Source organism: Phyllostomus discolor, chromosome 13, assembly GCF_004126475.2.
Source record: "Phyllostomus discolor isolate MPI-MPIP mPhyDis1 chromosome 13, mPhyDis1.pri.v3, whole genome shotgun sequence".
Lineage (NCBI taxonomy): Eukaryota > Metazoa > Chordata > Mammalia > Chiroptera > Phyllostomidae > Phyllostomus > Phyllostomus discolor.
The window spans coordinates 59,149,910-59,221,750 of NC_040915.2; the positions used below are offsets into that span (position 1 = coordinate 59,149,910).

A 71,841-nucleotide genomic window follows, 5' to 3' on the forward strand; every position below is an offset into this window, starting at 1 on the left:
GAGGTCAGGAACCCTGAGGGCAGTGGGGAGGGCCCAGTGTGTTCACGAGGATACTCACGGTCAAGGCTGTGGTCCTTTCTCTGTCATATATTCAGATTATATGTCTGGCTGGCAGATTCTCACTTATTTCAGGGACAGTAATTCCTAATAACTTCTGGAAACTGATGTTGTTTATATATTGAGATATTTCAATTACCTTTCAAATGATTTATTTTTACCTTAAACTTTAGACCCTTCTCATTTCAAGATATAACATATATAATTACATAATTATTTCTATTGCATCAAATGCGAATTTGGTTACTATACACATACAGTATTTCAGTAGGAATCATTTTGTCTGATATAAGTTGAGCATCATTAACACAATGATGAGGATAAAAAGTACATTCAAACTTCATTAATCAGTTTAGTGGCAATTAAGAAATAAATAGGAAATCATAGTTTTTATTTCACACTGCAATGAAAACAATTGAGGGCATTATCTTCACCAAATACTGGAAAAACTTCATCTCCTGCCACCTTCCCTCCCCTCAAGTCTCCCTCCTTCTTGTCCATTCCTTCTGCCCCACAGGGGACGGTGAGACACAGGTGGTTAAAATGCCCCTGTATGTTCACACCAACTAGTCTAGGCACCGTGTGACTCTCTTGTTTTGTTTCTAATTATTAGGCATATTTTTCTTATTTTGTTATATCCCTTGTTTGTTGGGATAAATCTGGTAATGTAATGGCGATGCTGTTGCCTTTCTCCTCAAAGGCAGCGATGTGGAGGATGTTCCGTGCCCTAGGACGACAGAGAGCTGAGGGGAGCTGGCACCCACGCCTGGGGGACAGCTCCAGCCCTGGTCCCCTGATGGCTGCACCCAGAGAGCTGACATGGCTGAGTCAGTGGGAGACTCGTGTCCCTTCACGCCCCTGACACGAGCTCTGCGATTCCATCGATGGCCTCAGTGCTGGAGGCAGGAGACCTGCCTAGAACCCACAGGGAGGGCAGGAAGGGGTTTTACTAGAGACGCCAGAACATGTTCAGAAGGATGGATTAGGTTTGGGAGGAACAAAGCCACTGGGGCAGGAGGGTGAGACCACACGCAGGTCACTGTTCAGTCCTCCCCCTTTCCAGAGGGGAAGTTAGGACGGAGGTCCCCAGGAACTTGGGAAGCTGCTTGGGTGGAAGACATCCAGCCCCCTCACTCAGTGTGAGTTCACTCTGAGGTGCCAGCATCTGCCTCTTTCCACATCTCCCCAGGGAACATCAGGGTGACACTGGGTCAGCAAGACAGAGGAAGCTGATTTGCATGAAGCACATTCTCCTCCTAGTGCATCTGGGAGGCATGAAAAGGCCCCAAGGACACTACCCTCCAGCCCAGGATGCTAAGGAGGCTGTGTCCTGTGAGTGTCCCCACCATGGCCTGGATGGTGCTCCTGCTCGGGCTCTTCGCTTACAGCTCAGGTCAGAGGAGGGGGCTCTCCATTCTTGGGGGACACAGCAAAGCGGGGTCTCAGAATTACCCTATCTTCCATAACAACCCCTGTCTCTCTGCTATTGGTTTTAGGTGTGGATTCTCAGACTGTGGTGACCCAGGAGCCATCCTTGTCTGTGTCTCCAGGAGGAACAGTTACACTCACCTGTGGCTCTAGCTCTGGGTCAGTCTCCACCAGTAACTACGCTAACTGGTTCCAGCAAAACCCAGGCAAGGCTCCCCGCACACTCATCTACAGCACAAATGGCCGCCCCTTCTGGGGTCCCTGAGCGCTTCTCTGGATCCATCTCTGGGAACAAAGCCGTCTCACCATCACGGGGGCCCAGCCTGAGGACGAGGGGGACTATTACTGTGTTCTACATTACAGCAGCCCTTATAATTTGCACAGTGCTGCAGAGTCACAGGGAAGTGAGACTAAAACCTCCCTGGGCTCCTCCTGCCAGGGAACCTCACCCCTGCTCTGCCTGAAACCAAGTCTAATGCAGGGCTGACATCTGTTGTCACTTCTGCACACAGGACCTGAGCTTCCTCTTAACAGCAATCTCACCTTTCCCAGTCTCTCATTGAGACTCACCATCATCACTATGTCTCAGCTGCTCCTGTCTCAGAGGCAGAGAGTCCTCTTAGAGAGGAATGTTCCCTAGTTATTGGTACTGGCTTGTGCCCAGCTCTGAGTCCCGTTGGAATGCTGGGGAACTCAGGAGTGGGAAAATTTTAGTTTGAGGTCCTAGTTAATAAGCCTAGTTGTTAATGCATGTGAAAAGCTATTGTTTCGAGATCAGCAGGTACGGCCCACCCTGACTCCAGAAGAGCAGAGCCACGGACCTTCATGCTCCACAAGAGACCGTAAGTGATCAGGGTGGCCTCTGAGCCGTTGTGTTCCAGGCAGAGACAGGGCACAGCTAACCCTCAGGGTGAGAATGCTGTAGGTTTTTCAAATCTAATTTTCCCTGAACCCCAAACCCCTCACCACACTTTGTTCTCTGTTATAAAAAGGCTGGATTGAAAGGAAGTGCAGGACAGTCTGTTAGGGTACAACCGCACCCTCTGCTCAGCTCTCCAGCCATCTGGATAAGCTGCCCATAAAGATGCAATCCCCGTCTCTGCTTATTGGGTCTGGTAGGTGACAGGCAGCCCAAACGCCAACTTTTCTAGTTTCAGAGAGCTCAGTGACGGTTCTTCGCTAAATGTTTTAATGGGCTTTCAGATACAAAAGCAACCTGCAGAAAATAAGTAGTAATTTTACACTAGGAAGGAATCATCACAAATTAACAAGAAAACAAAAGTTAACAATAAATTTAAAAAGAAACATTTATAATGGTCCTCACTGGGTGGCTCAGTTGCCTGGAGCATCATTACGTTCACAAAAAGGTCACGTGCTCGTTTCCCAGACAGGGCACATACCTAGGTTACAGGTGTGACGCCCAGTGGGGGAGCATCCCAAAGGTAACATATCAGCGTTTCCTTCTCACATGTGTGTGTCTGTCTGTCTCTCTCCCCTCTTTCTCTTGTCCTCTCTGTCTAAAATCAATAAAATCACCACATCCTTGAGCAAGGATTTTAAAAATGCGAAATTAAAAAAAATTATAATGGAATCAAAAATAAGAAATACTTAAAGATAAATATAAATATCTGACCATGTAAAATAAGAGGTTTGAACTTCCTGTTATACATGAAAAAAAAAACCAAAATAAATGAACATGTTTAGTTTATGGTGTTTACACACTCAATATCATCATCCCCATATGTATTTATATATTGTCGGTGAGAACTCAGTTACGTCTGCTTACAATGAATGACCAGGTAGGAAATCTCAGCAAAGAAATAGAAACTATAAGAAAATAATAAAATACGTTAACAGCCCTGGGAAAGCACTGCTCCATGTCCACGTGACCTGCCTGCAACTGAGGGAGGAGAGGCATATGGAGCTGGCTTGACGTCAGGAGACCAAACCAGGGGGTCAAAGCTGAGCCCATGCCTCCCTCCCAGTCCCTAAGCTTAAGGCTGCCTGAGCACCCTGGGCCCCAGGGATGCAGTACAGGGTGGTGAGATGCCAGGTAAGGACACAGGATGGGAGGAACTCCAGGCACAGTGGCCCAGACACTTGGCTGGGTACCTGGACCTTCAGAAGTGAGGAGATAGAGAGGAGGGTTGGTCCAAGGGCAAATTTGGGGCCAGGGACCAGGAGGCCTCTTAATGGGACAGGAGGGGACGGGGGGTGGTCTACATTTCCTGGGGAATTGCCGAGCCTGCTCCAGGGTAAAGTGGGTCCAGGGATGAGACACTCTGACAGGTGACACCTGACACCACTCAGGACCACAGGGACTCCTGGGAGTGGATCCCTGAGTCCTTGGGCACTGATTGTGCCCCACCCCTCCCACTCCCTCCTGCAGCTCTCCAACAGACAAGGGTGGGGGCTGGGCTATGGGGCAGCAGGAACAGGTGCTACCCACTCTGTTCCTGTGTCACATCCCCTGTGAAGCTCTTGATGAACCCAGATCAAAGTCACCTTCTCCTGCACTGGGAGCCCCAGATCCACTGGAGGTGCCATGGCAATTGTCCCCAGGGTCCCCAGGCAGGGCCCGAGCTTTCCTCCCTGACACAACACAGAGGGACCTTCCAGGGGATTCAGCTTGATGGTCCTGATCCAGGTCTGTCACCAGAACTTGTGTGATCACCTCTGGGCTCCAGTCTGAGGCTCAGGCTGATGTTCATCCTTAGAGAGATGGACACAACCCCAATGCCACAGAGAGCTCGGGCTCTCATGTATTTAGACACGTGATCAAATCTGCCCCCTCCTCTCCTGTCTGACCCATCACTGGCCTGCCCCTGCCCCTGAACCAACACCAGCTCAGTTGTGGGCTTGTGCTCTCCCTTGTGCTACTAAAGCTGGGGGGCCAGCCCTCAACTCAGTTCCTCCTTAGAAAGTAAATGGAAACATCTGCTTTGGGGTCACTGGTCTCCCAACACAAACATATTTCTGTTCTTAGAAAAAGCAAAGTACCTGCTCAGTGGCTGGGTGGCGAAGAGGACAGAAGTGCATCATGTGTGACTGAGAGAACCAGGTGGCCCATACCCAGTTCCCTGTGTGTCTCCTGGTACCATGCCTGGGCTCCACTGATAATTCTCAGAGCTCTGAGACCTTACAGAAGTTGGGTCTCCCTATCACCTGAGATCAGAGCTCTGTGGGGCCTCTGCATCCCCAGGGCTGGGCAAAGCCTCCCATGGAGGAGAGACTCTCAGTCCACCCAGTGCTCAATGTCCCAGCTCAGTCTCACGACCTCCAGTGCGATTCCCTGTCTAGTAGTTTGGGTGGAGGATGTCGGATAAATGTCAGTCATTTAGGCATGGATCCTGTAAACTCAAACTCATCACCTGACAGAAACTTGATTCTCTGTTTTTTATTAACCTTTCACTGAAGAAAACAGTATTTAGACTGTAATGTCTCAAATGTATTAGACAGTCACAAGAAAGTAAGACATCACCAGGCTGACAAAGGAGGGACAATGGGGACCTAGAGCAGTAAGGAACAGCAGAAAATAGGGTCCCAAATAATGATTAGTATGGTGGACAGACAGGGATCCAAGCCACAACTTCTGCAGTGGGGGGTGGGGACTTACAGGAGATCCTCCCCACAGCAACAGCAGGGACATAAGTTTGCCTGTAAGAATAAGCAGTGCACAGGTGTTCCCAGGTGGCCCTGAAAGATCTATTAACAAGCTATGTGCTACACGTCCTGCATCTAACTCTTTAGAGGTCATTAGTGATGTGGAAAATCAGTGTCTGGGTCAAACCATACTGCAGGGACCTACTCAATGTACTGCCTTAGTCAGTGATACCAGATAACATCCAAGTCCAAAAGTCATCCCTCCCTGCCCCTTGCAGAAGAGCTGGGAGGGGTCAGGAGGCCTGGAGCATGTGGGCTGTGAAGACAGTAGGGGGTGCTGTTGCTTGAACCTGAGAGGAGTCTGTTCTGGGACAAGACAAATAGGAAAATTCTTTTCTAAATCTTGCCCACTCAGGGAAGCGGCGTCCTCACAGTGTGTGACTTTCTATCACCAGGGTCCCCAGGAGCTACATGAGCCCTGAGGTCTCACTCACACCCTTGCTTCACATCCAGCTCCCCCTTCAAGGAGTTGTTCCTGCCTGATGGGCAGACAGACAGGGTCAGGTAGACAGACACACAGTAGGAGCTGATCTGCATGAAGAAGCTCAGCCCATGAGTAATGCTGGACACAGGCCAAGACACCCTTGGAGATGGGAGAGTCTCAGTTCCCAAAACAAGGCCTGAGCAGGCAGAGCGCTGGCCCTTCCCCATCATGACCCAGATCCCTCTGCTCCTCACCCCCTCACTCCCTGGACAAGGAGCTTCACTGGAAGGATTTGGGGGAAGCGAAGGATGTCCGTGAGGGACATTTGCACTGCCTGTCACGTCTGGCCTCTGGACTTCAGTAGTGGATATTTCCAGTCTTCTACCACCATCTGCCCCTAATTCCAGGGTCCAGTTCAGACTGTGATAATGTTGCCAACACGTAGTGTCTGGTCTGTGCACGTGTGTGCACGTCTGTGTACATGAAATGAGTGATGGCCTTCTCTTGTACAAAGCCCCGTAGCAGGAGTCCTTGAAACACACAAGGAATTATTCCAAAGACTTAAAAAGCAATCACTCGTAGTCCGATCTAATTCACTGTTTAGAGAAAAACCAGACATCTCAACCCAACAAGAAGACTATGAGATTTCAAAATTATGGGGCAACATTTATGAGCATAGGTGCAAAAATTCAACAGGTTAGGAGAACCCATGTTATATCAACAAAGACCTACACTGACCACCAGGAAGGACTTGGGCTGAGGAGGGTGTTTGAGAAGATTCTGAAGGATGGGAACCTGGATTTGTAGGGAGGGCAAATATGAAGAGGTACTGAAATGTATGTATCAGATTCCCCATTCCAGGAAGGAATCGCAGAACTCTTACTGGCGGTGCCCTGACACACCACAGGAGAAAGAGATGGTGTAACTGGACGTCATGAATGGACTCATTGATACTGCAGCCCATGGTCCCTAATGTGCTGACATCAGCATGGTCCTTCCTGGATAAAACAGCACATCCCAAAGGAAAACTCTCACCAGGGCAAGGCAGCATCACCCAAGGACCACCAGGGGGCGCTGCGTTCTGCTCCTTCTTGCATTGTGATGGGCTGCTGGGACACCTGCATTTTCTCCTAGGAAATTTAGCCATCCTCAGTTCGATGCTGGCGCCTCATTGCAACCAGACTGTCCCCACAGGAGAGATCTGCTCTCAACAGATCTGCCCCAAGAATACCTGAGACAGTTTACACAGGAGGCTCAGGGCTCCCCGCAGAGGTCAGGAACCCTGCGGGCAGCTGTGAGGACCCAGTGTGTTCACGAGGACACCCACAGTAAATGCTGGAGTCCTTGTGCTGTCCTCTTCTGGGTCAGCCAAAAAGTCCATGTAGTTTTTCCGTTCGATGGCTCTAGTAGTGCTTAGTTGTCTTTAACTCCATTCGAAACAATTTTGTCAGATTGTGTAATGACAGCTGTCATATCAGCGTGCATTAAAAAATCATCAAAACTGGTGAATATTTGTGCAGTTATTTTAATAATGACGATGGAAGAAGATATGCAACATTTTCAGTGTAGTACGCTTTATTATTTGAATAAAGGTTAAAACGCAACTGAAATGCAAAATAAAATATTTGTGCAGTGTATGGAGAAGGTGGTGTGAGTGATCAAACATGTCCAAAGTGGTTTGCAAACTTTCTCAGCACTATTATATTTGGACAAATAATTCTTTGCTGTGGGGTTGTCTTATGCACTGGAAGATGTTTAGCAGCACCCCTGGCCTCTACCCATGGAAGCCATTAGCAGGAGATAGCTGACATATTCAAAATATCCAAATCAACACTTATTGGTGAAAATGAAACATGTCTTTCATTTTATGGAAAAAACATAACGGATTTTTTGGCCAACCCAATATTTAGATTATATGTCTTGCTGGTCTATTTCCCACTTATTTCAGTGACATTAATTCCCAATGATTATGGAAAGTGATGAGGCTTATATTTTGAGATATTTCAATTACTTTTCAAATGAATTATTTTTATATTAAGTTTTACATCCTCATTTCAAAATACATATAGGCACATATAATTATATAATTATCCCTATTTCAAAAAGTACACATTTGGTTATCATAGGCATATCATATTGTAGTAGGAATCATTTTGTCTGATATAAGTTGGGCATCATTAACACAATGATGAGAATAAAAAGTGCAAATTTCATTAATCAGTTTAGTGGCAATTAAGAAATAAATAGGAAATCATAGTTTTTATCTCACACTGCAATGAAAACAATTGAGTGCATTATCTTCACCAAATACTGGAAAAGCTTTATCTCCTGCCACCTTCCCTCCCCTCAAATCTCCCTCCTTCTTGTCCATTCCTTCTGCTCCACAGGGGACGGTGGGACACAGGTGGTTAAAATGCCCCCTGGTGTTCACACCAACTAGTCTAGGCACCATGTGACTCTCTTGTTTTGTTTCTAATTATTAGGCATATTTTTCTTATTTTGTTATATCCCTTGTTTGTTGGGATAAATCTGGTAATGTAATGGCGATGCTGTTGCCTTTCTCCTCAAAGGCAGCGATGTGGAGGATGTTCCGTGCCCTAGGACGACAGAGAGCTGAGGGGAGCTGGCACCCACGCCTGGGGGACAGCTCCAGCCCTGGTCCCCTGATGGCTGCACCCAGAGAGCTGACATGGCTGAGTCAGTGGGAGACTCGTGTCCCTTCACACCCCTGACACGAGCTCTGCGATTCCATGATGGCCTCAGTGCTGGAGGCAGGAGACCTGCTAAGAACCCACAGGGAGGGCAGGAAGGGGTTTTACTAGAGACGCCAGAACATGTTCAGAAGGATGGGTTAGGTTTGGGAGGAACAAAGCCACTGGGGCAGGAGGGTGAGACCACACACAGGTCACTGTTCAGTCCTCCCCCTTTCCAGAGGGGAAGTTAGGACCGAGGTCCCCGGGAACTTGGGAAGCTGCTTGGGTGGAAGACATCCAGCCCCCTCACTCAGTGTCTCAGTCACTGTTCTCTGTGCGAGGCACCAGCATCTGCCTCTTTCCACATCTCCCCAGGAGACATCAGGGTGACACTGGGGCAGCAAGACAGAGGAAGCTGATTTGCATGAAGCACATTCTCCTCCTAGTGGGTCTGGGAGGCATGAAAAGGCCCCAAGGACACCACCCTCCAGCCCAGGAGCGTGAGGAGGCTGTGTCCTGTGCGTGTCCCCACCATGGCCTGGACAGTTCTCCTGCTGGGGCTCCTTGCTTACAGCTCAGGTCAGAGGAAGGGACTCTGCATTCTTGGGGGACACAGCAAAGCAGGGTCTCAGAATTACCCTATCTTCCATAACAACCCCTGTCTCTCTGCTATTGGTTTTAGGTGTGGATTCTCAGACTGTGGTCACCCAGGAGCCATCCCTGTCTGTGTCTCCAGGAGGGACGATCACACTAACCTGTGGCCTTAGTTCTGGGTCAGTCTCTAGTAGTAGTCACTACCCCATCTGGTTCCAGCAGACTACAGGCCAGGCTCCCCACATGCTCATCTATGAAACAAACCGCCGGCCCTCTGGGGTTCCTGAGCGCTTCTCTGGATCCATCTCTGGGAACAAAGCCACCCTCACCATCACGGGGGCCCAGCCTGAGGACGAGGCCGATTATTACTGTAGTTTGTACGTGAGTGGTGAGTCTTACACAGTGATGTGATCTCATGAGGAAGTGCAACCTAAACCTCATGTTCTGAGAATGGCTCAGCTTTAGTGACAGATGGAAAGAGAGAGGGTGAAAACAGTCAACACTCACAAGTAGAGGGGGCTCCACGGCCCATTCCCGTGTTCAGTGGCTCCTCTCCACGTGCCTCCTCCAGTCTCCCCCAGCGTGTGCCAATGTGTCCCAAGTGACCCTGGCACAATGGACTTCCTCTCCTCCCCTCTCCCTAGAACCATGACGGGGTGAAGCCTGAGTGCAGACACATTAACCATCAGAGAGACCCAGAGCCCCCACTGCCCTTGTAGTCCTCCCTGTGTTCCAGGAGCTTTAACAGGATTTACTCTCATGTTGATTTCAGCCCGTGGACCTTGTGAGGGTTTTATTAGCATTTAAGTGAGGGTGCCACTGGGAGCTGGCAGGTGATGCTGGTCCCCTGACTAGGCTGCTGGGTCAGATCTGTGTGTGTGTGAGTAAAATCTGTGTTTTAACAAGTCAGTTAGACTTTTTTAGCAACACTAAAGTTTGAGAACTTCCTCTACCTTTGCTTTTTTAAAATTATTCCTGAACGCTTTTGCTTGAAATTTACTCAAGTTAAATTCTAGGTCACAATCTCTCCTAAATCAACCTTCCTAAATACAGAAATGTTCAGAAACCGGTTTAAAATTTCAGGGTATCAGTGAAAACTGTGACATAATTTCTTTTTTTCCTTCTTTTTAAAGTGCAAACTACAACCACAAATTGAGAGGATTTCCAGGGCTTATGTGAATACTGATGCTCTGAGAAGACACCTGTTTAGAAGTGGCTTCCAGAAACACTCCTCCCAGCCCTGGGCCGCCTCCCCTGGCGCAGGGACAGGGGAAGGGCTGCAGGCGGTGTCCCCACACCTGGTTCCCGAGGGTGCCCGGCTCTGGGCTGTGAGGGGAGAAGCAGAGAGTGAACCTGTCCTTTTATTAACACTTCTCCTCTTTGTTAAAAAGTCTTCTTAGAGAACCTTCATATCAAGGCAGCAAACAATAATTTAAAAAAAAAACATTACATCTAGTAAGTTAGAAATATATGTCTTTGAGTGTGATTGTTTTCTGTAATATTTACTGAATTATTGGATTCTTGGAATGGTTCTAAAACAGAAAAAGTATATACATGAGAATTTTGTGAAATTTTAATAAAACTTGAAATATAGTTAATATTATTTTACCTAACTTCGCTTCTTAGTTTTTAAAGATAACCTTAGGTTTGCAAGATTAAAATGCTAGACAAAATGTGAGTGACAGCCACAGAAAAGGTTTGTGTTATAACTTTTTTCCTGTCAGAGCAGAATTATTGCCAAATTAAAAGTTTGAAAACACTCACACAGGAATGAAGCTACAGTCCCTTCTCTCCTGGGAGGGTGAAGTCCAAGGCCGACCCCTTGTGCAGGGCGAGGCTCCTGAGCAGACAGTCAACCTTTCACATGTAAACCATGGCCATGTGTTCTATGTTCATTTGTATCTACTTCAAATGATAAAAAAGTAAAAACTATATGAAAACATTAATCATGTTTCCTAGCCACTTATTTATATATACATGATCTCTGCAGAACCAGAAAAGCACAGCCTCTCATTCATCCAATGGCTGAAATAAACTATTGGGATTCTATTCCATGAGAATTTCAGGACTGAATCCCTGTGAAGAGCCCCATTGTTCCCACAGTCTCTTCAAGTATAAGCTCCTGGCTGCGCAGCCAAAGCAACTCCATCTGGAAGCCAACCTGCCACTTTGACTCCTGCTGCACCTCCCCCACCCCCAGCAGACACACAGACTGTTCTCCTCCCTTGTCTTTATCTGTCTCTACACCAGCTCTGGTGACAGAGATGGTGGCACCTGAGGGTGCCCTCCCACCTTAAATTAAAGACACATTCATTTCCTAGCAGGTAGGCTCTGTGGTTGGAACACTCAACAGATAGCCTGGAAGTGGTGGTGGAAGGCACAGAGCAAATACAAGGGGTCCTATCTCTGCCTGAAATGCACCTTGAGTGTGACTTCCCTTAATGAGCTCCTGATGGCATGATACATTCAGTCTCCTTCTCTGGTCTCTGGGGCCAAGGAAATCTCACATACACTGGACCTAGTCAATCAAAGCAGAAGTAGACTTCCAATGTGAAAAGAAGAAGGCTGACTTCCTACCTTCTCAAACTGGGGAACAGAGTGGTTTGGAGTCCTTGGGTCCTCATTACCTCCCTGTAGACACAGCAGATAGGTGCCGAGACCTCAAGGTTTCAAACAACTAAGATACAAGCAAAATGGTAGATAGATAGATAGATAGATAGATAGATGCTCCTAGAAGACCCTTTCTCTCTAGCCGAAGAATCTGGGAATCAGATGCCTAACCAGAGAAAATCTTTGGGAGGACACCCGCCCACTGACTTCCCACACTATAGAACCCCCGACCTGCACCCCCATCCAGAGATGTCAGCTGTAAGGGCCAGGGTGTTGGTCTCCATTCCCTCCCAGCACGAGCTGGCAGTGTCCCTTTGCCACTTGGCAGTGTGGGTGATTCAGTGGAAGGTGACTCCCTCCCATTAGAGACTCAATGAGCCTTAGCCAGGTAGGGCCAGTTGAGGCTGGTTAGCACTCCAGTTCTCCCACTCATGACTCTGGCTGCCCAGTGGGAACCTGAACTTCAACCTCACCCCTCAGCAATGAGACTGGATGAGGGGGTAGAGGGCAGAGGAACTGTGCATTTCCGCGCCCCTGCTTATACTGGCAGGAGATGGTGAGGAGCTAAGCCTTGACTGCCCAGTGGGATTCAGAGATCTGAGTAAGGAATGGGAGGCAGACGAGTGGGCCATGCAGGGGCCCCCAACCCTCCTTGTGTCAGTGCTGCCCTGGAGGGACGCAGTGGAGAGTTGAGCGGCCAGCCTGCTGAGCACAGCAGCTCCCCTCCTCCCTGTGCTTCCCTCCCTGATCCACAGGGCCTGGCTGTGGGGTCAACACTCACCCTAACTTGAAGGGAACCAACTGGTGACAGTCACAGCCCCACTGTCCCCAGGAAGGTGTCAAAGCAGGGGAGTCAGTGCTCCACCTTTGCTGGGCCAGTGGGAGCTGAACACCCACCCCCTGACCTCTGTGCTGCAGCTCAGCAGGCAGGCGGCCTGATGGCAGACAGAGGAAATGGGACACAGGGGCCCTAATGCAGTCCCCCAATGTCCTGGAAATGGTAAGAGATAACACTGGTCACATCTAGAACCAGGAAAATGAAAACTTGAGGAAACCAAGAAAGTCTTCTAAAACCAACACAAAAATGACTTAGATAATTAACTTATGTGACATATTTCTTCGGCAATCATCATAAAATCCATGTAACCAGCAAATACAGATATTCTTGGAAGAAATGAAAAACGACAGTAACTCAAATAGAAGGAGACATGAAAAAGATGCCAAGTGGAAATGTAGAACTACAAAATACCAACAATGAAGTTTCATAAACCAATGGAGGGATCAAGAATACATAAAGTTTATCGATTATTTTATTTGTTTGTTGTATGTTTATAGATTGACTGATTGTTGAAATGAAAACTGGGCTACAATTCCTAGTGAACAGCTCCCACACCATGACTCATCTGTGAAGGACGTCACCAGGGGGCGCTGTGGGTCTTCTCAGAGCTATGAGGACTGAAACCTACCCAAATGGTTTAATTCAATGGGCCTTATGCCCACATCCTTGGTCTCAGTTAGAGGAGACAGCAGGTGCTTCCTCTCAAGGGGGAGACTCAGAGCTCACAACAAGCCCAGCCTCCTCCTGCGAGTAGAACTATAAACTGGGCCCAGGACCCAGAACTGGATGGTGCTCTGGGCTCCTATTTGCATAATGCCCAGCAAACACACCCCTCCCCCAGGGAGCTGAGGAGGAGATAAAGGGACACCCAAAGAGCAGCCCCAGCCTGAGGTCAGGGGATTTGGAAAGTGTCCACCATGGCCTGGACTCCTGTCCTCCTGCTCCCCTTCCTCACCCTCTGCCCAGGTCCAGGGACACTTCAGAGACCAGCCTTTCAGAGGGTTCTTCTGCCTTTACTCTTCATTCCTGACATTGGCAGTTTTTATTTCAGGGTCCAGGTCTCAGGCTCTGGTGACTCAGGAGCCCTCACTGACTGTGTCCCCAGGAGGGACAGTCACTCTCACCTGTGCCTCCAGCACTGGAGCTGTCACCAGCAGTAACTATCCATACTGGATCCAGCAGAAGTCTGGCCAAGTCCCCACCACACTGATTCATCGTACCAGCAATAAACACTCCTGGACCCCTGCCCAGTTCTCAGGCTCCCTCCTTGGGGGGCAAAGCTGCCCTGACCCTGTCGGGGGCCCAGCCCAAGGACGAGGCCAAGTACTACTGTTTTCTGTGGCACAGTGACCATCAATACAGTGTCACATGCAGGGGAGGAGCGAGGTATCAACCCCGAGCATCAGCCACAGCTCCGCTGTTTCTTATGTGTGCAAAGCTGAACAGAAGCCCTAGAAAGTGTGTGTGGTGAGTGAGAGGTGTGAACCTCTCGATGTCAGAAGGCAGACAAGCAACCAGACAGCCTGTGCTCCACCTCCTGGTGCTCATGCCCTTATGTGACCCCTGCCTTGAGTGTGGGCTGCCCTGCATGGGGACTGAGACAGAGGCTGTCAGGGGACAGTGAGAAGGTGTGAGCACACCCTGGTCAAGGCCCAGTGGAAGCTCGTTTGGGCTGCACTTGGACAGGTTGTGTGAGGACCAACCCTCAGTTCAAGAGCTCTTCCAGACATTGTCACCCAGGTGTGGAGAGCCCAGGGACTTCCTGGGAAGGGGGACAGAGAGAGGAATGAGTGCTCTACAGTTGTCACTCAGTGGTTCATTGGGCATCCCTGGGTCAGAGAGCTGAAAGGGCAGCAGCCCTGTGAGGACAGTGGTGGCCCCAGGGCTGGCCTTGTCAGTGGTGAGTGGGTGGGGAGCGCAGGGGACAGGGTGTGCAACACAGATGGGCTCCAAATGGCTGAGAATAATCTTGTTCAGGTTGTTTTCAGCTGGATGTGTAAGAAAGTGAGTTTTACACTCAGAATCCCAGCCTGCTGTGAGGAGGTGACAAGGACCTACACAGAGACCTCATCAAGCCTATAAACCAGGAGAATCCAAACTGTGGTCCTCGGGCTGACTACACCTCAGGAAGTCTACAAATGGGGCCCAATGCAAAATCATAGATTCACTTAAAACATTAGGAGATTTCTTGGTGATTATGTGTGACAATATCATGTAAAATCAATGTGTGTTCCCTCTTGAAACTTGGATGCATGCGTGACTTCAGTTACTACTGATAGATGATTTTAGAAGATTATCGAAAGAGCAGCAGCATAATAGGGTTACCATGTGAGGACAGTTTTGCTTATCTGCAGTGGCAGATAACAAGAAAATCATGCACAGACCCTTTTTTGCTGATCACTTGTCGTTAGTGTTTGGGTATTTATGTGTGGCCCTAGACTGCTCTTCTTCTTCCAGTGTGGCCCTGAGACACCAAAAGGTGGGCAGCTCCCTTCACAGGTATCACAGGAACATGCTCCTCGTGGGACAGCACAGGGACTCACTGGACCATCGCTGCCTCTCGTTCCCACTCACTGGGATTCACCTGAACTGTCACTGTTTCACGGGGAGAGCAGCTGGCTACCTGGTACTGAGTTACGGTGCTCAGGCTCGGGGTTCTGTGTGCTGGAGCCCATGGAGGCCCTTGGGGAGCTCTTACCCAATGCAGGGGCTGCTTGTCCCCAGTTAAAGGACAGAGCTACTTCTGACATTACAGGGGGGAAAAGAGGTGTGAGCAGCTACTGGACAGGGTGGGCAGGGGACTCAGGACTGACGCTGGTCACAGTCAACATGCTGGAGGTGTCATTGTGGGTCAGGACCCTCGTGGCAGCTCCTTCTCTGGGGGCAGGGAAATGAGGGCCGATGGAAAAACTCGAGAGCAGTGCAAACTCACCATTCTGTGTTTGTGCAGGGAAGGGCAAACAGTCCTTGTTACCTGCCTCTACACTTCCTCATCCACATCCCCTGTCACCCCCACTGCCTCCACCCAGGGCAGTGTTCCAGGGGGTTGGCTCTACTGGTCACATGGCTTCAGGAGGCCACATTCCCTCCAGGCCCTGAGACACGGTCCTGAAATGCCCTCATCTGGTTTGAAGAAATCAGTGTGGTATGTCCTGCTCCTCACTCACTCACTCACTGGTCTCCCTGTTGTACCAAAAGCAATGTGTCTGCAAGAGAGAGCAGAGTAGCTGGGGGTTCAGAGATGAAGGAGACACGTGTGGAGACCATACCCCTTAGGCACCCTAAGAACAGAGGGTCATGGGGATGTGAAGCACAGGGTGGGGAGTGTGGTCAGTGATGCTGCCCCAGTGGGGACGGGGCCCCGTGGGGCCTGGGAACATCACAGGAAACACTTTGTAAAGGATTTGATTGTCTAACCACTCTGCTGTGCACCAGAAATCAATACGAAATAATGTCGGCACTAACTAGATCAGGGCTAATGGAGACTGGAGATGATGAAAATAGATTTCTAAATCCCGTATTGAAGAAAGGACCTCTAAAAAGGGGTAGACTGCCTTTTATAATAATGTCAACACAAGAATTATATTTTTTTCATCAATCTTTGTGTTGACAATATTTATAAAATTAGGCAACATTTTCTTAAATTCTTGAAAAATCAGAAGTATTTTTGGCATCACAGGCAAGGGTAAGTGAGAACCAGCAGGAGGAACCACGAACACAAGGCGTGAGCTCCTCTCAGGGCTGCGTTCTCATGGCAAAGGCAGGAAGAGAAAGCCAAGGCCTGGCCCTGCAGCTGGGGACCCAGCAGGAAACCCTCACAATAACAACAGCAAAAACAACACTGCTGGCTTCAACCTGAAAAAAATCACCCAAATGGAACTGTGACCACCTATGACCTAACAGGGCTCCTGAGGAACCCCAGTCCTCTAAAGATGCTCAGAGTGGTCACGTACCAGCAACAGACCCAGGGGCCTGACAGGAGGAAACTCAACTATCATGTCATCCTTCACCATCTGGGAACACGGCATTTCATGTAGCTCCATGGAGGTCATTCATGACCTGAAAAAATTAATGGCTCATCCCAGAGTCACAGAGGGGACCTGCTCATTCCACTGCCCTGGGTGGTGACATCAGAAAGACCCAACCGCAAACAGCAGAGCCCTCCCAGGACAGCTGGGGGTGTGAGATGAGCTGGAGGATGTTCCTTCTCAGACCAGTTGGGGGCGCTGGTGGACTGGACCTGAGAGCTCAGAGCTCTGGGCCAGGCAGGTTAGGAAAATACTAGACTGGCTCTTGCACACTTGGGCAGGCAGTGTCCTCACTGAAGTGTGACTGTCCTGCACCTGGTCCCCAGGAGTCACATGACCACTCAGCTCTGACTCACACACATGCCTCGTATCTTGCCCTCCTCCCCTCATGTAGTCATTGTCCAGACCTGATTCACAGGTCAGGGAAGGTGGACAATCACAGAAGGACAATAAATTTCCTTAAAAATTATGTGCCCTACGGTTGTCACTGGGCATAGCGTAGGAGACACCTAGGCAGGGACAGTCTCGATGTCAACAATTAGGATTCAGGCAGCAGAGCTCTGGGGCTTCCCCACCCTGGCCTGGATCCTTCTGTCACGTCCTCACTCACTGCAGAAGGAGTTTGCTCCCGGGGACCCTGAAAGGATACGTGGGGGGAGGCACTGGCGCTGCCTTTTCCTGCTGCCATCGGGGCGCAGCTGGTGGGTTGTCCCATTAATTCTGCCACCTTCTAGCCCTGCTTCTGGTCCTGGATGACACAGTGCTGTCCCTGCCAGAGAGAGAGAGAATGTCACCTAAATTAGTGTTTTCATTCTAGCAAATCAAAGTTGCCATTTGCTGCTACACTTGCAAATATATTGTTGATGAAATTGGTAATAAATGCTTTCACATTTTTTCTGTCATCTTTTCAGTTGTTATTTCTTCTTAGTCTGTCCTTTCTCATTCATTTCAATGGTCTGCAGTGACACTGTGTCCACATTCAGCCTTGGTCGGCTCCTTCACTGAGGCTGCTGGGTCAGAGCTGAGTGAGGGGAGGCCCCGTTCCTTCGCTTCCCACACACAAACTCTGGTTTCCCTGAGGACTCCCTGTAGGAGGAGGCAGTGTCTGCTACCTCCTTCAAATAAGACAAGAATGGTTTTCACTGAAGAAGGAAGAAAATGTTCGAATCTGAGGGACAGAGTGAGATCTGAGATGAGCTAGATCACTAGGGCCAGAGGGAAACACAGTCATCTCATCGTGGAGGCCACAGACGATTCACAAAGACATTTAGCAGTAAGGCCACCAGGGATGTGGGGGAACTGATTTGGTGACAGAGGTCAACACTGCACATTCAGGGCCTTAGTCACAGCAGAGTCACTGGTGTTGTGAGTTAGCAGCATCTGTTTCTTTCCAGATCTCCCCAGGGGACATCAGGGTGACACTGTGTCAGGACAAGACAGAGGGAACTGATTTGCATGAAGCACATGCTCCTCCTAGTTGGTCTGGGAGGCATGAAAAGGCCCCAGGGACACCTCCTTCCACCCCAGGAGCCTGAGGAGACCGTGTCCTGTGAGTGTCCCCACCATGGCCTGGACGGTACTCCTGCTCGGGCTCCTCACTTACAGCTCAGGTCAGAGGAAGGCACTCTGCATTCTTGGGGGACACAGCAAAGCACGGTCTCAGGTGACCTAGTCACCCATAACAACACCCATGTCTTTCCACTTGGTTTTAGGTGTGGATTCTCAGACTGTGGTGACGCAAGAGCCATCACTGTCTGTGTCTCCAGGAGGGACAGTCAAGCTCACCTGTGGCCTTAGTTCTGGGTCAGTCTCTAGTGGTAATGACCCTGGCTGGTTCCAGCAGACCCCAGGCAAGGCTCCCCGCATGCTCATTTATTTCACATACAACCGGGCCTCTGGGGTCCCTGAGCGCTTCTCTGGATCCATCTCTGGGAACAAAGCCGTCCTCACCATCACGGGGGCCCAGCCTGAGGATGAGGCCGACTATTACTGTGCTCTGGATATGGATAGTGATACTTACACAGTGATGTGACCCCATGGGGAAGTGCAACAAAAACCTCCTCGTGTGCTCAGAGTGGCTCAGCTTTAGTGACAAGGAAAGAGAGAGGGTGGAAATGGTCAGCACAGTAAGGGGAGGGGCTCCAGGGCCCCATTCCCACGTCCAGTGGCTCCTGTCTACATGCCTCCTCCAGTCTCCCCCAGGGTGTGCCCATGCGTCCCATGTGACCCTGGCACAATGGGTTTCCTCTCCTCCCTTCTCCCTAGGACCATGACGGTGTGAAGCCTGAGGGCAAACACATTGACCATCAGAGAGACCCAGAGCCCCCACTGCCCCTTGTAAGCCTGCTGACAGACCTAGGCTGGCCCAGTAGGAATGGGAAATCACTGCGGAAACTCCCTGCCAACCGTACCCAGGACAGACAGATGCCTGGCTAACATTGGGGTCTGGGTTCGTCCTATCTGCCATAACACGATGAGCTTTAGCTTGAGCCTGACAAAATGTATCAATAACAATGGTCAGCAGAAAGGGCACCCAGCATTCAGCTCTAGCCAATCAGATGCTGACACCCAAACAGCTACTCTTCATGGGTTTTTGTGCTTAAAAACCCTGCCCTAAGAAGGATGGAGCGAGTCCCAACCTCCCTCACTTGGCTCCACTTCCCCTCCTATTCCCTGCTGATAGACCCTGCTCCTTGGCTGGCTGCCTCCACCTGGTTTCCTGAGTGACTCACACCTAACACCTGCCTGTATCCCAGGAGCTTTAAGAAGTTATACTCTCATCTATTGATTTCAGCCTGTGGACCATGTGAATATTTTATTAGCATTTAAATGAGAGTGTCACTGGGAGCTTGCAGGTGATGCTGTTTCCCTGACTAGGCTGCTGGGTGAGATCTGTGTGTTTGTGAGAAAACTCTGTGTTTATAAAAGCTCCCTCTAAAGTGTTTCAGGAATGCTAAAGACTGAAATATATGTCCGCTTCTATTATTATAAAATTATTCCTGAACACTGGACTTCATGGAACACAGGGGTTAACTTTTCCTACTGTGTATTCTGGGGACGCTGACATCTGAAATAGTTATGTGTGCATGTTTTCACTTCCCATAGACCAGAACTCACTCTGGCAGTGAAAAGAAGTAGGGTAATCATGCACCACATGATTGATCAACAGTATCTATACATGAGACCCTGGTTGTGTGGATAGAGACAGCCACCTGGTGAGCTGCAGAACCCAGCTGGGCCCTCAGGGCTTTGGGCCATGACCAGCAGGGGGCACTGGTGGACTGCCCAGGAGCCTCTAAATAGTTGCTCAGTGACGATCATTCTCTCAAAGGAATCTGGGCCATGGCGCTGGGCCCTGTGCTCACTGATGGAGACTCACTGATGGAGATACAGTCACTGTGTCCTCTCAGGCCTTGCAGAGTCCCCTGAGCTGGGATCTTTGTGTGTCCTCCACAGGTGCTTCCCCCCAAGGCTCTCCTTCCGCGGTCCAGCCGCAGCTGGGTCCAGGGGTTCCTGAAAGGTGGGTAAGGCGTCGGCAATGGGAGACAGACGACAACACGCCTCCGAGGACAGTGATGCTCTGTTCCATTTATTGCAAGTACAAGCAGGTTTTTATACTTTCATTTTCAGTAGTGATTAACATTTGTGATTAGGTGAGGCAGGAAAAAATGAATACAAAGGTAACCAGGAAAAGTATCAAACTTTCCATAGATTCAGTTATATTAAACAGAGATTATTTTGACTAGGAGAGGCATAAATCAGACAATTAGAAATAGCTGTAAGTACAGAGATTGAATGTCTTATTGTTTATTAAAGTTCTTAGAATTTCTCATCTGACCCTGGTAACTGTTCTACGTGCCTAGTTTGTAATAGTTAACCAGCTTTTCTTATTTCTTTGTCTGTCTAATTCTACTTGATATATATTCCTATTCAAGGTAAAGGAGGGGCTGTTACTCCAACAACTTTTAGACATTCAGGGGCTATTTCATTAGAGGGGATTTTGTTCTCTGGTTAAGAAATAATTTTATACAACTTCATTGGAATTCTGTGAATTAATAAACCTGAAATACAGGCATCTGACAATCCCACCACCTTTTGATCACTAAAACAACCATGTAAGGAGAGATAAACAGGAAATCCAGCTACAGTAAACCTTTTTTGTTCCTTAGTTAACAAACATCAGGGAGGTCTGCTTCGAGCTAGCCTTTCCATGAAATTTAGACTATTATAAGGCACTTGAACTCCATCCTTATTGACCATTCTAATGCCATCCTCATTATATGATTCTGTACAAGGCAATGGGGGATCTGGAACCCTCTGGAGACTATTAGCTCTCCTTGGGGGATACCATAATTTGCCATTAATCCAATATGCTACCCAGGGGTATCTCTGGGCTGTGGATAGGGTCTATATAATTTTTTTTTTGTTTTCTTGAAAGACTCTTTGTATCTATGGGTAAGGAACAGACGTGGGAAAGTCCACCAATAATTCAGCCTGTAGTAACTGATTCATGAATTCTTTTATGGGATCAATCGGGGATAATTGCTTACTCAGGTTTATAAACACCTTGTTTAAAACAATTTGGGCATGATTCAATAGTCTAGGGAGAACTAGCTGTCCCTTCAGAATTCCCCTCAAAGTTAATTGTTGACTCACTTCGAGACATTTTCTTCTCATGGCCTGTTCTTAGGGGAATAGGGTAGAAGGTAAGACCATGACTAATATTAGCAAGGAAATTATTAACAGCAATCCCCAGGAAAATTACCGCCCTGTTTGTATGCCACGCTCTCTTCCAGGAAGATGGATTCCTTGAATTCCCTCTGTCCAGGTTCGGACCTTGCCAAAAAACATGGTTGGAAGAGGGCGTGTCACTCTCCCTAGGGGTAAAGCCAACCCCCATCCTGCTCAGCTGTAGCCTAGGCTGAGCTCAAGCACCAGGGCTCAGGGTTGGGCTGGGCAGCTCTTGGATAGACACACATTTGGATGGGTAGCCCCTCCCCTGGAAGAGAATGGGGAGAAAAGGAGGCCTGGGCAGCCCAACTCCACTGTGGGCTCAGGGGCTGTGTGCACCTTGGCCTGGACTCCTCTCCTCCTAGTGCTCCTCTCTCACTGCACATGTAGGGACAGGCCTCGGGGACCAGGAGAGCCATTTACCTTGCATCTTCCTTCATTTGAACAGAGCCTTGAAGAACTTTAACCTGAGTACTTGCCCCACCAACCACGAATGTGCCTGCTTTTCTATTCCCTCTCACAGCCTGTTCTCACTCAGCCCCTCCCTCTCTGCATCCCAGGGAACATCAGTGAGAGTCCCATGCACCCTGAGAAGTGGATTAAATGTTGGCGGCTACCACACAGACTGGTTCCAGCAGAAGTCACGGAGCCCTTCCCAGCATCTCCTGTCCAAGCACGCAGAGTCAGACAAGCACCAGGGCTCCTGCCTCTGCAGGTGTTTCTCTGGATCCAAAGACAGCTCTGCCAGTGCATGGCACTTGCTCATCTCTGGGCTGTAGCCTGAGGACGAGGCTGGCCTTGCTGTTGTGTCCATTACAGCAGCCCTGATGTTCATACCCTGCTGAGAGTCACAGGTTGGTGAGACTGAAGGTACCTGTGCTCCCCCTGCCAGGGAACCTCACCCCTGCTTGGCCTGGGATCAAGTTTCCCTCACAGGTGACATCTGTTGTCACTTCTGCAGACAGCAATCGACTTTCCTCTAAACAGCAATCTGGCCTTCCCCTCATCTCTCATTTAGACTCACCATCGCCACCGTGTCTCAGCTGGTCCTGTCTCAGAAGCAGAGAGTCCTTTCCAGGAGAACCATCTCCTAGTGGAGATGCTGGAGGTGTGGTCACTGGTTGGTACCGGCCGTGACTGACTCTGAGTCCAGGGGAGACTCAGTGATGTTTCCTCCCTAAATGCTTTAATCGGGGCTTTGAGATACAAAAACAACATGCAGAACTGAATACCAATGTACACAGGAATAAACCATCAATAATTAACGAGAAAACTTATAAATTAACAAGAACATTTGTAAATATCATAATGGCATCAAAAATAAGAAATACTTAAAAATAAAACTAAAAAACTGAAATTTTGTAAAAATGAGAGGTACAACTAATACCTGTTATACATAAAGAAGACCTAAAGAACTGAACACACATCTACTTTACGGTCAGACACTGAATACCAATCACCCCTATATGTAATTATACATTCTCAGGGAGAATTTGAGTGACATCCACTTGCAATGAAAGGACAGGTAGGAAATCTCAGCAAAGAAGCGGAAACTGTAAGAAAATCATAGAGGACGTTAGAGCCCTGGGAAAACACTGCTCCATGTCCACGTGGCCTGCCTGCATCTGAGGGAGGAGAGGCATATGGAGCTGGTTTGATGATAAGACACCAAATCAGGGGTCAAAGCAGAGCTTATCCCTCCCTCCCAGTCCCTGAGTTCAAGGCTGCCTGAGCACCCTGGGCCCCAGGGACACAGTACTGGGCTGGAGGTGCGGAGTGAGGACACAGGTGTGTTCGGAACTCCAGTCACACAGTAGACGGGACCCCTGGCTGGGTACTTGGACCTTCAGGTGTGAGGTCATGGACAGGAGGGTTGGTGTAAGGGGAAGTTTGGGGCCTGAGACCAGGAGACATCTTAATGGGACAGGAGAGGATGGGGGTAGTCTACATTTCCTGGGGAATTCCCAAGCATGCTCCAGGGTAAAGTGGTCCAGGGAAGAGATGCCCAGAAAGCTGACACAGCTCAGGACCATGGGGCCTCCTGGGAGTGGATCCCTGAGTCTATGGGCACTGACTGTGCCCCTGGCCCTCCCACACCCTCCTGCACCTCTCCAACAGCCCAGTGTGGGGGTTGTGTGGTGGGACAACAGGAGCGGGTACTCCCCAATCTGTTCTTGTTTCACACCCCCTGTGAAGCTTTCAATGAGCTCAGATCCAAAGTCACCTTCTCTTGCACAGGGAGTTCCACAGCCACTGGAGTAGCCATGACAATTGCCCCTAAGGTTCCAGGCAGTGCCCCAACTTTCCTACCTGACACAGCACAGAGGGACCTTCCAGGGATTCAGCTTGATTGGCCTGATCCAGGTCTGTCACCAGAACCTGTGTGATCACCTCTGGGCTCCAGTCTGAGGCTCAGGCTGAAGCTCATCCTTAGACAGATGGCACAACCCCAATGCCACAGAGAGCTCCTGCTCCATGGGGACACGTGATCAAATCTGCCCCCTCCTCTCCTGTCTGACCCATCACTGCCTGTCCCATGCTCTGAACCAACAGCAGCTCATTTATGGGCTTGTGCTCTCCCTTGTGCTACTAAAGCTGGGGGGCTCGCCCTCGACTCAGTTCCTCCTTAGAAAGTAAATAGAAATATCTGCTTTGGGGTCACTGGTCTTCAACACAAACATAATTCTGTTCTTAGAAAAAGCAAAATTGTGACATGGTGGTTGGGTGCAGAAGAGGACTGAAGTGCATCATGTGTAACTGAGAGAACAAGGTGGCCCGTGTCCAGGGTCCTGGGTGTCTCCTGGTGCCAGCCTGGGCTCCCCTGATAGCTCCCTGAGCTCTGAGTCCTTACAGAATCTGGGTCTCCGTGTCCCCTGATATCAGAGCTCTGTCGGGCCTCTGCATCCGCGGTGCTCAGAAGAGCCTCCCAGGGAGGAGAGGCCCTCAGACCATCAAGTGCTCACTGTCCCAGCTCAGCATCATGACCTCCAATGTGATTCCCTGTCCAGTAGTTTGGGTGGAGGATGTCAGATAAATGTCAGACATTTGGGCATGGATCCTGTAAACTCAAACCTAACACCTGACAGAAAGTTGATTCTCTGTTTTTCTTAACCTTTCTCTGAGGAAACAATTATTTAGACACTAATGTCAGAAATATATTGGACAGTCACAAGAAAATAAGGCATCACCAGGCTGACACAGGATGCCAATGGGGACCCAGAGCAGCAAGGAAGAGCAGAACACAGGATCCCAGACAAAGATGCCTCTCGTTCTCACACAGAGATCGAAGTCCCAGCCTGTGCAATTGGGGGTGGGGACGGACAGGAGACCCTCCCCAACAGCAGTGGTATAACTTAACCTGTAAGAATGAGCAGTGCACAGGTGTTCCCAGGTGGCCCTGAAATATCTAGTAACAAGCTCTGTGCTCCAGGTCCTGTATTTAACTCTTCAGATGTCATTAGTGATGTGGAAAATCAGTGTCTGGGACCCAATCCACACTGCAGGGACCTACTCAATGTACTGCCTTAGTCAGTGACAGCAGATAACATCCAACTGCAAAAGTCATCCCCGCAAACCCTTGCAGGAGAGCTGGGAAAATCAGGAGGCCTGGGGCATGACGGCTGGACTAGGGGGCGCTGTTGCTGGGTCCTGGGAGGACTGCATTCCTGGACAGGAGAACTAGGAAACTACTTTTCTAAAGATTGTCTGTTTGGGCAAGCAGTGCCCTAATTGTGTGTCACTTGCCATCAGCAGGGTCCCCAGGAGCTACATGAGCCCTGAGGTCTGACTCATACCCTTGCTTCACATTCATCTTCCCCTTCAGGAGTTGATTCTACCAGGTGTGCAGACAGACAGTTTCAGGTGGACAGACACACAACAAAAGCAAATCTACATGAGGAAACTCGGCCCGTGAGTCTTGCTGGACACAAGACAAAAGACCCTTGGAGATGGGAGAGTCTCAGTTGATACAACCAGGCATGAGCAGGCAGAGTGCTGGGGCTTCCCCATCATGGCCCAGGTCCCTCTGCTCCTCACCATCCTCACTCCCTGATTTGGTGACAGAGGGGGACTCTGCTCATTCAGTACCTGAGCAGCTCTATCTTCACTGGTCTGTGTGAGGTCCCAGCATCTCCTCTTTCCACATCACCCCAGGGGACATCAAAATGACACTATGGCACTAAGAGAGGAAGCTGGTTTGTATGAAGAAGCTCCTCCTCCTAATGGGTCTGGCAGGCAAGAAAAGGCCCCAAAGACACCTCCTTCCACCCCAGGTGCTTGAGGAGGCCGTGTCCTGAGTGTGCCTCCACCATGGCCTGGATGGTTCTCCTGCTCAGGCTCCTCACTTACTGCTCAGGCCAAAGGAAGAAACTGTATTCTTTGGGGATACAACAAAGCAGCATCTTGGGGTGATCTTGTCTTTCATAACAAGACCTGTGTCTTTCCTGTTGGTTTTAGGGGTGGATTCTCAGACCGTGGTGACTCAGGAGCCGTCACTGTCTGTGTCTCCAGGAGGGACAGTCACGCTCACCTGTGGCCTTAGTTCTGGGTCAGTCTCTAGTAGTCACTATCCCAGCTGGTTCTAGCAGACTCCAGGCAAGGCTCCCTGCATGCTCATCTATGAAACAAAGAAACGACCTTCTGGGGTCCCTGAGCACTTCTCTGGGTCCCTCTCTGGGAACGAAGCCATCCTCACCATCACAGGGGCCCAGCCTGAGGACGAGGCCAACTATCACTGTGCTCTGTACATGGGTAGTTATACTTACCCTGTGAAGTGACCTCATGGGGAAGTGCAACCAAAACCTCCTTGTGTGCTCAGAGTGGCTCAGCTTTAGTGGCAGAAGGAAAGAGAGAGGGTGGAAATGGTCAGCACACCAAGGAGAGAGGTTCCAGGGCCCCAATCCCATGCCCAGTGGCTCCTGTGCACGTGCCTCCTCCAGGCTCCCCCAGGTGACCCTGGCACAATGGGCTTCCTCTCCTCCCCTGTCCCTAGAACCATGACAGGGTGAGGCCTGAGTGCAGACACATTAACCATCAGAGATACTCAGAGGCCACACTGCCCTTGTAGTCCTGCCTGTGTTCCAGGAGCTTTAACAGGATGTACTCTCATGTATTGATTTCACCCTGTGCACCTGGGGAATGTTTTATTTAGCTTTTCAGTGAGGGTGTCCCTGGGAGCTTGCAGGTGATACTGGTCTGCTGTGTAGGCCTCCTGTGTCAGAGCTGTGTGTTTGTGAGCCAAACCTGTATTTTAACAAGTCACTTACACTTATTTATGAACACTAAAGTTTGAAAACTGCCTCTACCTCTATAATTATAAAAGCATTCCTGGAAACTTCTCTTTGATATTTAATATAGTTAAAATCCAGGTCACAATCTCTCCTAAATCAATCTTCATAAATCCAGGAACATTCAGAAACAGATTTAAAATCTCAGATCATCAATGAAAACTGTGACTTGATTTCTTTTATTCCTTCTTTTCAAATTGAAAACTACAATCACAAGTTGAGATTTCCATGACTTACATGAATACTGATGCTCTGAGAAGACACCTGTTTAGAAGTGGCTTCCAGAAACACTCCTCCCAGCCCTGGGCTGCCTCCCCTGGTGCAGGGACAGGTGCGGGGCTGCAGGAGGTGTCTCCACACCCGGTTCCCCAGGGCGCCCGGCTCTGGGCTGTGAGGGGAGAAGCAGAGAGTGAAATTGTCCTTTTATTAACACTTCCCATCTTTGTTAAAAAAATCTTACAAAAACTTTATATCAATGCTACACAGAATAAAAGAATAAAGCATCATTATGCTTTATTCCCAGCACTAATATGTTGGGAATATGCATATTGGTTGTGCTTGTTTTCTGTGATGTTTATTGCGTAATTGTATTCCTGGACTTGTTCTATGAACAGAAAATGGGTACACCGGGTATTTCATAAAATTTAAATCCAAACTTCAGTTTAGTTTCTATTATTTTACAAAAGTTAGCTTCTTAGGTTTTAAATACAATCCTAGTGTTGCAAAAATGTAATGGCAGAAAAAATGTGAATGGAAGTTATGCAAAGATTTACTTATACTAACTTTCTTCTGGGAGAGCTGCAAGGGCAGCAGCCCCGTGAGGACAGTGGTGGCCCCAGGGCTGGACTCGTCAGTGGTGAGTGGGTAGGGAGCGCCGGTGACAGGGTGTCCCATTCAGTTGGGCTCTGAATGGCTGAGAATAATCCCTTTTGGTTCCATCTACATCATGTGGAAGTGTGAAAAACAAATCTTACCCTCAGAATCCCAGCCTGCTGTGAAGAGGTGACAAGGAGCTACACGCAGACGTGATCAAGTTCACAGACCAGGGGTTTCCACAGTGAGGCCCACAGGCCAAATGTGCCCCAGGATAGCTATGAACGGGTCCCAACTCAAAATCATAAATTTACCTAAAAGTTTAGGAGATTTCTTGGTGATTACGTGTCCCAATATCATGTAAAATAAACGTATGCTCACTCTCGCTGTCTGCACTCATGCGTGGCTTCAGTTACCATTGCTGGATGATTGTAGAAGGTCATCGAAAGAGCCACTGCATAATAGGGTTACAATGTGAGGACCGTTTTGCTTATCTGCAGCACTGGATAAGAAGATAATCATGCACGGACCCTTTTTTGCTGATCAGTTGTCATTAATGTTTGTGTATTTATGTGTGGCCCTAGACTGCTCTTCTTCTTCCAGTGTGGCCCCGAGACACCAGAGGGTGGACAGCCCCCTTCACAGGTATCACAGGAACATGCACCTTGTGGGACAGCACAGGGACTCACTGGACCATCGCTGCCCCTCATTCCCACTCACTGGGATTCACCTGAACTGTCACTGTTTCATGGGAAGAGCAGCTGGCTACCTGCTACTGAGTTACGGTGCTGAGGCTTGGGGCTGTGTTTGCTGGGGCCCACGGAGGTCCCTGGCGTGCACTTATCCACTGAAGGGGATGCTTGTCCCTAGTTAAAGAATAGACTTACTTCTGACATTACATAGTGCAGGGGTCATTGTGACTAGCCCCTGGTAGGGCGGGCAGTGGACTCAGAGCTGATTCTCATCTCAGGCAAAATGCTGGAGGTGGGCTGAGATGGGGGTAAAGGGCAGAAAACTGTAATTGAACATTTAATATAAAACTTTTTTAAAAAGATGCTGTAAGTGTCATCGTGGGTCAGGACCCTCGTGGCAGTCCTGACTCTGGGGCAGGGAAATGAGGGCCAGTGGAAAAGTTTGAGAGCAGTGCAAACACAGGATTCTGTGTCTGTCCAGGTAAGAGCATCCAGTCCCTCTTATCTGCCTTCACGCTTCCTCATCCACATCCCCTGCCACCCCCACTGCCTCCTCCCAGGGCAGGGTTCCCAGGGGGTGGGCTCTGCTGGTCACATGGCTTCAGGAGGCCACACTCCATCCAGACACTGAGACACTGTCCTGAAATGCCCTTATCTGGTTTGAAGAAATCAGCGTGCTGCATCCTGCTCCTCACTCCCTCACTCACTCGTCTCTCTGTTGCACCAAAAGCAATGTGTCCGCAAGAGAGAGCAGAGTAACCTGGCGTTCAGAGAGGAAGGAGACACGTGTGGGGACCACACCCCTGAGGCACCCTAAGAACAGAGGGTCACGGGGGTGTGAAGCACAGGGTGGGGAGTGTGGTCAAAATGCTGCCCCAGTGGGGGTGGGGCCCCGTGGGTACTGGGAACATCAGGAGAAACACTTTGTAAAGGATCTGCTTGTCTAGCACTCTGCTGTGCACCGGAAATCAATACAAAATAATGTCCGCAGTAACTAGCTCAGGGCTAATGGAGACTGGAGACTATGAAACAAGGTTTCTAAATCCCACAATGGAGAAATGACCTCTAAAAATGGGTGGAATGCCATTCATAATAATTCTATTTTTTTTAACAATCCTTGTGTTGACAACATTTATAAAATTAGACAAAATTAGTTTAAATTCTTCAAAAGTCGTAAGTACTGTCAAAATGTCAGTCAAGGGTAAGTGAGAACCAGCAGGAGGAACCAAGAACACAGGGTGAGCTCCTCCCAGGGCTGCGTTCTCATGGCAAAGGCAGGAAGAGAAAGCCAAGGACTGTCCCTGGGGTTAGGGACCCAGCAGGAAACCCTCACAACAACAACAACAAGAACACCAAAAACAACACTGAATGTTTCCATTTGAAAGAATCACCCAAATAGAACTGTGACCAGCTGTGCACTAACGGGGCTTCCTGAGGAACCTTAAACGTCAAAAGTGACTCAGAGTGGTCATGTACCAGCAACAGACCCAGGGGCCTGACAGAAGGAAACTTAATCCTTGTATCTTGTAATCCTTTACCATCTGCAAACACAGCAATTCATGCAGCTGCAAGGAGGGCATTAGTGACCTGAAAAATTAATGGCTCATCCCAGAGTCACAGAGAGGACCTGCTCATTCCACTGCCCTGGGTGGCTACAGCAGAAAGACCCAACTGCAAACAGCAGAGCCCTCCCAGGACAGCTGGGCTGTGAGATGAGCTGGAGGATGTGCCTTCTCAGACCAGTAGGGGGAGCTGCTGGACTGGCCCTGAGAGTCAGGGCTCTGGGCCAGGCAGGATGGGAAAATAGTAGACTGGCCCTTGCTCACTTGGGCAGGCAGTGTCCTCAGTGAAGTGTGACTGTCCTGCACCTGGTCCCCAAGAGCCACATGACCACTCAGCTCTAACTCACACACATGCCTCATATCTCGCCCTCCTCCCCTCATGTAGTCACTGTCCAGACCTGATTCACAGACAAGGTAGGTGGACAATCACACAATGAAACTAAATTTCCTTAAAAAAAAATATGTGCCCTACGGTTGTCACTGGGCATAGCGTAGGAGACACCGAGGCAGGGACAGTCTTGATGTCAACAATTAGGCCTCAGGCAGCAGAGCTCTGGGGCTTCCCCACCATGGCCTGGATCCTTCTGTCACGTCCTCACTCACTGCAGAAGGAGTTTGCTCCCGGGGACCCTGAGAGGATACGTGGGGGGAGGCACTGGCACTGCCTTTTCCTGCTGCCATCGGGGTGCAGCTGGTGGGTCATCCCATTAATTCTGCCGCCTTCTAGCCCTGCTTCTGGTCCTGGATTAGATGGTGCTGTCCCTGCCAGAGAGAGACAGAGAATGTCGCCTAAATTAATGTTTTCTTTCTAGAAAAGGAAAGGAGCTTAATGCAAAGACACTATGGAAAATTACCCAGAATATCTCAGTTATGATTATAGCTGACATTTTCTCAAATGACTCAACATATTACTGGAATCCATGTCTTATTAATAAAATTCCTGACCCGCAGTGAGGATTTAGGCTGAGGCTAGAATATTTTCACCTCTCTGGGTGATGATGGACCTGGAATCTCGGGGAGAGCAGACGTGAAGAGGCCAAGGTCAGCCTGCAGCAGGGTGTCTCTCAGAAGTAAAAGCACCACCCAGAGAAAGCTCCTCCCTGAGCCAGGCTGTGTCCCTCAGAACCAACAGGGGGTGCTGCTCCATCTCCTTCATATGTGGGAGGGGCCCCTGGGATCCGGGGACAGTCCCCACACACAGCCTATCCTTCCCTCCATCCCACACTGGCTCCTAATCCTTGGAGGCACCTTGGTGTCAGGGGAAAGCCTGAGACAGTCGGTACCTGTGGTCAGCCTCAGGGTCATTTGCTGCTACACTTGCAAGTGTATTGATGAAGAAGTTGGTAATAAATGCAGTCGCCTTTTCCCCTCCACGTTTAAGTTGCTATTCCTTACTAGTCTGTCCTTTCTCATTCATTTCAATGGTGGAATGACCGATGGGACTGGTATTAACCACGCATTCAGCTCTCTGCTTTGCTTGTGTCTTTCCTAATCTCAAAGTGCAATGGGTGTACCCTTCTAATTTGTCTCCACACTATCACAGATCCAGTTGAATAATGGGAGAAATGATTTGGTGTGAGTATTTTGTGTCCTGTGAGCTCAGGTTTCAAACACAGATGAAGGGAAAGGAAAAATAAGCATTGAGGGCTCTTCCACACACAGTTTACTAGGAATTTCTGAATGAACCCCCAGGCAGAATGTCACTTCCCTCTGACGCACCCACTGTACGGTCTTCCCTGAAGGCTGGAGACCCTCTGCCTCCTGCCCGTCCTCTTACGTCCCAGATCCCTCGTGCTCCCTTCCCTCCCTCTGCCCCTCAGCCCAATGCAGAGGGAAACAGAGGTTCAGAAGTTCCATCATGTTCACAGAAAAGCATGATTTACAGTTATTTTTATTTCTGATGATGAGACATAGTTTCCTACTTTGCATGCCTGATGTTGGGAAGTATCTCAGGACTTCACAGTGATGCTGTGACATTTCCTACTCACGATCTTCAGTTAAAGTGAAGCTGCGCCACACAATTGCTGGCTTCTGGCACAGAGGAGAGCCGCCCTCCCCGCCTGGTGGTGCAGCCCTGTGTCCACTCTCAGCCTGGTTGGCTCCTCCATTGCGACTGCTGGGTCAGGGTGAGTCAGGGGAGACCCCGTGCCTTCACTGCCCACACATGAACTCTGTGGTTTCCCTGTGGACTCCCACCCTGTAGGAGGAGAAAGTGCCTGCTACCCTCTGCCAATAAGACAAGATCGGTTTCCCCTGAAGAAGGAAGAAGTCTTCTAATCTAAGGGATGGATGAGATTTGAGATGAACAAGATCACGGGGACCAGGAGGGAAACACAGTCATCCCATTGTGAAGGCCACACCCGATTCACAAAGACATTATTCATTAAGGCCACCAGGGACATGGGGGAACTGATTTGGTGACAGAGGTCAACACCCCTCATTCAGGACCTTAGTCACAATGCAGTCACTTATATATTTGTGGTCATAGCATCTGCCCATATCCAGATTTTCCCAGGGGACATCACAGTGACACTGGCAGGCCAGGAGACAGGAAGCTGATTTGCATGACACACCTTCTCCTCCTAATGGGCCTGGGAGGCATGAAAAGGCCCGAGGACACCACGCTCCAGCCCAGGAGCCTGAGGGGGAGGCCTGGTCCTGTGAGATTCCCCACCATGATCTGGATGGTGCTCCTGCTCGGGGTCCTTGCTTACAGCTCAGGTCAGAGGCAGGGACTCTGCATTCTTGGGGGAGATAACAAAGAAGGGTCCCGGGGTGATCTTGTCTCTCATAACAACACCCATGTCTTTCCTGTTGGTTTTAGGTGTGGATTCTCAGCCTGTGGTGACCCAGGAGCCATCACTGTCCGTGTCTCTAGGAGGGACAGTCACACTCACCTGTGGCTCTAGCTCTGGGTCAGTCTCTAGTGGTAACCTGCCTGGCTGGTCCCAGCAGACCCCAGGCAAGGCTCCCCGCACACTCATCTATAGCACAAGCAGCCGCCCCTCTGGGGTCCCTGAGCGCTTCTCTGGATCCATCTCTGGGAACAAAGCCGTCCTCACCATCACAGGGGCCCAGCCTGAGGACGAGGCTGAGTACTACTGTGTTCTATGGCACAGCAACCATCACCACAGTGACACATGCAGGGGGGAAGTGAGACATAAACTCCTGGTTCAGCCACAGCTCTGCTCCTTCCCGTGTGTGCAAAGCTGAACAGAAGCCCTAGAAAGTGTGTGTGGTGAGTGAGAGGTGTGAACCTCTGGAGGTCAGAAGTCAGACAACCACGCAGACAGCCTGCACCCCACCTCCTGGTGTCATGCCCTTGTGTGACCTCTGCCTTGAGTGTGGGCTGCCCTGCATGGGGACTGAGACAGAGGCCGTCAGGGGACAGTGAGAAGGTGTGAGCCCACCCTGGCCCGGCCCAGTGGGAGCTCGTTTGGGCTGCACGTGGACAGGTTGTATGAGGACAAACTCTCAGTTCAAGATCTCTTCCAGGGACTGTCACCCAGGTGTGGAGAGCCCCGCAACTTCCCGGGAAGGGGACAGAGACAAGAATGAGTGCTCTGGAGATGTCACTCAGCAGCTCAGTAGGGGTCTCAAGATCAGAGAGCTGCAAGGCAATAGCCCTGTGACAACAGTGGTGGCCCAAGGGCTGGCCTTGTCAGTGGTGAGTGGGTGGGGAGCCTAGGAGACAGGGTGTGCAACACAGCTGGGCTCCAAATGGCTGAGAATAATCTCCTTCCCATGCCATTTCCCTCATCTGGGTGTGCAAAAAATTAAATTAACTCTCAGAATCCCAGCCTGCAGTGAAGAGGTGATAACAGAAAGACCAACAGGCAGAGGTCATCAAATACGCAGACTCTCAGTGATGCTGATTCTGACTGGAACATGCAAGAAAGAGAACACAGCACACTGCCAGCTCTGTTGGGGAGAGGGCAGTGGATGGAGGGATGGAGCAAAAATGAAAACAAGAGAGAATTCATGGACCCAGCAACAGTGGGATGACTGTGGGGTTGGGAGGGGGTAGAAGAGGGTATGAGAGGGATAAATTCTAATGGAAAGAACACAATGAAGTAAATTTTTATAAATGTAGCTCTTGGAGACATTTACAGGGTGTTAGCCCAGGACAAGGGGCCACTGCCCACTGCTTCCCTGGTTGCAAGTCTCATGGGGGCGCACTAAGTTTGGGAGGAAGAGCAGAGACATAAGGATCCAGTGAGATGGCCCCAGGAATCCTTGTCCTGCAGTTTTTATCTCAGAGGGGTCTTATCAGAATATTCATTAACTTTCCAGGTGTCCTGCAATGTATGATTCATCAAAATGCAAGTATACAGGGGCAGGATATTTTCTGGTGAGCTTTATTTTTAAGAACATATTGACAAGAGACCAGGACATATGCTGATCTGCCCCAGGATAGTCTGCCATTGGTGACCCTTTTGCTCCACGTGTTCTTAGTGAGGTATCATAAAAGCTGGTGATTCACTAGCTGGCTGTACTTGGTCAATCTGTTTCACCTTGTTTCATTTTTTTCTCTTCGATTCCCATATTGCACTTGTCAAGCAATTTCCCTATCTCCTTACCAACCTCTCTCAGGACCTACCTCAACAGGTTACCCATCATGGTGGCTGAACAACACCTGTGATGTAGAAAAGTCTAACCTGTGACTATGGTCGTGGTGCTCTGTCCTGACCTGCAGCATTGTCTGGACCCCAGCACCACAAGGGGCGCAGAGGAGAGACCACTCTTTCCGTCAGGGCTGGGGTCCACTTGGGGCGTCTCTGCCTCCATTTCCTGCAGTGCTGGTCTCTGTGGGTTCTCACGTTGCTGCAGGGAGATGAGGAATATTTATTCCAGGAACACAAGAGAAATCCTAACATTTCCAAGGTTGGCCCTACTGGGACCTATTCATGAAGAGAAAAACCACGAAACTGGCAGGGACAGGTGACTTTGATTATCAGGACGTGGTGGGGCTGCTTTCACAGAATGCGGATGAGAAATGCCGAGCTTGGCTTTGGAGAGTCTCTCCTCCCCGACTGTGATGGGAAGAGAACAGCTACAGCAACCACAAACACGTCCTCAGAAGGAAGTGGATTTTAGCATAAACCCTTTGAGGAGGTTCTGTCCCACCCTACGAGGGTGCCACCTGGACCTGGTGGTTAGAAAGGGCAGGGAATCAGCACGGGAGGGGGAAGGAGAGGACAAGTAGTATCCTTATTGCTCGAGACCCACCTAGCAGCAGATGCTACAGTTCTTGCCATGGTTGAGCCCTTGAAACTTGCCCAAAGGTCCCGGGAAGAACAGCTCATGAAACAGATGACAGAAACTGGTGGATCTAAATGGTACAAGGGTGGATCGTAGGGGATGGAGCACTGTCCTGCTGTGATTGCTTCTTCCAGGACAGAGCGTCCTTGCCCAGTGGCAGAGGGTTGTCATCCAACAGCTCTGAGCAGACACTGCCAGAGTCTCAATTTGGGTAAGAGACCCCTATGATCTCCCGGGGAAAGGGCACTCAGGATGTGAGCCATGAGATGTGAAGAGTGTAATGGAATGAGACTCAGATGTTCAACATTAAGTATCATATGCAACTGAGCTCCATTCATGTTTTTACGGACTACAGATGGGAAGCTGACGCAGGAGGCAGGCATCAGTTCATGGCAGGCCCCCAGATACCTTGAATGAGACATTAAAGATTTTTATTTAATCATGATGGGGAGGCAACGATTTGGAGTTTTATAATCACAGAGGGGCTTCATCATATGTATGCATTTCAACTATCACTGTGACAATAATCCAAAAAATTAAATAAAGCTGGGTGCACAGCACCAGATGGAGATGGGTGCATGGTCCTGGTGAGTGAGACGGGATGTGCACTGAGCCCCTGGAGCCCTGCAGCGGGGCCAGAGGACCAGGACGCTCTGTGGGAGGCCCTTCAGTCCAGCACTGTCCTTCCTTTGTGAGGCTCCTGTCTCTCAGCCATCAGGGGTTGCGTCCAGATCTGAGGGGGATCCCTGGCCAAGTGGGCATTCCAGCCACGTGGGGACATTTGTGATGACAGTGACTCTGTTCCCTCTGGGTTTTCCCACTGGTGTAGAAGCTCCATGAGAGCTGAGATTTTAAATGTTTTCATGTTTTGTTATCAATGTATCTACAGATCCAGAACAAAGGCTGGCATGAAGGACAAACTCAAACATGTTTGTTGAGTGAATATATCTGGGCACCTAAATGTGTAATCTCTGAAAAGGAGCAGATCTGAGGCCCATAGAAAGACTTCTGCTTTCTGGGCATTTTGGTATTCGGGTTCTGAGTTAGTTCTAGAGGAAGTGTGAAACATTTGACCCCAGAGTCTCAAAGGCAGGAAAGTGCCATGAATGTGAGTCCCCATTCTTAATTGACTGTGTAGGTGAGGTACTGGCTCCAGGGCTGGGGAAGGGGACAGTGCCAGGGACCTGGGCCCAGGGGCTCAGGCAGAGACAATGGAGAGGTTGTGATGAGTCGCCAGGCCCTGAGTGAAGAACCACAGGGACAGGGAGATGGCAGGGGAGGCTGAGGACGACAGACGCCCCCCGAGAGCCAATACAGTGCTGAGTGCGGGACAGTTGGGTGAATGCGCACTGGTGTCTCCCTTCACTAAGGTCCCATAACGTAATCATTTGTCCACACATGTTACCTACAGAGAACCACGTGACCCATGAAACTCCAGAATACAACTCCACATCCCCAATCCCACAAAAACCATGATGGAAACATTCTTGAAAGAAGTGAAGATGGGTTTGTGTGCTCCGCATCCACAGAGGAGAGCCTTCTGCAAAGCGAGGTGAGGGCAAAACAGCCAGAAATGAGGAGGTGAGAATTTCTGTCACAGTCTGGATGTCATCCTCCCAGTGTGTGCTTTCATGACCCTCAGACCTGCATGCCGAGGACCCATTGTCTGTCCCTCACTTTCATCAGCTCATCAGTTACACCGGCTGGCCCTTGGGAACATGGAACCCAAGTCAGTGCTGTGACAGCTGTGCATTTAATGCACAGGAGTTTCAGAACATTAAAACACATGTACATGAAAAACAGCATATATGGATAGTATATGCATGACTACGACAAAATGTGCAAAATAAATGTGGCAGCATATGCAGGATACTACAAATACAGAAAAAGAAAAATCGACTCTTGGTGTAAAGAAGTATATGCACTGGTAAATGCTAAGCATACCAATGAAACAATTTTTCAAAAATTCCTGAATATTCTCTGTTCCCTAACAAAATTCTAAAGCTTTGCCCTGATTTGAATATGCCACCAGCCTCACTTTCTGGAAATTCTTTTCACACCCATTTCACTTCCTTCCTCTTTTCTGACCCTGGATTTCATGGAACACAGGGGCCCTTAACATTTTCTACAACACTCTTGGGACACTGATATCTGAAATAGTTATATGTACACGTTCTTGCTTCCCGCAGACCAGAAGTCTTTCAGGCAGTGAAAAGAAGTAGGGTAATTGCACCCCACAGGATTGATCGACAGTATCTACACAGGAGACCCTGGATGTGTGGATAGAGACAGCCACCTGGTGAGCTGCAGAACCCAGCTGGGCTCTCAGGGCTTTGGGAAGTGACCAGCAGGAGGCGCTCATGGACCGCCCAGGAGCCTCTAAACTCTTGCTCTGTGAGGATCATTCTCTCAAAGGAATCTGGGCCTGGGGACTGGGCACTGTGCTCACTGATGGAGACTCAGTTGCTGTGTCCCCTCAGGCCTGCCAGAGTGCCCTGAGCACAGATTTTTGTGTGCTCCCACCAGGGGCTTCCCCCCAGGATTCTCCCCAGGTGTGAAGCCAACCTCCATCATCCTCAGTTGTTGTCTAAATTGAGCTCCAGCACCAGAGCTCAGGGAGGGGCTGGGCAGCCCCTGGATGGACACACATTTGCATGCACGGCCCCTCCCCTGGCAGAGTGTGGGGAGAAAGGAGGTCTGGCCAGCCAGCCCCACTGTGGGCTCAGGGGCTGTGTGCACCATGGCCTGGACTCCTCTCCTCCTCCTGCTTCTCTCTCACTGCACAGGTAGGAACAGGCTTAAGGGTCCCAGGACAGCTACTGAGCTTGCCTCGTTCTTTACTTGCCCAGAGACTTGTGAAACTTTAACCTGAATATCTGCTCCATCAACCATGAGTGTCTCTCTTTCTGTGTGCCCTCTCCCAGCATGTGCTGGCTCAGCCTCTCCCTCTCTGCATCCCCAGGAACATCAGTGAGATTCCCATGCACCCTGAGAAACAGATTTAATGTTGCCGACTACGCACAGACTGGTACCAGCAGAAGTCACGGATCTCTTCCCAGTATCTCCTGTCCTACCTCATAGTCTCAGACAAGCACCCGGGCTCTGGGGCCTGCAGGAGGTTCTCTGGATCCAAAGACACCTCAGCGAGAATAGGGATCCTGCTCATCTCCGGGCTGCAGCCTGAGGATGAGGTTGGCCTTGCTGTTGTGTCCATTACAGCAGCCCTGATGCTCACACTCTGCTGGGAGCCACAGGTTGGTGAGACTGAAGGCACCTGTGTTCCTCCTCCCAGGGAAGCACACCCCACCTCTGCCTGGGTTCAAGTTTCACTTGGGGGTGACATCTGTTGTCACTTCTACAGACAGGACCTGAGTTTTCTCTGAAGAACGAATCAGGCCTTTCCCTCATCTCTCATTTAGACTGGCCATCACCACTATGTCTCAGCTGTTCCTCTTCTCAGGCAACAGTTTGCTCAGAGAGAAACACCTCCCAGTGGACATGCTGGAGGCGCAGGCAGTGCCCAGCTCTGAGTGCAGGGGAGACTCAGTGATGTTTCTTCTCCAAATGATTTCACTGGGGCTTTGAGATACAAGAACAACATGGAGAAATGAATACCAATGTACCCACTACCAGTAAACCACTAAAATTAACAAGAAAACTTAAATACTAACAATAGAATTTTTAAAGTAGAATGGCAACAAAGACAAGAAATACTTAAAGATAAATCTAAAACCTGAAAGTGCTATTAAATGAGAGGTACAAAGTATTTCTGAGATACATGAAGAAGACCTAAAGAAATGAACACATATATCTAGTTTATGGTCAGATACTCAATGTCCACGTGACCTGCCTGCATCTGGGGAGGGAGAGGCATATGGAGTTGGCTTGACATTAGGAGGCCTAATCAGGGGGTCAAAGCAGAGCTTATCCAGCCCTCCCAGTCCCTGAGCTCAAGGCTGCCTGAGCAGCCTGGGCCCCAGGGACACAGTGCTGGGCTTGAGATGCCAGGTGAGGACACAGGTATGGGAAGCACTCCAGTCACAGAGCAGACAGGACCTCTGGGTGGCTACCTGGACCTTCAGGTGTGAGGTCATGGATAGGAGGGTTGGTGTAAGGGGAAGTTTGGGGCCTGAGACCAGGAGACCTATTAATGGGACAGGAGGGCATGGAGGTGGTCTACATTTCCTGGGGAATTGCCGAACCTGCTCCAGGGTAAAGTGGGTCCATGTGTGACAGGGTGCAGCCAAGAGGGGGGGCCCCAAATAGGCATTTGAAATGGGGCCCAGAACTTAAGGTGTCTAGGAGATTTTAAGATGTCTCCATTCCCCCCACCCAGGGTGTGGGTTGGGGGAAGGGACAAATGGAGCGGGGCCATTGAGAGCTGTTTAGCATAGCGAAAGCCTTGCAGCTAAGCTCTGGCGTGGTCGTTTGGCATATCTATAACCTTTGACTGGTTGCATAGATATGTTAAGTAGCTGTGGTCAGCTCTAAGCCAGGGGAATGGAAGTAACTTCCCCACCCAGATGTAACTGGGGGGGCGGGTCCCCTGAGTTACAGCGCCTGTGTGGGAGCTCAGAGAGGATTGGCTCCAGGACATGGGGCCACGCCTGCCCAGACTCATGATGGCAGCCCAGTAAAGCTGGAAGGATATGAGTTCTGGCATGTGAAGCCGAGTGTGGGAGGAGTCGGAAATGAGGCTGCAGAGGAAGATTGGCCTCGGGGATTTGAAACCCAGACTTGGCGGCCATTTAGGAAGGAGAGCCATGCTGCTTTAGGAGAAAGAGCCATGTGCAGCCAGAGGAGGAGAACCATGCTGCTTTGAGGAGGGGAACCACGCGGCAGCCATTGAGGAGGAGAAGCACGCGGACTTGACGGAGGGTAGACTCCTGCAGCCCTGAGAAGAGAACCACGTGGCCTGGCAGAGTGGGGACCCCCACAGCTTTAGAAGGGGGAACCATCACCTGGTTTTAGCAGAGATCCCGGTGACTCAGCGGAGGGTGCCGGGAACCCAGGGAGGTCTCCCAGTCGAGAGGGAGTACTAACTGGGAAGAAACAGAGGACTGCCTAAGCCATGGACTTCTATTTCCTTTCCTGAGATACGGTACTCTGGACTGGGCAAAGGGGGAAGGAAGGAAGGACTGTGTCTGTTTGTGGGTGTTTTAAGGGACTTTGGGATTTTGGTGAAGACATTAGGTCACTACTTTAAGTTTGTATAGCATTAAATAAATGTTTCCTTTCCTTTTCACAAATCTCTGGCATTGAGAGATGTCTTTCCTCTGGCAGCGGACATAACAGACCCGGGGCCTTCTTTCAATAATAGTATATCATCCCAGGCCCCCCTTGTTGTGTTCTGTAACACATGGATGAGACACTCAAACAGATGACACCATTCAGGACCACAGGAACTCCAGGAATTCATCCTTGAGTCTGTGGGCAATACCTGTGCCCCCACCCCTCCCATATCTTCCTGCAGCTCTCCAACAGGCCAGGTCTGGGGCTGGGCAATGGGGTAAAGGAACTGGTGCACCCAGTCTTTTCCTGTGTCACATCCCTTGTGAAGTTCTCAATGAGCACAGAAATGAGGTCACCTTCTCCAGCACTGGGAGCTCCAGACCAGTCGAGGGGCCATGGAAATGGTCCCCAAGACTCTAGGCAGGGTCCCGGCTTTCCTTCCTGACACAGCACAGAAGCACCTTCCAGGGGATTCAGCTTGATGGTCCTGATCCAGGTCTGTCACCAGAACCTGTGTGATCACCTCTGGGCTCCAGTCTGGGGCTCAGGCTGATGGTCATCCTTAGAGAGATGGACACAACCCCAATGTCACAGAGAGCTCCTGCTCTATGGGGACACGTGATCAAATCTGCCCCCTCCTCTCCTGTCTGACCCATCACTGCCTGTCCCTGCCCCTGAACCAACACCAGCTCAGTATGGGCTTGTGCTGTCCCTTCTGCTACTCAAGCTGGGGGGAAGGTTTCTATTAGTCTCTCCTTAGAAAGCAAATGGAAACATCTGCTTTGGGGGTCAGTGTTCTCCCGACAAACATAATTCTATTTGAACAAGAAGCAAAATTGTGGCTCAGTGGCTGGGGCAGGAGGAGGACAGACATGCACCGTGTGTGACTGAGAGAACCAGGCAGCCCGTGCCCAGGGCCTTGTGTGTCTCCTGGTGCCAGCCTGGGCTCCCCTGATAACTCCCTGAGCTCTGAGACCTTAGAGAAGCTGGATCTCCCTGTCATCTGAGATCAGAGCTCTGCAGGGCCCCTGCATCCCCGGGGCTCAGCAAAGCCTCCCATTGAGGAGAGGCTCTCAGGCCACCAAGGGCTCACTGTCCCAGCTCAGCATCAGGACCTCCAGTGCGTTTCCCTCTCCAGTAGTTTGGGTGGAGGATGTCAGATAAATGTCAGCCATTTGGGCATGGACCCTGTAAACTCAAACCCATCACCTGACAGAAACTTGATTCTCTGTTTTTTTATTAACCATTCACTGCGGAAACAATTATTTAGACTCTAATGTCTGAACCGTATTAGACAGTCACAAGAAAATGAGGCATCAATGGGCTGACAAAGGAGGTCAGTGGGGACCCAGAGCAGTAAAGAAGAGCAGAACACACGGTCCCAGACAACGATTGATCTCGTGCACAGACAGGGATCAAAGCCACAGCCTCTGCAGTGGGGGGTGGGGACTGACAGGAGACCCTCCCCACAGAAATAGCAGGGGCATAAGTTAACCTGTAAAAGTGAACAGTGTACAATATTCCCAGGTAACTCTGAAATATCTAATAATAAGCTCTGTGCTCCATGTTCTGTATTTAACTCTTCAGAGGTCATTAGTGATGTGGAAAACCAGTGTCTCGCTTTCGTTCCATGCTACAGGGACCTACTCAATGTACTGCCTTAGTCAGTGACACCAGATAACATGCAAGTGCAAGAGTCATCCCCTACAACCCTTGCAGGAGAGGTGGGTGTGCCAGGAGGCCTGGAGTATGTGGGCTGCTGCTTGGTCCTGGGAGGACTGGGTTCCTGGACAGGAGAACTAGGAACGTACTTTTCTGAAGCTTGTCTGTTTGGGCAAGCAGTGCCCTAATTGTGTGTCACTTGCCATCAGCAGGGTCCCCAGGAGCTCCATGAGCCCTGAGGTCTGACTCACACCCTTGCTTCGCATTCATCTTCCCCTTCAGGAGTTGATTCTACCAGGTGTGCAGACAGACAGTTTCAGGTGGACAGACACACAACAAAAGCAAATCTGCATGAGCAAACTCAGCCCATGAGTCTTGGGGAACACAAGACAAAAGACCCTTGGAGATAGGAGAGTCTCAGTTGATAGAAGAAGACCTGAACAGGCAGAGGGCTGGGGCTTCCCCATCAGTGCCCAGGTCCCTCTGCTCCTCACCCTCCTCACTCCCTCATTTGGTGACAGAGGGCGACTCTGTTCCTTCAGTGTCTGAGTAGCTCTATCTTCACTGGTCTGTGCAAGATCCCAGCATCTGCTCTTTCCACATGAGCCCAGGGGATTATCTTTCCTAAATCAACCTTCATAAATCTGGAACCTTAAAAATTGGTTTAAAATGTCAGGTCATGGATGAAAACTGTGAGCTGACTTCTCTTTACTCTGGTTTCTAAATTGAAAACTACAACCACAAGTGGACAAGACTTCCATGGCTTATGTGAATATTGATGCTCCGAGAGGCCACCTGTTTAGAAGTGGCTTCCAAAAACACTCCTCCCAGCCCTGGGCCGCCTCCCCTGGCGCAGGGACAAGGGAGGGGCTGCAGGCGGTGTCTCCACACCCGGTTCCCCGGGCCCCGGCACTGGGCTGTGAGGGGAGCAGCAGAGTGTGAAATTGTCCTTTTATTTACTGTACTTACCTTTGTTTAAAAATCTTAGACAAAATTTTATTTCAACTCAACACAAAATCAATTTTCAAGAAAAAAGCTTAATATCTGGCATGTTGGAAATATATCTATTTATCTGTGATTGTTTTCTGTAGCACTTATGGCATATGGATTCCTGGACTGGTTCTAAGAATCTAAAAAGAATGTATTGGGTATTTTATGAAATTTAAATCCAACCTGCAGTTTAGTTCCTGTTTTCTTACCAAGGTTAGCATCTCAGTTTGTAAAAATGGCACTAGTTTTTCAAGACTGTAATGTTGGAGAAAATATAAGTGATAGTTATGGAAAAGTGGTTTTCTTACTGACTTTTTGCCTATAAGTGCAAAATTATTACAAAATTAAAAGTTTCAAATAACTCACACGGTAATGAAAATATACTCCCTTTTCTCCGGGGAGGGTGAAGTCCAAGGCCAATGCCTGGTGCAGGGCGAGACTCCTGAGCAGACAGTCAACCTTTCACATGTAAACCATGGCCACGAGTTCTATGTTCATTTTTATCTACTTTAAAGTAAAGAGTATATGAAAATACTAATCATGTTTACCAGTCACTTAAGTATGTATAAATACTCTCTGCAGAACCAGAAAAGCACAGCCTCTCATTCATCCAAGGGCTGAAATAAACCTTTGAAATTCTATTCCCTGAGAATTTGGGGACTGAGTCCCTGTGAAGAGCCCCATTGTTCCCAGAGTCTCTTCAAGTATAAGCTCCTGGCTGTGCAGCCAAAGCAACTCCACCTGGAAGCCAACCTGCCATTTTGACTCCTGCTGCACCTCCCCACCCCCAGTAGACACACAGCCTGTGCTCCTCCCTTGTCTTTACACCAGCTCTCCTGACAGAGCCTGGGGTGCCTGAGGGTGCCCTACCCATACTTTAAAGACACATTTCTTCCCAGCGTGTAGGCTCACTGGTTCAGAGACACAGCAGATAGTCTGAGGATGGCCGTGGAAGGCACAGAGCAAATCTAAGGGGTCCTGTCACTGCCCAAAATGCACCTTGAGTGTGGCTTTCCTTAATGAGCCCCTGATGGAATGATGTTTTCAGTCTCCTTCTCTGGTCTCTGGGGCAAAGGAAATTTACATATACTGGACCTAGTCAATCAAAGCAGAAGTAGACTTCCAATGTGAAAAGAACAGGGCAGACTTCCTACCTTCTCAAACTGGGGAACAGAGTGGTTTGGTGTTCTTGGGTCCTCATTACCTCCCTGTAGACACAGCAGATAGATACAGAGGCCTCAAGATTTCCAACAACTAAGATATGAGGAAAATGATAGTCAGATAGATAGATAGATAGATAGATAGAGGCTCCTAGAAGACCCTTTCTCTCTACCTGAAGAAACTGGGAACCAGATCCCTAGCCAGAGAAAATCTTTGGGACTACACATGCCCCATACCCTCCCACACTATTGAAGCCCTGACCTTCACCCCCATCCGGATACGTCAGCCATAAGGGCCAGGGTGTTGGTCTCCATTCCCTCCCAGCCCAAGTTGACAGTGTCCCTTTGCCACCTGGGACAGTGTGGGTGCTTCAGTAGAAGACTGACTCCCTCCCATTAGAGACTCAATGAGCCTTAGCCAGGTAGGGCCAGTTGAAGCTGGTTAGCACCCTAGCTCTCCCACCCATGACTCTGGTCGCACAGTGGGAACCTGAACTTCAACTCACCCTTCAGCAATGAGACTGGATGATGGGGTACAGATCAGAACAAGTGTGTGCTACTGCTTCACTTCTTATCCTGGCAGGAGCCGATGGCGAGCTAAGCCTTGACCACCCAATGGCATACAGACCTTTGAGTATGTGATGGGAGGCAGGCCATTGGGCCATGCAGGGGCCCCCAACCCTCCTTGTGTCAATGCTGTCCTGGTGGGACCCATTGAGGAGCTGGGAGCCCAACTCACTGAGCACTGCAGCTCCCCTCCTCCCTGTGCTTCCCTTCCTGAGTCCACAGGGCCTGGCTGTGGGCTCAACACTCACACTAACTTGAAGGGAACCAGCTGGTGACAGTCACTGCCCCACTGCCCCCAGGAAGGTGTCAGAGCACAGAGCTGGGGAGTTACTGCTCCACCTTTGCTGGGCCAGAGGGAGCTGAACACACTCCTAAACCTCTGTGGGGCAGCTCAGCAGGCAGGCGGCCTGATGGAAGACAGAGGAAATGGGACACAGGGGCCCCTAATGCAGTCTCCCAGTGTCCTGGAAATGGTAAGAGATAACACTGGGCACATCCAGAACCAGGAAAATGAAACCTTGAACAAACCAAGAAAGTCTACTGTAACCAACACAGAAATGACTCCCATAATTAAATTATGTGACAGATTTCTTCAGCAATAGAAATAAAATCCATGTAACCAGCAAATACAGACATTCTTGGAAGAAATGAAAAAGGACAGAAACTCAAGTAGAAGGGGATATGGTAAAACGACACCAAGTGGAACTGTAGAACTAAAAAATACCAAAGATGCAATTTTATAAACCAATGGAGGAATGGAGGGTGCATAAAGTTTATTGATTATTTTGATTGTTCCGTGTTTATAGATTGATTGATTGTTGAAATGAAAACTAGGCTGCAATTTCTACTGCACAGCTCCCACCACCATGAGTCATACTTGAAGGACGTCACCAGGGGGCGCTGTGGGTCTTCTCAGAGCTGCAAGGCCTGAAACCAACCCAAATGGTTCTAATTCATGGATGTGGTACAGTGCCCACATCCATGGCCTCAGTGAGAGGAGACAACAGGTGTTTCCTCTCAAGGGGGAGACTCAGAGCTTACAACGGATTCAGCCTCCTCCTGCGAGTAGAACTATAAACTGGGCCCAGGACCCAGAACTGGATGGTGCTCTGGGCTCCTATTTGCATAATGCCCAGCAAACACACCCCTCCCCCAGGGAGCTGAGGAGGAGATAAAGGGACACCCAGACAGCAGCGCCAGCCTGAGGTCAGGATATTTGGAAAGTGTCCACCATGGCCTGGACTCTGGTCCTCCTGCTCCCCCTTCTCACCCTCTGCCCAGGTGCATATGGATATTAGACATGAGCCTTTGGAGATCCTCTGCTTTCCTTCCTTATTCCTGACATTGACTGTTTCTATTTCAGGGTCCAGGTCTCAGGCTGTGGTGACTCAGGAGCCCTCCCTGACTGTGTCCCCAGGAGGGACAGTCACTCTCACCTGTGCCTCCAGCACTGGAGCTGTCACCAGCAGTAACTATCCATACTGGATCCAGCAGAAATCTGGCCAAGTCCCCACCACACTGATTTATGATACAAGCAGTAAACACTCCTGGACCCCTGCCCGGTTCTCAGGCTCCCTCCTTGGGGGCAAAGGTGCCCTCACCCTGTCAGGGGCCCAGCCTGAGGACGAGGCTGAGTACTACTGTGTTCTATGGCACAGCAACCGTCACCACAGTGACACATGCAGTGGGGAAGTGAGACATAAACTCCTGGTTCAGCCACAGCTCTGCTCCTTCCTGTGTGTGCAAAGCTGAACACAAGCCCTAGAAAGTGTGTGTGGTGAGTGAGAGGTGTGAACCTCTGGATGTGAGAAGGCAGACAACCACCCAGACAGCCTGCGCCCCACCTCCTGGTGCTTATGCCGTTGTGTGGCCCCTGCCTTGAGTGTGGGCTGCCCTGCATGGGGACTGAGACAGAGGCCGTCAGGGGACAGTGAGAAGGTGTGAGCCCACCCTGGTCGAGACCCAGTGAGAGCTTGTTTGGGCTGCACTTGGACAGGGTGTGTGAGGACAAATTCTCAGTTCAAGATCTGTTCCAGACACTGTCACCCAGGTGTGGAGAGCACAGGGACCTCCTGAGAAGGGGGATGGAGAGGAGAAGGAGTGCTCTGGAGATGTCACTCAGCAGCTCAGTGGGGGTCCCAGGGTCAGAGAACTGCCAGGTCATCAACCCTGTGGACGACATGGTTCCCCCAGGGCTGGCCTTGTCAGTGGTGAGTGGGTGGGGAGTGCAGGTGACAGGGTGTACAATGCAGTTGGGCTCCAAATGGCTGTGAATAAATTGCGCTTGTTCTTTTCACCTCAACTGGATGTGTAAGAAAAGGAATTTAACAGTCAGCATTTCAGCCTGCTGTGAAGAGGTGATAAGGACCAGCAGGTGGATGTTATTAAATATATAGACAAGGAGGGTCCAAACCTTGGCTTAAGGGCTGAATGCGCCCCAGGATGGCTATGAATGAGGCGCAATAAAAAAGCATAAATTAACTTAGAACATTAGGAGATTTCATGGTTATTATGTGTGGCAATGTCACGTAAAATCAACGTATGTTCACACTCACTTCATACACATGCGTGGCTTCAGTTACCATTGCTAGATGATTTCAGAAAATTAGTGAAAGAGCCAGTACATAATAGGATTACAACGTGAGAACAGTTTTTCTTATCAGCTGTGGCAACTATCAAGAAAAGTATGCACGGACCCTTTTTTGCTGATCAGCTGCCGTTAGTGTTTGTGTATTTATGTGCTGCCCTTGATAAGTCCTCTCCTTCCAGTGTGGCCCTGAGACAACAAAAGGTGGACAGCCCCCTGCACAGGTATCACAGGAACACGCTCCTCATGGAACAGCACAGGGACTCACTGAACCCTTGCTGCCCCTCATTCCCACTCACTGGCATTCACCTGAACTGTCACTGTTTCACGGGGAGAACACCTGGCTACCAGCTGTTGAGTTACTGTGCTCAGACTCGGGGCTGTGTGTGCTGGGGCACATGGAGGCCTTTGGGGAGCACTTCCCCACTGCAGGGGCCGCTTGTCCCCACTTAAAACACAGAGCTACTTCTGACACTGCAGGGGACAGGGGGCAGCATGAGAAGCACCTGGACAGGGCGGGCAGGGGACTCAGGACTGATGCTCAGCTCAGGCAAGATGCTATATGTGTCATGTGGGTCAGGACCCTCGTGGCAGCCCCGGCTCTGGAGACAGGGAAATAAGGGCCAATGGAAAAGCAGGAGAGCAGGACAAACACAGGATTCTGCGTCTGTGCAGGGTAGGCCTTACGTTCCTCTTAAGCGCCTCTAAACCTGCTCACCCACAACCCCTGTCACCTCCACTGCCTCCTCCCGGGGCAGGGTTCCAGGGGGTAGGCTCTCTGCTGGTCACATGGCTTCAGGAGGCCACACTCCCTCCAGACCCTGAGGCACTGTCCTGAAATGCCCTCCTTTGTTTTGAAGAAACCAGTGTGGTGCATCCGGCTCCTCACTCACGCACACACCTGTCTCCCTGTTGTACCAAAAGCAATGTGTTTGCAAGAGGGAACAGAGCACCCTGGGGTTTAGAGAGGAAGGGGACACGTGTGGGGACCACACCCCTGAGGCACCCTAAGAACAGAGAGTCACGGGGGTGTGAAGCACAGGGTAGGGAGTGTGGTCAGTGATGCTGCCCCAGTGGGAACGGGGCCCCGTGGAGCCTGGGAACATCATGAGAAACACTTTGTAAAGGATCTGATTGTCTAACCACTCTGCTGTGCACCGGAAATCAATACAAAATATTGAAAGTGACTACATCAGGGCAATGAAGGCTGGAGAATACAAAATGAGGGTTTCTAAATCCCATGATGAAGAAAGAACCTCAAAAAGGGGTGGACTGTCATTCATAGTAACATTCATTTGATATTAATTCTTTCACTAAAAAATAATTATAAACCTAGACAAAACATATATTAAATACCTCCAGAATCAAAAGAAGGTATTGTTGGCATCACAGTCAAGGGTAAGTGAGAACCAGCAGGAGGAACCATGAACACTAGGCGTGAGCTCCTCCCAGGGCTGCGTTCTCATGGCAAAGGCAGTAAGAGAAAGCCAAGGACTGGCCCTGCAGCTGGGGACCCAGCAGGAAACCCTCACAATAACAACAGCAGCAAAAACAACACTGAATGTTTCCATCTGAAAGAATCACCCAAATAGAACTGTGACCAGCTATGCACTAACGGGGCTCCCTGAGGAACTTTAAACCTCAAAAGTGACTCAGAGTGGTCACGTACCAGCAACAGACCCAGGGGCCTGACAGAAGGAAACTCAACTATCATGTTATCCTTTACCATCTGGGAACACAGCATTTCCTGTAGCTGTATGGAGGGCATTAGTGACCTAAAAAAATTAATGGCTCAACCCAGAGTCACAGAGGGGACCTGCTCATTCCACTGCCCTTGGTGGTGACATCAGAAAGACCCAACTGCAAACAGCAGAGCCCTCCCAGGACAGCTGGGCTGTGACATGAGCTGGAGGATGTGCCTTCTCAGGCCAGCAGGGGGAGCTAGTGGACTGGACCTGAGAGTCAGGGCTCTGGGCCAGGCAGAATGGGAAAAGACTCTACTGACCCTTGCACACTTGGGCAGGCAGTGTCCTCAGTGAAGTGTGACTGTCCTGCAGCTGGTCCCCAGGAGCCACATGAGCACTCAGCTCTGACTCATACAGTTGCCTCATATCTTGACCTCCTCCCCTCATGTAGTCACTGTCCAGACCTGATTCACAGGTCAAGGAAGGTGGACAATCACAGAACGACAATAAATTTCCTTGAAAAAAACATGTCCTGCAGTTGTCCCTGGGCATAGGGTAGGAGACACCTAGGCAGGGACAGCGTCAATGTGAAAGATTAGGCCTCAGCTAGCAGAGCTCTGGGGCTTCCCGACCATGGCCTGGATCCTTCTGTCACGTCCTCACTCACTGCAGAAGGAGTTTGCTCCCGGGGACCCTGAGAGGATACGTGGGGGGAGGCACTGGCACTGCCTTTTCCTGCTGCCATCGGGGCGCAGCTGGTGGGTCAATCCATTAATTCTTCTAGCCCTGCTTTTGGTCCTGGATTACACAGTGCTGTCCCTGCCAGAGAGAGAGACAGAGAGACAGAGAGAGAGAGACAATGTCACCTAAATTACTGTTTTCATTCTAGCAAATCCAGGGAGGTTAATGCAAACAATTATGGAAAATTACACAAAATATCTCGGTTATGATTATAGCTGATATTTTCTCAAAGACTGATCATATCAGTAGAATTCATGTCTTATCAGGAAAAATTTCCCTTGACCCACAAGGAGGATATTGGCTGAGGCTAGAATATGGTCACCTCTCTGGGTGACGATGCACCTGGAATTTGGGGACAACAGAAGAGGCCAAGCTCCACCTACAGAGCGTGTCTCTCAGAGGCGAAAGCACCTGATGAAGGAAAGTGCTCCCTGAGTCAGGCTGTGTCCCTCAGGACGCACCAGGGTGCTGCCCTTCCCATGTGGGAGGGGTTCCTGGGTCTTGGAGTGTCCCCACCCCCAGCCTATCCATCCCTCCATCCCACACTGGCTGCTAATCCCACACTGCATCCCACACTGGCTCCTTAAAGAGACCCCTGGTGTCTGGGGAAAACCTGAGACAGTCTGTGCAAGTGGCAAACCTCTGGGTCATTTGCTGCTACACTTGCAAATATATGGCTGAAGAAATTGGTAATAAATGCTTTCACCTTTTTCTGTCATCCTTTCAGTGGTTATTTCTTACTAGTCTGCCCTTTCTCGTTCATTTCAGTGGTCTGCAGTGACACTGTGTCCACACTCAGCCTTGGTCGGCTCCTTCACTGCAGCTGCTGGGTCAGAGCTCAGTGAGGGGAGACCCCGTTCCTTCACTCCCTACATGCCAACTCTGGTTTCCTTGAGGACTCCCTGTAAGAGGACGGGGTGGTTTTCACTGAGGAAGGAAGAAAATGTTCCAATCTGAGGGACAGAGTGAGATTTGAGATGAGCTAGATCGCTGGGGCCAGAGGGAAACACAGTCATCTCATCATGGAGGCCACAGACAATTCGCAGAGACATTTAGCATTAAGGCCACCAGGGATGTAGGGGAACTGATTCAGTGACAGATGTCAAGACTCTACATTCAGGGCCTTAGTCACCGTGCAGTCATTGGTGTTGGGAGGCAGCAGCACCTGTCTCCATCCACATCTCCCCAGGGGACATCAGGGTGACACTGTGTTAGGACAAGACAGAAGGAACTGATTTGCATGAAGCACATGCTCCTCCTAGTGGGTCTGGGAGGCATGAAAAGGCCCCAAGGACACTACCCTCCAGCCCAGGAGCCTGAGGAGGCCGTGTCCTGTGAGTGTCCCCACCATGGCCTGGATGGTGTTCCTGCTTGGGCTCCTCACTTACAGCTCAGGTCAGAGGAAGGGACTCTGCATTCTTGGGGGACACAACAAAGCAGGGTCTCTGGGTACCTAGTCACCCATAACAACACCCATGTTTTTCCTGTTGATTTTAGGTGTGGATTCTCAGACTGTCATCACCCAGGAGCCGTCACTGTCTGTGTCTCCAGGAGGGACAGTTACACTCACCTGTGGCCTTAGTTCTGGGTCAGTCTCTAGTAGTAACTACCCTGGCTGGTACCAGCAGACCCCAGGCAAGGCTCCCCACACGCTCATCTACCAAACAAACAAACGGCTCTCTGGGGTCCCTGAGCGCTTCTCTGGATCCATCTCTGGGAACAAAGCCATCCTCACCATCTCGGGGGCCCAGCCTGAGGACGAGGCTGACTATTACTGTAGTCTGTACCCGGGTTCTCAACCTTACACAGTGATGTGACCCCATGGGGAAGTGCAGCCAAAACCTCCTTGTGTGCTCAGAGTGGCTCAGCTTTAGTGACAAGGAAAGAGAGAAGTTGGAAATGGTCAGCACAAGAAGGGGACAGGCTCCAGGGCCCCACTCCCATGTCCAGGGGCTGTTGTTTACATGCCTCCACCAGTCTCCCCCAGGGTGTGCCCATGTGTCCCATGTGACCCTGGCACAATGGGCTTCCTCTCCTCCCCTGTCCCTAGAACCATGATGGGGTGAGGCCTGAGTGCAGACACATTATCCATCAGAGAGACCCAGAGCCGTCACTGCCTCTTGTAGTCCTGCCTGTATTCCAGGAGCTTTAACAGGATGTACTCTCATGTATTGATTTCACCCTGTGGACATCCTGAATGTTTTATTTAGCATTTAAGTGAGGGTGTCACTGAGCGCTGGCAGGTGATGCTGCTCCCCTGACTAGGCTGCTGAGTGACGGTGTTTGTGAGCAAAACCTGTTTGAACAAGTCAGTTAGACTTTTTTAGCAACAGTAAAGTTTGAAAACTTCCTCTACCTTTGTTATTATAAAATTATTCCTGAACACTTTTGTTTGAAATTTACTCAAGTTAAATTCCTGGTCATAATCTCTCCTAAATCAACCTTCATAAATCCAGGAACGTTCAGAAACAGGTTTGAAATCCCAGGGTATCAATGAAAACTGTGACTTGATTTCCTTTATTCCTGGTTTTTAAAGTGAAAACTACAGCCACAAGTTGAGGAGACTTCCATGGCTTACATGAATACTGATGCTCTGAGAGGCCACCTGTTTAGAAGTGGCTTCCAGAAACACTCCTGCCAGCCCTGGGCCGTCTCCCCTGGTGCAGGGACAGGGGAGGGGCTGCAGGTGGTGTCTCCACACCCGGTTCCCCAGGGCGCCCGGCTCTGGGCTGTGAGGGGAGAAGCAGAGAGTGAACCTGTTCTTTTATTAATACTTCCCATCTTTGTTAAAAAGTCTTCTTAGAGAACCTTCATATCGAGGCAACACACAATAAATTTTTTTAAAAGGCATTACATCTAGTAAGTTAGGAATATATATATATATATATATATATATATATATTTGAGTGTGACTTTTTTTCCATAATATTTATTGAATTATTGGATTCTTGGAATGTTTCTATGAAAAGATAAAGTATATATATACAGGAATTTTGTGAAATTTTAGTAAAACATGAAATTTTGTTAATATTATTTTACTTAACTTAGCTTCTTAGTTTTTAAAGGTAACCTTAGGTTTGCAAGATTATAATCCTAGACAAATGTGAGTGACAGCCACTGAAAAGGTTTGTGTTCTACCTTTTTTCCTGTCAGAGCAGAATTATTGTGAAATTAAAACATTGAAATCACACACACAGGAATGAAGATACAGTCCCTTCTCTCCTGGGAGGGTGAAGTCCAAGGCCGCCCTCTTGTGCAGGGCCAGGCTCCTGAGCAGACAGTCAACCTTTCACATGTAAACCATGGTCACGTGTTCTATGTTCATTTTTATGTACTTTAAAGTAAAGAGTATATGAAAATACTAATCATGTTTACCAGTCACTTAAGTATATATAAATACTCTCTGCAGAACCAGAAAAGCACAGCCTCTCATTCATTCAAGGCTGAAATAAACCGTTAGGATTCTATTCCATGAGAATTTCAGGACTGAATCCCTGTGAAGAGCCCCATTGTCCCCAGAGTCTCTTCCAGTATAAGTTCCTGGCTGTGCAGCCAAAGCAACTCCACCTGGAAGCCAACCTGCCATTTTGACTCCTGCTGCACCTCCCCACCCCCAGTAGACACACAGCCTGTGCTCCTCCCTTGTCTTTATACCAGCTCTCCTGACAGGGCCTGGGGTACCTGAGGGTGCCCTACCCATACTTTAAAGACACATTTCTTCCCAGCGTGTAGGCTCACTGGTTCAGAGACACAGCTGATAGCCTGGGGATGGCAGTGGAAGGCACAGAGCAAATCTAAGGGGTCCTGTCACTGCCCAAAATGCACTTTGAGTGTGACTTCCCTTAAGGAGCTCCTGATGGAATGATGTTTTCAGTCTCCTTCTCTGGTCTCTGGGGCAAAGGAAATTTACATACACTGGACGTAGTCAATCAAAGCAGAAGTAGACTTCCAATGTGAAAAGAACAAGACAGACATCCTAGTGGAAAAGAGTGGTTTGGAGTCCTTGGGTCCTCATTACCTCCCTGTAGACACAGCAGATAGATACAGAGGCCTCAAGGTTTCAAACAACTAAGATATGACAAAATGATTGATAGAGAGATGGATAGATAGATAGACAGATAGATAGAGGCTCCTAGAAGACACTTTCTCTCTAGCTAAAGAAACTGGGAACCAGATGCCTAGCTAGAGAAAATCTTTGGGGCTACACATGCCCCATACCCTCCCACACTATCGAAGTCCTGACCTTCACCCCCATCCAGAGACGTCAGCCATAAGGGCCAGGGTGTTGGTCTCCATTCCCTCCCAGCACAAGCTGGCAGTGTCCGTTTGCCACCTGGGACAGTGTGAGTGATTCAGTGGAAGGCTGACTCCCTCCCTTTAGAGACTCAACAAGCCTTAGCCAGGTAGGGCCAGTTGAAGCTGGTTAGCACCCTAGCTCTCCCACCCATGACTCTGGTTGCCCAGTGGGGACCTGAACTTCAACCTCACCCCTCAGCAATGGGACTGGATGATGGGGTACAGATCAGAACTAGTGTGTGCCCCTGCTCCTCTTCTTATACTGGCAGGAGCCGATGGGGAGCTACGCCTTGACCACCCAATGGCATACAGAGCTTTGAGTATGTGATGGGAGGCAGGCCATTGGGCCATGCAGGGGCCCCCAACCCTCCTTGTGTCAATGCTACCCTGGAGGGACACATTGAGGAGCAGGGAGCCCAACTCACTGAGCAGAGCAGCTCCCCTCCTCCCTGTGCTTCCCTCCCTGAGTCCACAGGGCCTGGTTTTATGCTCAACACTCACCCTAACTTGAAGGAAACCAGCTGGTGACAGTCACTGCCCCACTGCCCCCAGGAAGGTGTCAGAGCACAGAGCTGGGGAGTTAGTGCTCCACCTTTGCTGGGCCAGAGGGAGCTGAACACACACCTAAACCTCTGTGGGGCAGCTCAGCAGGCAGGCGGCCTGATGGAAGACAGAGGAAATGGGACACAGGGGCCCCTAATGCAGTCTCCCAGTGTCCTGGAAATGGTAAGAGATAACACTGGTCACATCCAGAACCAGGAAAATGAAACCTTGAACAAACCAAGAAAGTCTACTGTAACCAACACAGAAATGACTCCCATAATTAAATTATGTGACAGATTTCTTCAGCTATAGTCATAAAATCCATGTAACCAGCAAATACAGACATTCTTGGAAGAAATGAAAAAAGACAGAAACTCAAATAGAAGGGGATATGGTAAAACGACACCAAGTGGAAATATAGAACTAAAAAATACTAAAGATGCAATTTTATAAACCAATGGAGGAATGGAGGATGCATGAAGTTTATTGATTATTTTGATTGTTCCGTGTTTATAGATTGATTGATTGTTGAAATGAAAACTAGGGTACAATTTCTACTGCACAGCTCCCACCACCATGAGTCATGCTTGAAGGACATCACCAGGGGGCGCTGTGGGTCTTCTCAGAGATGCAAGGCCTGAAACCAACCCAAATGGTTCTAATTCATGGATGTGGTACAGTGCCCACATCCATGGCCTCAGTGAGAGGAGACAACAGGTGTTTCCTCTCAAGGGGGAGACTCAGAGCTCACTACGAAGCCAGACTCCTCCTGCGAGTAGGAGTATAAACTGGGCCCAGGACCCAGAACTGGATGGTGCTCTGGGCTCCTATTTGCATAATGCCCAGCAAACACACCCCTCCCCCAGGGAGCTGAGGAGGAGATAAAGGGACAACCAGACAGCAGCGCCAGCCTGAGGTCAGGATATTTGGAAAGTGTCCACCATGGCCTGGACTCTGGTCCTCCTGCTCCCCCTTCTCACCCTCTGCCCAGGTGCATATGGATATTAGACATGAGCCTTTGGAGATCCTCTGCTTTCCTTCCTTATTCCTGACATTGACTGTTTCTATTTCAGGGTCCAGGTCTCAGCCTGTGGTGACTCAGGAGCCCTCCCTGACTGTGTCCCCAGGAGGGACAGTCACTCTCACCTGTGCCTCCAGCACTGGAGCTGTCAGCACTGGTCACTATCCACGCTGGATCCAGCAGAAATCTGGCCAAGTCCCCGTGACACTGATTTATGAGGCAAACAAGAAACACTCCTGGACCCCTGCCCGGTTCTCAGGCTCCCTCCTGGGGGGCAAAGCTGCCCTGACCCTCTCAGGGGCCCAGCCTGAGGACGAGGCTGAGTACTACTGTTTTCTGGTATACAGCGACCATCAGCACAGTGACACATGCAGTGGGGAAGTGAGACATAAATTCCTGGTTCAGCCACAGCTCTGCTCCTTCCTGTGTGTGCAAAATGGAACAGAAGCCCTAGAAAGTGTGTGTGGTGAGTGAGAGGTGTGAACCTCTGGAGGTCAGAAGTCAGACAACCACCCAGACAGCCTGCACCCCACCTCCTGTGCTCATGCCCTTGTGCGACCTCTGCCTTGAGTGTGGGCTGCCCTGCATGGGGACTGAGACAGAGGCTGTCAGGGCACAGTGAGAAGGCCTGAGCCCACCCTGGCCAAGACCCAGTGGGAGCTTGTTTGGGCTGCACATGGACAGGGTGTGTGAGGACAAACCCTCAGTTGTAGAGCTTTTCCAGACAGTGTCACCCAGGTGTGGAGAGCACAGGGACTTCCTAGGAAGGGGGACGAGAGGGGAATGACTGCTCTGGAGATGTCACCCGGCAGCTCACTAGGGGTCCCTGGATCAGAGAGCTTCAGGGCTGCATCCCTGTGAGGACAGTGGTTCCCCCAGGGCTGGCCTTGTCAATGGTGAGTGGGCTGGGAGTGCAGGTGACAGGGTGTGCAACACAGTCGGGCCCTGAATGGCTGAGAATAATCTTGTTCAGGTTGTTTCCACCTCAACTGGATGTATAAGAAAGTGAATTTTACACTCAGAATCCCAGCCTGCTGTGAAGAGGTAATAAGGTCCAATAGGTGGAGGTCATTAAATATATAGACGAGGAGGGTCCAAACCTTGGCCCAAGGGCCGAATGCGCCCCAGGATGGCTATGAATGAGGCCCAATAAAAAAATTATAAATTAACTTGAAACGTTAGGAGATTTCTTGGTGATTATGTGTGGCAATGTCACGTAAAATCAACGTATGTACACTCTTGCGCCATACACATGTGTGGCTTCAGTTACCATTGCTAGATGATTTTAGAAAATTCTTGAAAGAACTGCTGCACAACATGATTACAATGTGAGGACAGTTTTGCTTATCGGCAGTGGCGAATATCAAGAAAATTATGGAAGGACCCTTTTTTGCTAATCAGTTGTCTTTAGTGTCTCTGTATTTATGAGTATCCCTAGACTAGTTTTCTTCTTCCAGTGTGGCCCTGAGACACCAAAAGGTGGACAGCCCCCTTCACAGGTATGACAGAAACACGCTCCTCGTGGGACAGCACAGGGACTCACTGGACCATCGCTGCCCTTCATTCCCCCTCACTGGGATTCACCTGAACTGTCACTGTTTCACAGGGAGAGCAGCTGGCTACCAGCTACTGAGCTATGGTGCTGAGGCTCGGGGCTGTGTGTGCTGGAGCCCACGAAGGCCTTTGGGGTGCATTCCCCACTGCAGGGGCTGCTTGTCCCCACTTAAAGGACAGAGAGCTACTTCTGACACTACAGGGGGGAGGAGGCAGCATGAGCAGCCGCTGGACACAGTGGACAGGGGACTCAGGACTGACACTGGGCTCAGGCAAGATGCTGGAGGTGTCATTGTGGGTCAGGACCACCATGGCAGCCTGGGCCCTGGGGACAGGGAAATAAGAGCCAATGGAAAAGCGGGAAAGCAGCACAAACACAGGATTCTGTGTCTGTGAAAGGAAAGGCGTCTAGTCCCTCCTATCTGCCTCCACACCTCCTCATCCACATCCCCTGTCACCCCCACTGCCTTCTCCCAGGGCAGGGTTCCAGGGGGTGGGCTCTCTGCTGGTCACATGGCTTCAGGAGGCCACACTCCCTCCTGACCCTGAGGCACTGTCCTGAAATGCCCTCATCTGGTTTGAAGAAATCAGTGTGGTGCATCCTGCTCCTCACTCACTCACTCACTCGTCTTTCTGTTGCACCAAAAGCAATGTGTCTGCAAGAGGGAGCAGAGTACCCCGGGGTTCAGAAAGGAAAAAGACACCTGTGGGGACCACACCTGTTAGGCACCCTAAGAACAGAGGGTCACTGGGATGTGAAGCACAGGGTGGGGAGTGTGGTCAGTGGTGCTGCCCCAGTGGGGACAGGGTTCTGTGGGGACTGGGAACATCACAGGAAACACTTTGTAAAGGATCTGATTGTCTAACCACTCTGCTGTGATGAAATCAATACAAAATAATGTCGGCAGTAAGTAGATCGGGACTAATGGAGACTAGAGAATATGAAATGAGTGTTTCTAAATCCCGTAATGCAAAAGGACCTCTAAGAAGGAGTGGACTGCCATTCATAATACTGTTCTTTTGATAGCAATCCTATACTGAAAAATAATTACAAAACTAGACAAAACATATATTAAATACCTCCAGAGCCAGAAGGAAGTATAGTCGGCATCACAGTCAAGGGTAAGTGAGAACCAGCAGGAGGAATCAGGAACAGAAGGCGTGAGCTCCTCCCAGGGCTGCGTTCTCATGGCAAACGCAGGAAGACAAAGGCCAAGGCCTGTCCCAGGGACTGGGGATATAACAGGAAACCCTCACAGTGGTGACGACAACAAAAACAACACCGAATGTGTCAACCTGAAGGAATCACCCGAGTAGAACTGTGACCAGCTATGATCTAACAGGGCTCCTGAGGAATCCCAGTCCTCTAAAGATGCTCAGAGTGGTCACGTACCAGCAACAGACCCAGGGGCCTGACAGAAGGAAACTCAACTATCATGTCATCCTTTAACACCTGGGAACACGGCATTTCATGTAGCTCCGTGGAGGTCATTCATGACCTGAAAAAATTAATGGCTCAACCCAGATTCACAGAGGAGACCTGCTCATCCTACTACCCCATGTGGTGACATCAGAAAGACCCAACAGCAAAAAGCAGATCCCTCCCAGGACAACTGGGGATGTGACATGACCGGGAGGATGTTTCTCCTCAGACCAGTAGGGGGCGGTGGTGGAGTGGGCCTCAGAACCAAGGGCTCTGGCCTAGGCAACCTGGGAAAGAACTCTACAGGGTCTTGCTCACTTGGGCAGGCAGTGTCCTCACTGAAGTGTGACTGTCCTGCACCTGGTCCCCAGGAGCCACATGACCACTCAGCTCTGACTCACACAGATGCTTCGTATCTTGAACTTCTCCCCTCATGTAGTCATTGCCCAGGACTGATTCATAGGTCAAGGTAGGTGGACAATCACACAACGAAACTAAATGTCCTTGAAAAAAAAACCATGCCCTACAGTTGTCCCTGGGCATAGGGTAGGAGACGCCTAGGCAGGGACAGCCTCAATGTCAACAACTAGGCCTCAGGCAGCAGAGCTCTGGGCCTTCCCCACCGTGGTCGGGATCCTTCTGTCACGTCCTCACTCACTGCAGGAGGAGTTTGCTCCCAGGAACCCTGAGAGGATACGTGGGGGGAGGCACTGGCACTGCCTTTTCCTGCTGCCATCGGGGCGCAGCTGGTGGGTCCTCCCATTAATTCTGCCACCTTCTAGCCCTGCTTCTGGTCCTGGATGATACAGTGCTGTCCCTGCCAGAGAGAGAGAGAGAATGTCCCGTAAATTAATGTTTTCATTCAGGCAAAGCAAAGAAGCTTAACTCAAAAGAATTATTGGAGAATTGCCCAAAGTATCTCATTCTTTTATTATAGCTGATATTTTCAGAAATGACTCAACATATAAGCAAGAAGAGCCCATGTCTCATCAAGAAAAATTTCCCTCGACCCACAGGGAGGATTTAGGCTGAGGCTAGAATATATTCACCTCTCTGGGTGACGACGGACCTGGAATTTGGGGACAGCAGCTGTGAAGAGGCTGAGGTCCACCTGCAGCAGGGTGTCTCTCAGAGGTGAAAGCACCTCATGAGGAAAGTGCTCCCTGAGTCAGGCTGTGTCTCTCAGGACCCACAGTGGGGGTGCTACTCTGTCTCCTTCCTATGTAGGAGGGGCTCCTGGGGTCCTGGGAGTGTCTCCACACCCAACCTATCATTCGCTCCATCCCACACTGGGTCTTAATCCTTAAAGGGACATGTGGTGACTGGGGAAAACCTGAGACAGTGTATAAGTGACAAACCTCTGGGTCATTTACTGCTACACTTGCAAATATACAGATGAAGAAATTGGTAAATAAATGCTTTCACATTTTTCTGTATCCTTTCAGTGGTTATTTCTTACTAGTCTGTCCTTTCTCGTTCATTCCACTGGTCTGCAGTGACACTGTGTCCACACTCAGCCTTGGTTGGCTCCTTCACTGAGGCTGCTGGGTCAGAGCTCAGTGAGGGGAGACCCCGTTCCTTCAGTCCCCACGTGCAAACTCTGGTTTCCCTGAGGACTCCCTGTAGGAGGAGGCAGTGTCTGCTACCTCCTTCAAATAAGACAAGAATGGTTATCACTGAAGAAGGAAGAAAATGGTCTAATCTGAGGGACAGAATAATATCTGAGATGAGCTAGATCACTAGGGCCAGAGGGAAACACAGTCATCTCATCGTGGAGGCCATAGACGATTCACATAGACTCAGCAGTAAGTCTACCAGGGACGTGAGGGGACTGATTTGGTGACAGAGGTCAAGAATGTGAATTCAGGACCTTAGTCACTGCACAGTCATTGGTGTTGGGTGGCAGTCACATCTGTCTCTATCCCCATTCCCCAGGGGACATCAGGGTGACACTGGGGCAGGACAAGACAGAGAAAACTGATTTGCATGAAGCAGCTCCTCCTAGTGGGGCTGGGAGGCATGAAAAGGCCCCAAGGACACCACCCTCCAGCCCAGGAGCCTGAGGAGGCCGTGCCCTGTGAGTGTCCCCACTATGGCCTGGACGGTGCTCCTGCTCGGGCTCCTCACTTACAGCTCAGGTCAGAGGAAGGGACTCTGCATTTTTGGGAGATGCAGCAAAGCAGGGTCTCGGAGTGATCTTGTATCTTATAGCAATATCCGTGTCTTTCCTGTTGGTTTTAGGTGTGGATTCTCAGACTGTGGTCACCCAGGAGCCGTCGCTGTCTGTGTCTCCAGGAGGGACGGTCACACTCACCTGTGGCCTTAGTTCTGGGTCAGTCTCTAGTAGTAGTCACTACCCCAGCTGGTACCAGCAGACCCCAGGCAAGGCTCCCCGCATGCTCATCTATAGCACAAACAGCCGGCCCTCTGGGGTCCCTGAGCGCTTCTCTGGATCCATCTCTGGGAACAAAGCCATCCTCACCATCACGGGGGCCCAGCCTGAGGACGAGGCCGACTATCACTGTGCTCTATACACGGGTAGTAGTACTTACACAGTGATGTGACCCCATGGGGAAGTGCAACCAAAACCTCTTCTGTGCTGAGAATAGCTCAGCTTTAGTGACAGAAGGAAAGAGAGAGGGTGGAAACGGTCAGCACAGTAAGGGGAGGGGCTCCAGGGCCCCATTCCCACGTCCAGTGGCTCCTGTCTACATACCTCCACCAGTCTCCCCCAGGGTGTGCCCATGCGTCCCATGTGACCCTGGCACAATGGGCTTCCTCTCCTCCCTTCTCCCTAGAACCATGATGGAGTGAGGGCTGAGTGCAAACACAATGACCCTCAGAGAGATCCAGAGCCTCCACTGCCCCTTGTCAGCATGTTCACAGGTCTAGGCTGGCCCAGGAGGAATGGAAAATCACTGCGGGGAAACTCCCTGCCAACCCTACCCAGGACAGACAGATGCCTGGCTAACATTGGGGTCTGGGGTCATCCTATCTGCCATAACATGATGGAACTTTAACTTCAGCCTGACAAGACGTATGAAGAACAATGGGCAACAGAAAGGCCACCCAGCATCCAGCTCCAGCCAGTCAGATGCTGACACCAAAATCAGCAACACTTCATGGGTTTTTGTGCTTAAAAACCCTGCCCTAAGAATGATGGAGCGAGTCCCAACTTCCCTCAGTTGACTCCACTTCCCCTCCTATTCCCTGCTGATAGACCCTGCTCCTTAGCTCCCTGCGTCCACCTGGTTTCTTGAGGGACTGACACCTAACACCTGTTTGTATCCCAGGAGCTTTAAGAAATTATGGTCTCACCTATTGACTTCAGCCTGTGGACCATGGGAATATTTTATTAGCATTTAAATGAGAGTGTCACTGGGAGCTTGCAGGTGATGCTGTTTCCCTGACTAGGCTGCTGAGTGAGATCTGTGTGTTCGTGAGAAAACTCTGTGTTTTCACAAGCTCCCTCTAAAGTGTTTCAGGAATGCTAAAGACTGAAATATACATCCATTTCTATTATTATAAAATTATTCCCGATCAATCTTGTTTGAAATTTATCCAACTTAACATTCCAGGAGTCAACCTCTCCTAAATCAACCTTCATAAATCCTGGAACGTTCAGAAAGAGGTTTAAAATCTGAGTTCATTGCTGCAAACTGTGACTTGATTTCTCTGCTTCCTTCTCTGCACATTGAAAACTGCAGGCACAAGTGGAGAGGATTTCCACAGCTTACATGAATACTGATGCTCTGAGAGTTCACCTGTTTGGAGGGGCTTCCAGAAACACTCCTCCCAGCCCCCGGGGCCACCCCTACTCCACCGCCACACCTCCCCACAGCGGTGCAGGGACAGGGGAGGGGCTGCAGGTGGTGTCTCCACACCAGGTTCCCCAGGGCAACCAGCACGGGGCCCTGAGGAGAGAAGCAGAGTGGGAAATTGCTCGTTCATTTACTGTCCTCATCTTTGCTAAAATCTGCTTAGGAAACTTCATGTCAAGGTAACACAAAATAAATTTAAAAGAAACAGTGATTATATCTAGTATGTTAAAAATATGTGTCTTCATCTGTGCTTGTTTTATGTGATCTTTATTGCATTATTGTATTCCTGAACTGGTTCTATGAACAGACAAAGGATATATTGGGAATTTCATGAAATTTAAATCAAACCTGCAGTTTGGTTCACATTATTTTACTGAAGTTAGCTCTTAGATTTTAAATATGACCCTAGTTTTTCAAGATTATAATGTCACACAAATGTGGATGAACATTATGGGAAGATTTTTTATACTAACATTTTGTCTGTAAGTACCAAATTATTCCAAAATTAAACCTTTGAAATCACTCACACAGGAATGAAAATGCACTCCCTTCTCTCCTGGGAGGGTGAAGTCCAAGGCCGACCCCTGGGGCAGGGCGAGACCCTGAGCTGACAGTCCGCCTTTCACATGCAAATCCCTTCCCTGGCTGACTTTGGCTAATCACGGAGATCACACACAGAGACACCATGTCCGCGTGTTGGAACCCAGACTGCCCGAGGGGGACACAACAGCTGTTGAAAGATGGACATAGGTCCTTACCTGGAAAATCAGTTTTCATTGCTGTACCCCAATCTCATTTCTGGCAGAACCCAAATACCGGGGTGGCTTTCTGAGTCAAGCCAGCAAGAAAGCCTCGCTTTTACCATCGCCTGATTGTTCCTCAGCCAGTGAGTGATTCCAGACCAGGGCACGTTGGCTGAGCCCAGACACGACCTGCGGTCCCTGGAGAGCACACACTGGGGATGGTGTTGTGTCATGTGCAGTTGGCCCAGGTCCTGTGTTCTCCTGTGACCCCAAGGCACTGTGGACCATTCAGTGGCCTCAGAAGAGAGCACAGCAGTGAGAAAGACATTGTGTTTTCCCTGGGCACTCTGTCACTTAGGGCTATACTGGTTACCTCTCAGAATTCTTAACCTAGTAGGAAGGTGTCTGCTGAGGAAAGGACCCCACCACACAGTTTGCACACTGATGCTGCCTCCTGCGAGTTCGCTCCTGGATCAGCTGGGTAACATGTGGGTTGTAAATAAAACCGTGCACACGTCACTACCATTTGCTGACACAGAAAGCTGAGAATTATGGAGAGCCATGTCAGGAGGGCTGAGAGGAGAGAAACCCCAGGCGGAGAGTCCCGGGGCCCTGAGAGCAGGACCTGCATCTGGGGACAAGGCTCGGGTCAGGCCAGGGGCGAAGGAAGACAGAGCTTCTCCTGGACCCTGGGAGGGAGGTGGCTGCTGCCTCCCCTCTGGGCTTCCTGCTCTGCTGCCCCAGGGCTGTCTCCTTCAGGGCGGCCCAGACCTCAGGGTGGCCCCATGAAGGTAGACAGATGAGCTGATGGGTCTCGGTGGGGGAGAGGGGTGAGCAGGAATGAGACAGTCCTGGAATTCTGACCCCTTAGGGAAGCTGGGATTTTCTTCTCTCTGGAGATCACACGCTGATGAGTGCCTGATGCCCAGGAGCTGGGAGACCCGCCCCACGAAGGGCCCAGCTCTCAGGCTCTGGCTCCCCTCCTCCCCCGTGCCCCCGAGGCCAGTCCTACTTTTCACTCTGGGATTCTGCTGTTTGTTTGTGTTGTTGGGATGGTTTGTGATAATTAGTAGCTGGTTCAGCCTAGACCTTATAAACCTGGTGTCCCCGAAATCCGTGGAGCTCTAACAACTGAGGTAGATCCGGGCTAATGCAGACTGGAGATGGGAACATGAGGGTTTGGAAATTCCATAGCGGGGGAAGAGCCTGTAGAAAGAGGCAGAGTTCCATTCAGAGGAACATGATTGGTGTGAATCGGTCAATAACATGATAGACTCAGAACCATGACCGATATGAAATGAGAATCATTGTACAGAAAAAAGGTACAAAATTATGCAAACTCACTTCAACACCTCAATAGTCAGAGGCAGTGTCAGCATCGCAGTCGAGGGAAAATGAGGACTTGAGGGAGGAACCGAGAACACGGGACGTTCATCCCTGACAGTGCAGGGTTCTCATGGCGGAGGCGGGACTAAAGGGCAAGATGTGTCCCTGGGGGTGGGGAAATCTAACAGCGGCCTGTGCAACATCTACAGAAACAACCATAGAACAACAGCCAAGCATTTCAGCCTGCAAGCATCGCTCAAGTAGATTTATTGTCAGGTAGGAACTGACAGGGCTTTCTGGAAATACTTAAGCATCCAATTTTGCTCAAAATGCTCATGTACCAGAAATTCACCCAGGGGCCAGACACGAGAAAACTCAACTAGCAGGGAACCTTTTAAAATCTGGTGATACAGCATTTCATTGTGCTGTCTGAGGATCATTAGTGACCTGGAAAAATAATGACTCTACCCAAACATCAAGAGGGGACCTGCTCATTCCACTGCCCTGGGTGGTGACATCAGAAAGACCCAACTGCAATCATCAGAGCCTTCCCAGGAGAGCTGGGGGTGTGAGATGAGCTGGAAGATGTTACTTCTGAGACCAGCAGGGGGCACTGGTGGACTGGGCCTGAGAGCTCAGGGCTCTGGGCCACAAAGACTCTATTGGCCCTTGCACACTTGGGCAGGCAGTGTGCACTCCTCAGTGAAGTGTGACTGTCCTGCACCTGGTCCCCAGGAGCCACATGAGCACTCAGCTCTGACTTAATCACGTGCCTCACATCTCACCCTCCTCCCTTCATGGATTCAATTGTGCAGACCTGATTCACAGGTCACCGGAGATAAACAGTTGCACACACAATGAAAATCTTGAACCTGGAACGTAACCTACACTGTTACCTGGGCATAGGGTAGGGGACACCTGAGGAGGAATTTGCTCCATGCCAACAATCGGGCATCCATAACCTGGACCCTTCTTGGCACCTCCTCACTCATTACTGCTCCAGAAATTTCCACCCAGGGACCCTGAGAAGATGTGTGGGGAGGGGCACTGGCACTGCCTTTTCCTGCTGCCATCGGGGGCACAGCTGGTGGGTCATCCCCTTTCTTCTGCCAACTTCCAGCCCTGCTTCTGGTCCGGGATGAGATGGTGCTCTCTCTGCCAGAAAGTGTGAGAGAGATGGAGAGCGACTGTAGCCTAAAGTAATATTTTCATTCTAGCAAATCAAAAGAGCCAAACACAACAAGCACAGTAGCATATGGGAAAAACACCAAAAAAATATTTATACTCCTAGTTAATAGTTGCACAAATGGCTCTGTGTACAAACAAAAAGAATCCACGTCTTATCAAGACAAATTCTCCTGACTCTCAGGGAGGATCTGGGAGGAGGTTAGGATGTGTGCAGTCTCGGAATGATGACGGACCTGCAGTTGTGGGGGGAGCAGATGTGTAGAAGACAAGGTCAGCTTGCAGGCATGAGTGATCTCTCTGAAAAGGCTCCCCTCAATGCCCACCCTGCTCCCCACCCCCATCCTCCCCAGCCTCCAGTCAGGCAGTGTTACTCTGCATCCACAGGGAGCTCCTGTCTGTCTCCTTCACGTGTGGGAGGGGCTCCTGAGGCCCTGGGTGCACCTCCCTTTTCCAGCCTGTCAACTCCTCCACCCCACACTGTCTCCTGATCCCCAAACAGGTCTGCTGCACCGGACACATTTATGCAACCTGCGGGGCCTGGAGAAGCCTGAGACAGCTGCAGGGCTGGACCTCTCCTCAGGGACCCTGCTGCTAACAGGACCCCAGTGTGTTGCTGCTAAAAAACTTAGTGGGTGCGAGCTTCCTTATCTGCCATCAGGCTGGCTGTTGTTCTACTCCCCCGGCCCCTGAGTTCTCAGTTACTCCAGCATTTCGTAGGGATTATGGAGGCTGACAGTGAGCACTTTTGCTTTGTCATTCTTTCGTTTCCTTTGGAGCTAATATCCCTCATCTCTGAATTTGATAGGTATTGAAATGTCTCTATTTCTGTCCATTATTAGGTACATGTTTGTGTGACAGAATAATCATTTAGCATGAATATTCTATGGCATGAACTCTCAAACTCAAGAGAAAAGAAAGTATTGATGATCCAAATTTATAAACATAGATGACTTGCTAGTGATTCCAAAGGAAATACCATAAGCCACAGTTTTATTTCACACCCTGAGGGACGCCCTCGTGTGTATTTGTCATCTGCAGTCACCGGAGCCACTTCGTGCCCCTGCTCATCCCCTCATCTCCCAAACCCTCCCTGCTCTTTAGGCCCCCACAGCAGGACGTGAAGGGAAGGGGATTTAAATCTTCTATCACGTGCGCACCCTGGGGGCTCAGACACAGTGCTGTTCTCATCACAGATAACGACATACATGTTCCTACTACTTTTTCAGACATTGATAATTTCATGGAGACACTTGACACAATAGGGAGTTCATACAGCAAAGCAGAGGAGACACCCATGCCTGGCGGTGCATCAGCCTGTGTCACAACCCCCAGCCCTTCCACTGACCACGGCTACTGGGGCAGGGCCCTGGATGGAGTCAGGGGGACACCCCTGTCCCTTCACAGCTCAGACACAGGCTCTGAGAAGTCTCAGAGGACTCAGGGCTGGGCAGAGGAGTGACTGCTAAGATCCCCCAAAGAAGACGAGGAAGGATGACCCTGAGGAGGGAAGGGTGTTCCCGGGGACGGGGTGGGACTGGGGATGGTCTAGAGCGGATCTCTGGGGCCAGGAGGGGAGAACACGGCCATCTCAACTGTGAACCCCAGACTCTCCAGGAATGAAATTTAGGAATCAGGTCATCAGGAATGTGGGGGACAGATTTGGTGACACAGGTCAATTCCCTCACTCAGTGTCTCTATCACTGTGCAGTCACTGGTCAGTGTGAAGTCTCCAGCACCTGCCTCTTTCCAAGTCTCCCCAGGGGACATTAGGGTGACATTGGGGCAGGAAGAGAGAGGAAGCTGAGTGGCATGAAGCAGTTCCTCCACCTAATGGGCCTGGGAGGCATGAAATGCCCCAAGGACACCACCCTCCAGCCCAGGAGCCTGTGGGGGCCGTGTCCTGTGAGAGTCCCCACCATGGCCTGGATGGTGCTCCTGCTCGGGCTCCTTGCTTACAGCTGAGGTCAGAGGAAGGGACCCTGCATTTTGGGCACACAACAAAGCAGCATCTTGGGGTGATGTTGTCTCTCAAAACAACACCATGTATTTCCTGTTGGTTTTAGGTGTGGATTCTCAGACTGTTGTTTCCCAGGAGCCGTCACTGTCTGTGTCTCCAAGAGGGACAGTCACACTCACCTGTGGCTTTAGCTCTGGGTCAGTCTCCAGTGGTATCTACGCCAGATGGTTCCAGCAGACCCCAGGCCAGGCTCCCCGCCCGCTCATCAACAACATAAACACTGGCCCCCTGGGGTCCCTCAGCACTTCTCCAGATCCATCTCTGGGATCAAATCCATCCTGGCCATCACAGGGGCCCAGTCTGAGAACAAGGGGCTATTGCTGTGGAGTACCTCACAGTAGCAGTTACTTTACACAGTGCTCCCTCACACAGGGCAGTGGAACTAACACCTCCCTGGGCTCCTCCTTCCGGGGAAGCTCACCTCTGCTCTGAGTGAATCCAAGCCTAATGCGGGGCTCACATCCGTTGTCTCTTCTGCAGACAGGACCTGAGCTTCCTTGTAACAGCCATCTGACCTTCCCCCCGTCTCTCACTGAGACTCACCATCACCATTATGTCTCATGTTTTCCTGTCCCAGAGGCAGAGAGCTCCTCTCAGGGAGGAAACCTCCCAGAAGAGATGCTGCAGGTGCGGACAGTGGTTGGTACCGGCCGTGCCCAGCTCTGAGTCCTGGGAATACCTGGTGATGTTTCTTCTCTAAATGCTTTAATCAGGATTTTGAGGTAGAAAAGGAGAATGCAGAAGTGAACGGCAATGTGCACACTAGCAGTAAACCATGAATAATTAACAAGAAAACACAAATTAACAATACAAGTGGAAAGACATTTATAATGGGCCTGCTTGGGCGGCTCAGTTGGTTGGAGCAGCAGCCCATATGGAGAAAGGCCGCAGCATGATTCCGGGCAGGGGACACACCAAGGGCACAGGCTTGTCCTCAGTCGGGAGCTTATGTCAGAAAACCGGCTGACGCTTCTCACATTGATCTCAATCTCACTGTGTCTCCCTCTCTTTTCCTCAGTGCCTAAAATAAACAATCATATCACTGGGTGAGGACTTTTTAAAAAAAACAAAATAAAGTAAAAAATGTATGATGGCATCCAAATTAAGAAACACTGAAACACAACTCTAAAAAACTGAAGGTTCTGTAAAAATGAGAGGTACTGACTATCCTGAGATACATATGGGCCGGAATAAATGAAATCACATCTAGCTTATGGTCAGACACTCACTATCAGCCATCCCCATACATATTTATACATTCACGGGAGAACTGGAGTGACATCCACCTACAATGAAAGAACAGGTAGGACATCTCAGCAAAGGAGTAGAAACCATAAGAAAACCATAAAGGACATTGGTGCCCTGGGAAAACACTGCTCCATGTCCACGTGACCTGCCTGCAGCTGAGGGAGGAGAGGCATATGGAGCTGGTTTGATGTGGAGACACCAAACCCGGGCTCAAATTAGAGCCCCTCCCTCCTTCCCAGTCCCTGAGCTCAAGGCTGCCTGAGCACCCTGGGTCCCTGGGACGCAGTAAAGGCTGTTGAGAAGGCAGGTGAGGACACAGGTGTGGCAGGAACTCCAGGCACACAGTGGCCCAGACCCCTGGCTGGGTACCTCCACCTTCAGGATTGAGGTTAAGGATAGGAGGGTTTGTCCAAGGGAAAAGGTGTGGCCAGAGTCCAGGAGACCTAATAATAAGACAGGAGAGGATGGGGGATTGTCAGCCTTTGCTGGGGAATTGCCAATCCTCCTCCAGGGTAAAGTGGGTCGCAGGATGAGACACTCTGACAGCAGACACTGCTCAGGGCCCTGGGGACTCCTGGGAGTGGATCCGTGTGTCCATAGGCACTGACAGTATCCCCCCCGCCCACACCCTCCTGCAGCTCTCCAACAATCCAGGGTGAGGGCTGGGTGGAGGGGCAGCAAGAGCAGGCGCTGCCCAATCTGTTCCAGTGTCACACCCCTGTGAAGCTGTCAATGAGCCCAGAGATGAGGTCACCTTGTCCTGCACAGGGAGCTCCAGACCCACAGGACGTGCCATGGCAAAAGTCCCCATGGCCCCAAGGCAGGACCCCAGCTTTCCTACCTGAGACAGCACAGAAGCACCTTCCAGGGGGTCCAACTTGACGATCCTGATCCAGGTCTGTGACCAGAACTTGTGTGATCACCTCTGGGCTCCAGTCTGAGGCTCAGGCTGTAGTTCATCATTAGAGAAACAGACACAACCCCAGTGCCACAGAGAGCTCCTTCTCCATGTGGACACGTGGTCAATTCTGCAGTCTTCTCTCCCGTCTGACCCATTGCTCCCCTGTCCCTGCCCATGAGCAACATCAGCTCAGTTTTGGGCTTGTGCTGTCCCTTGTGCTACTAAAGCCAGGGCAGCCAGCCCTCGACTCAGTCCATCCTTAGAAAGTAAGTGGAAATATCTGCTTTGGAGTCACTCATCTCCCAACTCAAACAAAATTCTTTTATACCAAAAAGCAAAATATCTGCTGAATGGCTGGGTTGGGAAGAGGACAGAAGTGCATCGTGTGTGACTCAGAGAACCAGGTGGCCAATGCCCAGTGCCCTGTGTGTCTCCTGGTGTCACCCTGGGTTCCCCTGATAACTCCCTGAGCTCTGAGACCTTACAGAAGCTGGGTCTCCCTGTCCCCTAAGATCAGAGCTCTGCGGGGCCCCTGCATCCCCGGGGCAGGGCAAAGTCTCCCATTCAGGAAAGGCTCTCAGACCATCGAGTGCTTGCCGTCCCAGCTCAGCGTCAGGACTTCCAACGTGTTTCCCTCTCCAGTAGTTTGGGTAGAGGGATGTGGGATAAATGTCAGTCATTTGGGCATGGATTATATAAACTTCAGCCTCATTTGCAGACAAAAACTTGATTCTCTGTTTCATAATAGCTTTTGCTTGGCAAAAAAAAATAATTAGACTCTAATATCTCAAATGTATTAGACAGTCCCAAGAACCTAATACATCACCAGGCTGATAAATGAGGCCAGTGGAAAGCCAGAGCAGTAAGGAAGAGAAGAACACATGATCCCAGACAAGCATGCGTCTCATGCACGGACAGGAATCAATGCCACAGCCTGTGCAATGGGGGCTGGGGACCGACAGGAGACCCTCCCCACAGCAACAGCAGGGACATAAGTTAACCTGTAAGAATGAGCAGTGCACAGGTATTCCCAGGTGGCCCTGAAATATCCAGTAACAAGCTCTGTGCTCCAAGTCCTGTATTTAACTCTTCAGATGTCATTAGGGATGTGGAAAATCAGTGTCTGGGCCCAATCCACACAGCAGGCACCTACTCAAGGGACTGTCTTAGTCAGTGACATCAGATAACTTCCAAGTGCAAAAGTCATCCCCCACTGCCCATTGCAGGACAGCTGGGAGGATTAGCAGGCCTGGAGCATGTGGGCTGTGGAGACAGCAGAGGGTGCTGTTGACTGGACCTGGGAGGACTCAGTTCTGGGACAAGACAACTAGGAAGACTTTTATGAATCTTGCCCACTCAGGGAAGCAGCGTCCTCACAGTGTGTGACTTCCCATCACCATGGTCCCCAGGAGCTACATGAGCCCTGAGGTGTGATTCACACCCTTGCTTCACATTCATCTTCCCCTTCACGAGTTGTTCCCCTGTCATGTGCAGACAGACAGGGTTAGGTGGACATACACACAGCAGAAGCTAATCTGCCTGAAGAAACTCAGCCCATGAGTCTTGCTGGACACAAGACAAAAGACCCTTGGAGATGGGAGAGTCTCAGTTCCTGCAACCAGGCCTGAGCAGGAAGAGTCCTGGGGCTTTCCCATCATGGCCCAGATCCCTCTGCTCCTCACCCTCCTCACTCCCTGATTTGGTGACAGAGGTCACTCTGCTCATTCAGTGCCTGAGTAGCTCTATCTTCACTGGTCTGTGTGAGGTTCCAACATCTGCTCTTTCCACATCACCCCAGGGGACATGAGGATGACACTGTGGCACCAAGAGAGGAAGCTGATTTGCATGAAGCAGCTTCTCCTCCTAATGGGTCTGGGAGGCAAGAAAAGGCCCCAAAGACACCTCCTTCCACCCCAGGTGCCTGAGGAAGCCGTGTCCTGAGTGTGCCTCCACCATGGCCTGGATGGTGCTCCTGCTCAGGCTCCTCACTTACTGCTCAGGTCAAAGGAAGAAACTGTATTCTTGGGGGATACAACAAAGCAGCGTCTTGGGGTGATCTTGTCTCTCATAACAAGACCCGTGTCTTTCCTGTTGGTTTTACGTGTGGATTCTCAGACTGTGGTGACTCAGGAGCCATCACTCTCTGTGTCTCCAGGAGGGACAGTCACACTCACCTGTGGCCTTAGTTGTGGGTCAGTCTCTAGTAGTCACTACCCTGGCTGGTACCAGCAGACCCCAGGCAAGGCTCCCTGCATGCTCATCTATGAAACAAAGAAATGACCTTCTGGGGTCCCTGAGCGCTTCTCTGGATCCATCTCTGGGAACAAAGCCATCCTCACCATCACAGAGGCCCAGCCTGAGGACGAGGCCGACTATTACTGTGATCTATCTATACGTGGGTAGTTATACTTACCCTGTGAAGTGACCCCATGGGGAAGTACAACCTAAACCCCGAC

At 50.1% G+C, this 71,841-nt stretch overlaps 2 long non-coding RNA genes and 1 gene segment (V, D, J or C); 1 reads left to right on the forward strand and 2 right to left on the reverse strand.

Moving 5' to 3' along the window:
* Positions 1–18,252: 18,252 nt before the first annotated feature.
* Positions 18,253–39,678, reverse strand: LOC118497953. Of its 2 annotated transcripts, none has more exons than XR_004900474.1 (3): positions 39,668–39,678; positions 36,031–36,036; positions 18,253–18,350 (listed from the first exon to the last, which is right to left on the reverse strand). It is a non-coding gene; the product is annotated as an uncharacterized LOC118497953 (long non-coding RNA). The 2 variants fall into 2 exon arrangements; XR_004900473.1 differs by lacking the exon at positions 18,253–18,350 and adding an exon at positions 25,696–25,824.
* Positions 39,679–60,162: 20,484 nt separating this feature from the next.
* LOC114510168 lies at positions 60,163–71,338 on the forward strand. The segment is given in 3 exon segments: positions 60,163–60,279; positions 60,383–60,682; positions 71,240–71,338. Coding segments are annotated over 3 exon segments (417 nt in total).
* LOC118497946 lies at positions 67,081–71,643 on the reverse strand. Its single transcript, XR_004900466.1, has 3 exons — positions 71,487–71,643; positions 69,312–69,316; positions 67,081–67,177 (listed from the first exon to the last, which is right to left on the reverse strand). It is a non-coding gene; the product is annotated as an uncharacterized LOC118497946 (long non-coding RNA).
* Positions 71,644–71,841: the final 198 nt, after the last annotated feature.